The 72,089-nt window shown below is 34.5% G+C and overlaps 1 pseudogene; it reads right to left on the reverse strand.

Annotated features, from left to right (window-relative positions):
• Positions 1 to 10,614: 10,614 nt before the first annotated feature.
• Positions 10,615 to 47,806, reverse strand: LOC101551803 (E3 ubiquitin-protein ligase RNF181-like; annotated as a pseudogene).
• Between the last annotated feature and the right edge of the window lie 24,283 nt (positions 47,807 to 72,089).

Raw genomic sequence — 72,089 nt, forward strand, 5'->3', positions numbered from 1 at the left:
CCACTATCCATTTCAAGATCAAACATAGCATGCAGGCTGGAGATTGGTATCCTTTTGGCTTTTGAAGTTGGTGTCATTTACTAGTCTCCCACTGTGGTATGTGGTGGAAATCCAGTCAAAGTACAGGGAGATGTGTATATGCTGAGGAACACCACAGCTGAGACTCCACTGGACCAAAGTTTAATCTGATATATACCAAATGTGCCTATGTTTACTGGTAGATAGAGGAAGACAGAAAGAGAGGAAGATTTCTGAGGCCTGTTGAGGACATGACCTGAGAAAGGTTTTGAAGAGGCTGGTGTGCATTCTTTTGAAGGAAAGAGTGAGGAATAAGAGAAAACAGTTATTTCCTTCTTCAATTTTAGAGCATGTCCACCTCAAAACTTCAGCTTTGATATTTGCTGGAAGACATTAAAGCTTTCTGATTAGACTGTCTATTTTCAACTATGAATCAAGAGTTTTCTGTAAGGTTCTTTGTGATTCTTTTATTTTTCTTTTCTTCTTTTTTTATTGGATGACTGTGAGATACAATTATGAAACTGTCATGTTTGAGTTTTGGTCATACAATAATCGAACACCCATCCCTTAACCAGTGCACTTTCCACCACCAAAATACCCAGTATCCCCCCGGCCCCACAATCCCAACCCTTCTCCTACCTGTGTGGCAGACAATTTCCATAATACTCTCTCTCTACTCTGATTACACTTCTACCATTATTATTTGAAATTTTCCCGCCACCACTCAAACCTGCCAAAAAGGCAATGCTAGACAATTTATTTTGTATTGCTTGTTATGAAGAGCATAAGATGTTTTTTTTTTTTTGGGTCACACCCGACGATGCACAGGGGTTATTCCTGGCTCTTCACTCAGGAATTACCCCTGGCGGTGCTCAGGGGACCATATGGGATGCTGGGATTAGAACCCGGGTCGGCCGCGTGCAAGGCAAACGCCCTACCCGCTGTGCTATCGCTCCAGCCCCGAGCATAAGATGTTTTATAGCTGCTCTTGCTCCTGGAATTCTAAAATTTTACATAATTCGGGTCCGGAGAGATCTCTGCAGCAAGCTGCTTGGTTCCAAGATTCTTTTGAGCATCTCTGGATCATGGCCATTTAGGATCTTACATAGTAACTGGAAGCAGTTCGTGGTTGGCATCTCAAGGTCTCATCCAGGTGGAGGGACAGCACTTATTCCCATCTGGAGTAGCCCAGTGAAATCGACCTATTGCGAAGTCTGGGGGTATCTCTTCAGTGAGCTCTTGGTTCTGAGATTCTTTTGTTTGTCTCTGTGATTATTTCAATAAAGGCTTAAAAGAACACAAAAAATAAAAATGGGGCCAGAGAGAAATGTGCTTGTTTTGTAATCAGTCCACCTGGATTTGATCCTCAAAGCCACATATATTTCTTGAGCACTGCCAAGAATGATCCATAAGTGCAAAACTGGCAATAAGTCCTGAGCATCTCTGGACCTGGCTCTAAACCCCAAATAAATAAAAAGTAAACAAATCACTTAAAATAACTGCATATTACTAATATTGATAACTAAAAATAACTTGTTTGAAAAATTTTACTATGAATTTTTTTGAAAATAAGATATTCACCTTTGTGGTATTAGGAATTGGACCTAGGGCTTCACTTACACAAGGAAAATGCTACACTGCTGAGCTATATTTTCTACCCAAATAAATTATCAAATAGAACAAAACAAAATATAAAATACCAACTATTAAGAATGTTCCAGGGGCAAATTATTTGATAAGTACAATGTATTATATTTTAAAAATCCCAAGAAAGCATTATTATATCATTTGTAAGTTATTTTGGGGCATACATGGGTACACTTGGGGCTTACTCCTGGTCCTATGTTCAGAAATGACTAATTTCTGGCTGGGATAGGGAGACCATATATGTTACTGAGGATCAAAAAACCTGGGTCAGCCAGTGCAAGGCAAGTATTCTATCTGCTATACTATCTCTCAGACCCCAATAATATTCTCATATTTTATCGTACTTCAAAAAGAGAATAAAAAAGAATCTGCTATGTTTATTTGTAATGCTAATATTATCTTTATTCTAAAACAAGCTGGACAGCACAGAAAGGAAAATATATATATATATATATATAAGTTTTAGTTATGAGTATAGTTTCAACAATTCTAAATAAAATATAAGGTCAGTAGTTATTAAAATAATTTATAAAATTTAAAAACCTATTATAAAAAAGGAATGAAGCTCCAACATTAGAGACATCTATTTGTTTTGATGTAAAGAATATGGATACTTATCTCCTTGGTCTCAGCCTTTTGTTGTTTTAGCAAGAAAATAATGTTAAGTTTACCTCAAAAGACAGTTCTATTTACAATGCTTAGTAAAAATTGAAATGGAATAGAATTGGAGAGTTGGGATCAGTAAGGAAACTATTTTATAAATCTAATAAACAGTGACAAGATTTTTAACAGCAATAGCACTGACTGGAAATAATGAGAAGAGTAATAAATCACTTATATTTATCATTAAACAGGAGCTTCTTGTAAATGGAAAAGACAGTGTTTTCAATTGGAAGAATAGGTGAAATCTGTGTTTTCCTTGGAATTAGGAAGCGTTAATTCAACTCATATTCAACACAGATATGAGAGACTGTCAGAAAAAAGAATATGCAGGATTGACCTATAATTAATTGTGGGGCATCAGTGAACTGAAGATACCCTAGATTTTTGGCTAGGGTCACTGGAAGATAAATAATAAAAGATTAAAGGGTTAAAGGCAGAGAATAGTGAGATTATGCTATAATCTACAATAATTTTCACTACTGATTGTGAAGTATCCAGGTGTAGAAGAAGGTTCTTGGATAATTTTTTACAATAAAATCAGAAGTCTGGACTGGATATATGCACTAAATGCCAGTAACATATTGATTGATTTCATCTGAGAGTAGATAAATATCTCTAAAAAGCAAATACAACTTTTCACAGACACAATTCATTAAATTATCGAGGGGGGGAAGGATACTAAATCCGCTGAATATGAGTTTAACAAACATTTCCATTTTTAAAAACATTCTAAGAATATTTTTTAAAAATTAAAAATAAAATGAGTATAAAGTGCTCTTTATCTTTGTATTTTAAAGTACTTTATAGATAAGTTAGATAAATTATGTATTATAAAATGTGAAAAGAGGTATAGTTCTTAAATGTTGCAATTGTAATTTTTGATATGAATGAACATATTACTAAAGCACATTATTATTATTATTTTTTAGGCCATGTGGAAGATTCTTACGGATTACTCCTGGTTCTGTACTCAAGAATTTTTACTGTTGAGTGTGTCCACAACCAGTGTTTGCACAGATATGGGGAGAAGGCAATTCCCCTTCACTGCTGGTGGGAATGCCAACTGGTTCAGCCTTTTTGAAAAATAATATGGACATTTATCAAAAAACTAGAAATTGAGCTACCATTTGACTCAGCATTATCACTTCTAGAAATATATCCTGGAGATAAAATACAGTAGTAATGACATCTGCACTTGTATGTTTATTGCTGCATAATTTATAATAGCCAGAATCTGGAAAAATGTTGAGTGCCCGAGATCTGATGACCGGTTAAAGAAACTTTGGTACATCTACACAATGGAATACTATGCAGTTGTTAGAAAAGATGAATCAGGAAATTTGCATATAAGTGGATCAACATGGAAAGTATCATGCTAAGTGTAATGAGTCAGAGAGAGAGGGGGACAGACATAGAATGACTGCACTCATTTGTGGAATATAAAGTAACAGAATGGGAGACTAACACCCAAGGATAATAGAGATAATGGCCAGGAGGATCACTCCATGGCTTGGAAGATGGCTTCACATGCTGGGGGAAAAGGCAGCTGGGATAAAGGTAGGTCCACTAAGTGAATGATGCTTGGAGGGCTAACTTGAGATGGGAGATGTGTGCTGAAAGCAGACTATAGAACAAACATGATGGCCACTTATTATTTGTATTGCAAACCATAACAGTCAAAAGGAGAGAGAGAGAGTTAAAGGGAATGTGACTGTCACAGAGGTGGGGGGCAGGGGGGAAGGTGGTGGTGGATGGGGGAGATGGTGGGAGGGATATTGTGAACATTGGTGATGGAGAATGGACACTGGTGGAGGGATGGGTACTCAATTCGTGATTACATTTTAGTCATAACGAAAGTTTGTAAATCTGTAACTATCTCAGGGTGATTTATTAATATATATGCATATATATATATATCACTGTCACCATCACTGTCATCCCATTGCTCATCGATTTGAGCGGGCACCAGTAACGTGTGAGACATAGTGATATATATATATGGAAAAAAAAAAAGAATTACTGCTGGTGGTGCTTGGGGAACCAAGTGAGATTTTGGGGATTGAACTCAGGTCAGCATGTTCAAGGCAAATGCCCTAAGTGCTATAGTATCACTTGTCCACTGAAATTTGTTTTGATCTCCTATTTTGCATTAAGCAGTCACCTAGCTGACCCGTTTAAATAGTCTTATTCAAAATTCTCAAATGTAGGAGATACTACTTTAATCTGTGGTTTACAGTGTGAGAAAATGGAGGTTCTCAAAATTTGTTACTGCTCAAATTCATTTCAGCTACTTTTTTGTAATGAGGCTCCAATAACTAAAACATTTTTATTTTCAAACATGCTAAAATGAAAGCTATTATTTCATTATGTAGAATTATTTTCTTTTAGTAGGTAAACTTTTAAACTATTCAAAACCAATTTAATTATAAAAAAGTTGGCAGATTCACATACCTGATAAAAATATTAAACTCAGATTAGTTTTTAACAGTACTCTTCCTTCTCCTTCAAGGCTAATTTACAATCAACATATACTTGTTCTACTTTTGTAAGGTCTTATAACCTTCTCTTCTATTCCTTCTTCTATTCCTATTATCTGCACTACAGGTTACTTTCTTATTACCTTTAAACCTCTTGGGAAGGCTATTTGGAAGCATAGGGAAGCATAGATGTAGAGTTTGATATAGTGCTCTGATACTGGAAAATAATGAGTTTAGTATCATGTAAACTAAAATTCCTCAATTACAGTTTAAAATGATTTCCTTAAAGAACTAGATAAATAGTATTTACTATTTTATTTTTATTCAGCTTGACTCATTCATTATACCAGTTCCAGACAAATCTTCACTAAAGTACTATGATGATGTGTTCACAAGATTAAAACTTTTCTAAGGTGTTATCCTTCCTAGTTAATTATATCCCTGTCACTTGATTAAAGTGGTAGTATAGTCCTCTATGAGTGAACCTTTCATTTTTCCCACTTCCTGATTCTCAGTTGATTTTTCAACATGGAATAACTTTGAAATTGAACAGTTCTTCTTGTTAACTGATATGTGCTTCAAAACAGCTCACATGACACTTTTTATAGAGTAATAGTACATCACATGTCATAAATGACTTGTTTCTATCTTTTGAATCTCTACAATTGCTTTTATATTTCTACCTAACATTTACCCAAGTTCTACTGTTTACCCCCTAATTCTTGACTAAATAGTCTTTGACAGAACGACTCTTTATTTTTGTTTATTTTTATATTTATTTTTAATGCTCATATTTATTTTTTCATTTTTTTATTGAATAACCATGAACAACACTTACAAAGCTTTCATGTTTGTGTTTCAGTCATACAATGATCAAACACCCATCCCTCCACCAGTGTACATTTTCCACCAATGTCCACACAGCACGGCTATTTAACGTCCATTTCTTATTCCTTATGGAATATTGTCATATGTTTCTGCAGAGTATCTCATGTACTTTATTCCTCTGAGTTGATAAAACACTGAAAAATTGAAAAATAAAATTGCTGAAATAATTTCATGTACCTTATGTGTTCCACATAAAATCACTTCAGTGCAGCTGATCTATTTACTATGTCCTAATCTCAAATAGGATCTATTTTTGGAAAATATGACCATGTAAATTTCTTTGTCTGGGATATGGTACATTTAAGCATTTATACTAAATTATGTTTGTAAAATTTTACCTCATTAACACGATATTTCCTTTTATGAAGAAGAGAATTATATCTTATCTTCATAAACTATTGAGTACTTCCAAAGCACTTAGGATAGAGCTTCCACTCATATTCTGAATATAATGTTTCATGAATAGATTTTTCATAAGTCTCTGTATTCCCTTCAGGGCTTAATGGTGCTGACCACATTGTAGTCACTCAATAAATAGCTGTTGATTGATTGATATGTTAGTGAAACATAAAAACTGAAAGTAGTTGAAAATTAGAATTGTACTTTACTGAATTCAATAAAGCTATCTTCTGTTTCTAAGTATTTTAATGTTTTCAACTGTTGTTCTATCTTTATTTAACAGTGAAATTTTTTATGTAATGTCATGAGGCAGTTGTCTGTCCAAATTTATAAGACCCTTAAATGCCCTATAGCAATGTTAGGATCTAGGAAATCTGTACTCATTTATGATTAATGATGCTCTATGTTTTGTGAAGGATTATTAAAAGCAGAAGCCTATGACTTCACTATTTCTTACAATAACTTTGAACATGGGGTCATTCCTTCAATGTGAACATTTCTTTGTGAGATTAAAAGAAAGTAAAAACAATTGCACTGGGAGCTTCACCCAGATGTGACAAAATCAGAGACACAAGTTTTCAATCTGCTTCTTCCAGTGGAATGTCACCTTATCCATATAATATAGATGATTAGCAAATGTTTCTGAAGGACCAATCTGGTTATCAGAAAAACATTGAGTTCATGGTTCTATTGGGCAGTACACAGTCAATACATAGAAGATGTTAACTCAAAGACTTAAAAAGAACTTAAGAAATGATTAATAACAAATAGTTTAGTAATGGCATTTTTCTAAAGAGGAATAGCTAGAGTAACAGTTTGCACTTAAAAATAAAAATATTCGAGGTTTTACCAAAAATGCAAGTACACTGTCAACATTTCCTGAAAAAAATGTTACAATGAAATAATACTTATGTGCATAGAAAATTATCAAAAAGAAACATGGGAATCAATTTTAACTGGAAATTCCATGTTCAAGAACAAATTTATATCCATAAATTCATAACTTATCTATAATAGATTATTTGATTGAAATTACTGATGTTCTAAGAGGAATAAATGCTTTTAAAGAATTAATTCAAGCTTTTCCCACTCTGTTTTCTGGAAAGACTGCATGTAGAAAATAAAATCTTACTTTGGATAAAAGTTACAGTTTCAGGATACTTCACTGCACTGAATTCTACCTCTACTACCATCTCAAGAGCAATATCTTAATGGCCACATCATACAATGATTATATTCAGAATAGCTATATGTTGTATGGTTCGTTCTGTGTTACAATAACCTCACTGGTTGCTAGGCGACACCCTGACCTTAAATTTGTATGAAAAATTAAGTGGAAGATCAATGATTGAGTTGTGGTTTTTCTCAGTTTAATATGATTGCCCTGGAGTCTGGCAGGGGAAGAAAAAAACAGCTGCTTGATAGGAATTGTCACTTTCCAGTCCTTCAGAGAAACAGCAATAAAAAGGATTTAGTTGGAGCCAGCTCTCAGCCAATTCTTCTTTCTGAAAATGTGATGACGTGAGGATAGACAGGCCTAAAGGGTGGAATAATCCAAAAAATTTCTTTCTCACTTTATTATTGCAAGTTAACTTCTATTTTTTTAAAGGGCTTCACTTGCCTCTCTTGCTTCAAAGCAGTAAAATAATGTGTCAGTGCTCTCCAATTAAATGAAATAGCCCTGGACTATAAGAACAAAGATACTATCATGTCATGTTTTCAGTTGTTACAGTAACCCCAATTTAACTGACTTAAACAAGAGATATCAGAAGAAAAAGCATCCATTCATAACTATGCAGTTTCTAAAAAACCTTCTTTTCTATTAAACTGAACAGGATTTGTGAATTAGAGAGTGTTGCAGTAATGTGCTGAAATAAAGCTCTTTGCAGTTAATGCCACAGAGGAAGTGAGTTATAGTTTTTGTAATAGAATACTTTTCTCTGCAAGTAATGAGAGCTATTATGCTTTCTACCAAAAAAAACTCGTCCTCAGTTGATGGATTTTTCAGTTGTTTATTTAAAATTTCTGATCTATTGTTTCATGTACATCTTTAGTACTTTACCAATCATTTCCAAAATACTGTATTTTGAATGTAGATCAAAATATTCAGGGTGTAGATTTCTAAACACATTGGCTAAACTCTAAGAACTGGAAAATGTAAATATTTGGTATAACAAAATAGTTATGAATATTTCCTCAATATATTTTCCGTCAGGCAAACTAGAAATAAATAATATAAATGTAGAATATTTTTTATTTTGAATAACCACCCTAAACACATGAATTTAATCAACAGAATTCTTTATTGATTGATTCCATAAAATATAATATGCATTGGCGTTTTAATTAGGTAACATGTGCATTAGAGTAAATATCTAATGAGTCTCTGATAAAGGATATGGTTACAGGCTGAATAGTCAGCACTTTTGATTTTGTACTCCATATGGTCTCTTACAAATTTACTGATTTATTTATTTGAAAATAGCATTGGAGTTGTGATCTTAAAATTCCAACTGCTATAACCCTTCCACAACTGGAAGTCTCTATTCCTTTGTAGCTTATAGTCACTCACTTATTCCTTCAACATTTTTGTTGAACATCTACCATGATAAGCCTTTATTCTAAGACCTCAAAATGTAGAAATGAAAAAAATCATACCTCGACATTATGTCCACTTTCATAAACCTGAAAGTTTAGTGATGTGAAATGAATTCTGACTACGTTAAAAAAACATATATTAGGAAAGAATCAGAACCATAATAGCCATGTTAGGTAATATCTTAATGAAACTTTGTCATCCATTAATGTGACTAAGTATATAGAAAATTTCCAGCAGAGCCTACAGCCATAGCCCCCGAGAAAATAAAGTTGTTGTCACTGAGGTTATGACATAGAGGTATCTATTGCCAAAGTGCAGTGCTGCTGGATAATGGGGTGCTCAAAAGAGGTGTGAAACAGATCAAAGAGAAATACAGGGCCATAGCATGTGTTGCTTCACCTACTAGGGCAAGGAGGATGAATTTTCACTAGCTAAGCTGGAAGTGTATTAAACATATTTTAAAGAGAGGACTAATATGTTTTGATTTTTTTGAATGAGCCCCCTTATCTACACTGTAGAAAATAGATTCTAGAGTGGAAAAAATGAGGTAGATTTCTAATCATTGTAGTATGGACAACACAAGACAATCTGAGATAGAGGAGGAATTTGTGTATATAATGGAATTGTGATAAGTGTCTCACCTAAAAACTTAATTTTGTGTGACTGTGAATACTGTCTAGGCCTTGATTCTGAAATGCACTTTTCTTTCAATTTTCTAATATTCTATAAGTCCTGTCTCCATCATAAAATCTTCCACCATTATGACAGTAACATTTGTGGACATTTTCAATAGTAAACTGTCCATTCTAATAATATGTGAACATCATAGCTATAACAATAATTGATTTTTATTTAATTTATTCTAACCAATCAAGAAAAATATATTATTCTCACAAATAATAAATTAATAATTCAAAGGAGCCAGTAAGATCACCAACAGAAAATGGTGAAATCTAGATTTGAACACAGGTTTTCTCACTTTTCTTTTATGTTTCCCTAAACTAAGCATCCTTTCATTAGAGTATTCTTCTTCCTTCCTTCCTTCCTTCCTTCCTTCCTTCCTTCCTTCCTTCCTTCCTTCCTTCCTTCCTTCCTTCCTTCCTTCCTTCCTTCTTCCTTCCTTCCTTCCTTCCTTCCTTCCTTCCTTCCTTCCTTCCTTCCTTCCTTCCTTCCTTCTTCCTTCCTTCCTTCCTCCCTTTCCATATGACAAGGATTTGATACACTCTGCCATCAAAGATAATGTCCTTGTATAATAAAAATATAGAAGGGATATTGATAGGTAAAAGTTGTTTCAACCACAGAGAAGTCCTAACATTTTACTCTCAGAAAACATGCAGTAGAGTATGGATATAAATATCATGACTTCATTTCAAGTGACCATGGAGATAATGAACACAGAGTGATGATTTTTTTGTGGTGGATAACAATAATAAGTGGTGAATACTTATTTTTGTATTTCTGTTGATATATGCAGTGAATGCTACATGCTTAAATAAAATTTTCTTGTGGTTAGTGCTTTTTTCTAATTCCAAACCTCTTTAGAATATAGCTTTATATTCTACTTTAAGACATAATTCTGTCATAAACCTTCCTTAGTCATCATCATCTCTTTCTTTCTTTCCCTTCCTTCCTCCCTCCCTTCCTTCCTCCCTCCCTCCCTCCCTCCCTCCCTCCCTCCCTCCCTCCCTCCCTCCCTCCTCTCTCTCTCTCTCTCTCTCTCTCTCTCTCTCTCTTTCTTTCTTTCTTTCTTTCTTTCTTTCTTTCTTTCTTTCTTTCTTTCTTTCTTTCTTTCTTTCTTTCTTTCTTTCTTTCTTTCTTTCTTCCTTTCTTTCTTCCTTTCTTCCTTTCTTGTAAAAAAATCTTTAAAGAGGATCAGAGGTGCAAGATGATGATGTAGTGGACCACTGCCCAGCCCCGGCTGCCTCAGGCATACATGGCGCCATGGAGATTCTCAAACATTAAAACAAACATATATTAGGAAAGAATCAGAACCATAGTAGCCATTTTAGGTAATATGCTTCTGCTGCTCCTTTCGAGCCTTGTCTCGTCTGTGCTCCTCATAAGTACCATCATCCGTGGGCAGCTCATGGCGGCACCTGGGGCAGGAATTTGTCTTGGTGAGCCAGGGCAGAATGCAGCTGGAATGGAAGAGATGCTGGCATGGCATCTCAACGGCCGTCTCCTCCTCCTCCTCAAATTCCAAAAGACACACAGGGCCCCTGAGCTCAGCCTGGTAAGCCCTGATGACTGTCCTGGGCAGATTCTCAACCACGGTCTTGGCAGCAGGTTGGGGGTAGCTGGGGATCCCAATCTACGACTACGAAGCCCCAGTCTTTCAAGTCCATCCTATTGAACAGCCAGCGAGCGAGCTCCAGCAGCCTGTGGCTTCCGGTGTCCTGCTCGCGCCCCACCGGCTCGCAGTCGTGCTCATCAGAATAAGACGACACGGCCGCCGGCTGCCTGACACAGCCCTGGAGATCATCTCCTTACTTTAGAAAAAAATAAAAGTATTAGAATGAATTAGATGACAGACTGTTTTCTAGTTTTTCTCTCTCATCACTCTCATGACCACACAAAACACAGCATAAAGCAAGAATAACATGCATTTTTTTAAATGAATAATCACTTGGATACACTTTCCACAATAAGGGTTATTAAAAAATTATTGTGGATTCCTGTTTTGCTATTTCAGGAATCTCTTACAGGTTTTTCCTTGAACAGATGGATTCTGATTATAGCCCTACTCCATTTAGGTAAATAAATACTGATTTTAAATGAATAACTTAAGATTGATTTTCATGAGAGAAACAAGGGGAAAAGGTTTGTGATCCAGTTCACTTATAAAATGGAAATGTTGGCAAAAACGTTAACTTTAAGGGCTGGAGCGATAGCACAGAGGGCAGGGTATTTGCCTTGCACGCGACTGACCCGGGTTCAATTCCCAGCATTCCATATGGTCCACTGAGCACCGCCAGGAGTAATTCCTGAGTGCAGAGCCAGGAGTAACCCCTGTGCATCAACAGGTGTGACCCAAAAAAACAGAACAAAAAAGTTAACTTTGATTTTGTATTAGCACATAACAGGAAAATTAACAAACAATTCCCAGTTTCAAAATATATTTAGTTTTAAACAGAAGAATTTAAGAGTATAACCATTTTAGAAAGTTTAACATAAAATGAAAAATTGCATATTCCAGCTATCTAACAAAAGTAGATCTATACTATGATTTTAAAGGTACTTTAAATAGTGGAAGCAAAACTAAAAATTATTTCAAATTACACAATATAGTTTGTATTTTCTTAATTTTACTTTAAGTTTTCATGTCTGCCAGTGGAATATTATGCTGCTATTCATATTCAGTTAGATTATCTGAATTCAGTTTTCATAAATGCCTGTTTGAATAAAATCTAATGATTAAAGATAATATACTATACCCTCTCTAGAAACTATTGTTTTTAAACCAGTGTAAACCTGAGTTTAAATCTAGGCAAAATGAGTTTTCATTATTATATAAGAATGACAAATTTTTATTTTATACAGTGAATCACTCTGTTTTGATTCACTTAAATTAAATAGAAAAAGTTTTATGTTTCAGAATAGAGCTTTGCTTTACACATCTATAGATATTAAATAAAATCTTTCATTTACCACTGAACGACTACTAGATTTTAGAAATGAAATCAAATGTAATAACGTGTTTTGAAAAAATGATTTGAAACATTATATTTCAATAAAGATTAATAAATTTCAGAAAAAAGGATATCAGCTTCCATATGATTATTTTGATCTTATAGCTTCAAATTGCATGGCATTAAGCAACATTAACATATTAAATATATCAACATAAGCAACAAAAACAAACATATATTCATTTTTACATATAACTGGGCATTATTAGTAAACAAATTAAAGCTGAGTTATGTATTTTATACAAACAGCATATTATCTAGAGGACAAGGCACAGCTCTCTTTTCATTTGAATAGAACAGTAATTCTTTTTTTTTTTTTTTTTTTTTTTTTTTTTTATTATAGTTTATTTTTAATTAGTGAGTCAACGTGAGGGTACAGTTACAGATTTATACATTTTTGTGCTCATGTTTCTCCCTTACAAAGTTTGATAACCCATCCCTTCACCAGTGCCCATTCTCCACCACCAGTAAACCCAACATCCCACCCCCCCTTCCCAGTCCCGTCTCCCCCCACCCCACACTGCCACTATGGCAGGGTATTCCCTTTTGTTCTTTCTCTCTGATTAGGTGTTGTGGTTTGCAATAAAGGTGTTGAGTGGCCATTGCGTTCAGTCTCTAGTCTATATTTGGCCCGCATCATCTTTCCCCCACATGACCAACAACCACATTTTACTTGCTGTTCCCTTCTCTGAGTTGCCCAGGATGAGAGAACAGCCTCCAAGCCATGGTGACAACCTCCTGGTACTTATTTCTACTATTCTTGGGTGTTCGTCTTATAGTCTATTATTCTATATTCCACAGATGAGTGCAATCTTTCTATGTCTGTCTCTCTCTTTCTGACTCATTTCACTTAGCATGATACTTTCCATGTAGAACCACTTATATGCAAACGTCATGACCTCATTTTTTCTAACAGCTGCATAGTATTCCATTGTATATATGTACCAGAGTTTCTTCAACCAATCATCTGTTCTAGGGCACTCGGGTTTTTTCCAGATTCTGGCTATTGTAAACAGTGCTGCGATGAACATATAAGTGCAGATGTCACTTCGACTATACTTTTTGGCTTTTCTGGGATATATTCCCAGCAGCGGTATTGCTGGGTCAAATGGGAGCTCAACCTCAAGTTTTTTGAGAATTGTCCATACTGTTTTCCAAAAGGGCTGAACTAGCCGGCATTCCCACCAGCAGTGTAGAAGGGTCCCTTTCTCCCCACATCCTCTCCAACAGCGGTTGCTTTTGTTCTTTTGGATGTGTGCTAGCCTCTGTGGTGTGAGGTGGTATCTCAAAGTTGTTTTGATCTGCATCTCTCTGATGATTAGTGATGTAGAGCACTTTTTCATGTGTCTTTTGGCCATTCGTATCTCTTCCTTGGTAAAGTTTCTGTTCATTTCTTCGCCCCATTTTTCGATGGGGTTGGATGTTTTCTTCTTGTAGAGTTCAACCAGTGCTTTATATACCCTTGATATCAACCCCTTATCTGATGGGTATTGTGTAAATATCCTTTCCCATTCTGTAGATAGTCTTTGTATTCTGGTCGCTGTTTCTTTTGCTGTGCAGAAGCTTTTTAGTTTAATGTAGTCCCATTTGTTGATCTCTGTTTTTACTAGATTGCTTAGTTCCGTGTCATCTTTGAAGATACCTTTATCTTCAATATCCTGGAGGGTTTTGCCTACCTTGTCTTCAATGTACCTTATGGTTTGTGGTCTGATGTTGAGGTCTTTAATCCATTTTGATCTGACTTTTGTGCATGGTGACAGATCGAGTTCTAAGCCCATTTTTTTGCATGTGGTTGTCCAGTTGTGCCAGCACCATTTGTTAAAGAGACTTTCCTTGCTCCACTTCACATCTCTTGCACCTTTATCAAAGATTAGATGATCATACCTTTGAGGTTGTGTGTGGGGATATTCCACCCTAGAACAGTAATTCTTAATTGGAGCTGACAGTGTCCCCCAAAGGACATTTTTTTCATGTATGAAGAAAATTTTGATTATTGTAGTTAGTGCCAATTTTGAGGAATTTCAGAGCAGAGAGTTACTGAAAAACATTAATACAAACAAGTTCAATAAAGATAAAATAGCATGGACATTAAGCATTGCGAAGTCAGAGGCTGGGTCTTTCTAATAGTAACCATATCTTGCACAATATAGAAATTAAGTAAGTATTTGCTGAGTAAATATCTTCACGGGGGCCAGAGGTAGTATAGCATGTAGGATATTAGCCTTTCATATGGCCTATCAGGGTTTGATCCCAGTACCACATGTTTCCCTGATCACTCCCAGGAGGGATACCTAAGACCAGAGCCAGAATTAAGTCTGCACTGACAGTGTGTCCCACACATCAAAAATGTATATTTATGTACACATATATACTCATAAACAGATAACTGCAATTAATATCTGAACGCTTATTTAGATTTTTATATAAAAATGACAATGTGATTATTATTATTTTCTCTATCAAAACAAGTTAGTAATTATCTTTTTAGGGCAACATATCTTATTTAATATATGGGATGCACTTATAGGATTATGTTCATGACATTTTTCATAATGCTTGTAAATAAACAATTGAAATATTTCAGCTTGTTCTACTATATAGGACATGTTAAGATGGATTTAGAAACACATTCATGTAGCCATTTCATTATAGTGTGAAATTACTGCTCATAACTATGGAAAAATGAAATTTGTGGAAAGGGCCTTTCTACAATTTTTAGACATAAATTATAGAATTTTGTATACCCCAGGCAGTAATATTACTTATAAATGTATACCATACACTGCTTTAACTTAAACTTTTTATTTTGTACTGTTATGGAGACTGATCAGAGTCAAAACCATATGCTGTGGCTTTTGCCCTATGGAACTCTCAAATATACTGCAAGAATAATTATTCCTACTTAATGAAGTCACAGAAGAGAATTTGGCGCTGGATGGTAAGACATATTTAATCTAATAAAAACTCTCTGGAAATGTTTCCAAAGTTTTGTGCTAGGAGTTTTGAGTTTTTTGGATATTCCCTTATTAAAAAAAATTTAATAGCAGTTGAATTCCCTAAGAGAATAAATGGGTGCTAAGGCTTTAAGAGTGCTTTCCTTCCCAGAGGATTTTGAAAGAGTAAAGAGTCTGGTCCTGTGTGATGGGAAATAAGTCTTTATGAGATGGGAGGGAGTGAGACAAAGCGGTGTTTTATATTTCTCTGAAAAATGTCATATGGGATTTTTCTGTATTGAAAACCAAAACACACACTTAGACCCTTCTCACATTCTTTGACTAGCCTCCCAAGTGTTGCACAAAATCTCTTTTCCATCAGCCTATTGTTAAGGGCTTTGTTTTGTGTTTTATTTTCAGAAGCATAGACCTGAGATGTCTGTCTCTAACCTTAAGATGTCTGGCCCCTTAATTATGCAAAATAATTTAAAAAATCTGCTTCATTTCCTTGTCAACTATGTTATCATAGGTCATGAACTGTCCAGAAACAACTTTCTATCTTTCCGAAAATGTTGTTATTTTAAAATGTTTAATAGCAGTTGAATTCCCTAAGAGAATAAAGGAATGAGGAGAGGACAGGATGATTACAAAAATGAGAGAGGGCACTTCTGAGAGTGATGGATATATCCACTATCTTGATTTTGATAATGATTTCAGGATATAAGATATGTCAAAATATATGCTATTGCATATTTTAAAGGGTACAGTTTCTTCTATGTCAATTTTATTTTTAAAAATCTTTGTAAAGTAGGGGCTGGAGCAATAGCACAGCGGGTACGGTGTTTGCCTTGCACGAGGCTGACCTGGGTTCGATTCCCAGCATCCCATATGGGCCCCGAGCACCGCCAGGAGTAATTCCTGAGTGCATGAGCCAGGAGTAACCCCTGTGCATCGCCGGGTGTGACTCAAAAACCAAAAAAAAAAATCTTTGTAAAGTAGAAAAATATTCAAAATCATGATAAAATTATTGTGCAAGCAATTTTCAAGGTAGATAACACAAAACGCAACTGCACAAATTTATTTACACACTTTTTTCCATTTTCAATAACTGACAGTTACTATTTGAACACTATAAAGTCAGACACTATTCAATTTTATTAGAAGTTTTCTTTTATTTTCTCCTGTTAATTAAATGCATAATTTTTAAAAACTGTTTATATTGAGGTGGCAGGCAAAGTTACTGAATAACAGTAACTTTGTAAATCATATTCATAATTCTATCAAGATCACTATGTAATTCCTGCGTCAACTCATATATCTGTGATGAACAGCAGTGCTTTGGATTGTAAAATTAGGATATTGTTGCAGATCAACAAATATTCAGGCAAACTCTTACAAAAATAGTTGAGGAATGTACTGATGGTGGTAGTTTAAAAGATAAACTGACCTTCTAAAGAAGATAGAAGTTTTCATGAGTTCAGTTGGGCAAACTTTTATTAAGTTGAAATACTGTCAGATATACAGTTGCAAAGGTGTTCATGACTCAGTTTCAGTCAAATAATGCTCCAATACCCAGCCCTTCATCAGTGAACATTTCCCATCACCACATGGCCCCAGTTTTCCTCCTGTCTCCTCCCAATCCAGTGCCAGCAGCCTGTCTCTATGGCAGACCCCATTCTGCTCCACCCCAACTCCTCTCTCTTGTTTTATTTAATGTACTGTGGTTTGCAATTCTGCTACTGAAGGGTGTCTTGTATATCAGTTTACCTCCTTTCAGCACTCAGCATTTGTCCAGAGTGATTATTTCTAGCCATCATTGTCATAGCGATCCATTCTCTGTTCTAACTGCGCTCTGCTTCCCGCTTTGGGGCAAACTTCCTCTAATGGGCCAGTCCTCCTGGCCCTCGTTTCTACTGTCTTTGGGTAATATTCACATACTAGGTTGGGGTTTTAAACACACACACACACACACACACACACACACACACACACACATATATATATATATATAACTATCATATATAGGTGTAATTATTCTCTTTGCCCCTCTCCCTCTGACTGTCCTCAGACACTTGAATTGTTTCACTTGGCTATTGTGAGTAGTGCTGCAATGAACATAGGAATGTAGATGGCTTTTCTGCATTGTGTTTTTTAGCCACTAGCATATATTTTCAGAAGTGGTATTGCTGGGTCAAATAAAATCTCAAATTCTAGTTTTCTGAGTAATGTTCTTATTGTTTTCCAGAATGGGTGGAACGATCAGCACTCCCACTAGTAGTGAATGAGAGTCCCTTTCTCTCCCTGTCCACGCCAGCACTTTTTGTTCTTGACATGTGCCAGTATCTGTGGAGTGTGATGAAATCTCATTACTGCTAATATTGTTCTGATTTGTATCTCCCTGATAATTAGTGTTAAAGGGTAGTTTTTCATGTGCCTTTTGATCATTTGTATTTCTTCTTTGACAAAGTTCTGTTCATCTCTTCTTCCCCAAAGTCTCTTCTTTTCTTCCTTCCTCCCTTCCTTCCTTCCTTCCTTCCTTCCTTCCTTCCTTCCTTCCTTCCTTCCTTCCTTCCTTCCTTCCTTCCTTCCTTCCTTCCTTCCTTCCTTCCTTCCTTCCTTCCTTCCCTCCTTTCCTCCCTCCCTCCCTTTCTTTTTCTTTCTTTCTTTCTTTCTTTCTTTCTTTCTTTCTTTCTTTCTTTCTTTCTTTCTTTCTTTCTTTCTTTCTTTCTTTCTTTCTTTCTTTCTTTCTTTCTTTCTTTCTTTCTTTCTTTCTTTCTTTCTTTCTTTCTTTCTTTCTTTCTTTCTCTCTCTCTCTCTCTCTTTCTTTCTTTCTTTCTTTCTCTCTCACTCTTTCTTTCTCTTTCTCTCTTTCTTTCTTTCCTTCTTTCTTCCTTCCTTCCTTCCCTTCCTTCCTTCCTTCCTTCCTTCCTTCCTTCCTTCCTTCCTTCCTTCCTTCCTTCCTTCCTTCCTTCCTTCCTTCCTTCCTTCTTTCTTTCTTTCTTTCTTTCTTTCTTTCTTTCTTTCTTTCTTTCTTTCTTTCTTTCTTTCTCTCTCACTCTTTCTTTCTTTAAAATAATTAGATGTGAGCTCTTTCCTAAAGAGTTGTACTTTTAAAGAGCAAAGAAATAATTTCATTAACTATATCTTATGTGCTTGCCATCATGAGAAAGTTCATTTAGCTATTTGTAACTGATTGTGATTTTTGTGTTTTTGTTATTGCTATTTTAATCACTGCTTCTAAAATATATAAAGGTTCATATGAAACTCATTCATCTCAAAGATCTTTGCATTTGCAATATTTTTTATTGTTGTTCCTGTTTATTGGGCCACACTCAGCAGTGCTCAGGGATTATTTTTGGTTCAACAGGAAATCTCTTCTGATGGGACTCAGGGGACCATATGTAGAGTAGGGGATAAAACCCAAGTCAGCACTGTATGGCAAGCACCCAACTCTGTACTTTTGCATCTAAAATTTCTTCTATCTTTTTACATTTCTAAGATTACCTTGTGACTAACTGGATTTTCGCTCAATTGTCCGCTGACATTAGAGCATAATTATCACATATGCATATATCTTTTGCTTCCCCAAATTTGACATTAGGTTCTCTGTCACTGTCACTGTCATCCTGTTATTCATCGATTTGCTCGAAAGGGCACCTGTACCATCTCCATTGTGAGACTTATTGTTGCTGTTTTTGGCATATCGAATACACCACGGGTAGCTTGCCAGGCTCTGCCTTGTGGGCATGTTACTCTCAGTAGCTTGCCGGGCTCTCTGAGATGGACAGAGAAACTGAACTTGGGTTGGCCGTGTACAAGGCCGTGTACTATTGGCTGTGCTATCGCTATAGGTTACTATACACTTATGAAAGTCTAAGTTAATGCCTGTTTTGATTGACAGAAAGAAATTTGACAAGGATTCTTGTATGACAAAAGTTAAAGAGTGAAAATATCCTTCAGGATTCAGGAGGGAGTTTCACCCTTATGCTCTGAGCTGGGTGCAGACTGTATATTTTTCAGTCTTTCACATCATCCATAGCAGAGGATGAGTCTTGACCTTTGATATCTAGTCAGGCACAAAACAGTGGACAACCTGCCCTTTGAACTGACAGCAACGATGTTTTCATAAAAGGCCTTTTTCTCTCTCCTACAACCCTGTCTTCTGTACCTCCCAGCATACTAGTCTCCAAGACCTCATCTCTTAGTCTCCCAGTGTTTGCTCCATCTTCCTGATATTAAGTTGAACTTCACTGTGCCAACTTTATTTTTATTTTTTACAGGCTGATTATTATAATAATCCTACTTTTACTGTATTTTGGGTTTTATAGATCGTTGCTTGATTTGGTTTTTATTCTTTGGAAGGGGAATGTTCAGAAAACTTTCCATAAGAATTAATGTAATTTTGCTATGCTTTAAGCCATTTTGGTTTATGAAAGGATTTATAAAAGTTATTTTCAGATAGCGCGAGAAATTTCTTTCTATCTGCCATCTCTTTCTGTCTCTCAGCTTTCACACAGTTTTTTCTCAAAAATATTTAAATGCACACTTGTAAGATAACATAGCCACAAGGAACTTAGGTTTATCCCAGTCACATCCATTAAGGTGCTCCCAGAGACTCCCAGAGACGCGGGAGCACCTTGATGGGTGTGACCGGGATAAATCTAAGCTCCTTGTGGCTATGTTATCCTACACATACTCACTATTTAACAGCTTACACAGTACATTAAAGCTTAAATTATTTCTGAAATTTTCATATTTATGAAGTTATAAAGATGTAGCCTGAGTTCATTCTTTATTTTATAGCAATAGTTCTTTTATGCATATTTAAATCCCTTTGTTGATTTGGAAATCTTCCAAAAAATACTTAAAACACTAGGAAAAGATTGGATTTTATAGTCACTAAGTAAAATAGGTGAAATAGGACAAACTATAGAATAGGAATGTCTTGTCTTTTTAGTCCATGAATTCCTTTGAATATCAACTGAAACATTTTGGCCCACACAGCCACCCGCCCTCCACCCCCTGAAAGAAAAAGCACATATATGTTCCATAGTCAAGCAATATAATGCATGCAATTGTAGAAGTAAGATTATGAACTAGTGAAAGAGACAGAAGATGATAGAGAAAGGTGAATTTAGAAACAGATGTGCAGATAGCCCTTGAGAAGTCTGGGAGAAAATGTAAACAAGTAGCAGGCAGACTTCTCAGATCTACAGGATTTGTTTCATCCCTTTTATGCCTAGGTTAATCAAACATCATGATCTCATTAGAATAAGGATAGAAAGGGAATCACTGTCACTGTCATCCCATTGCTCATAGGTTTGCTCGAGTGGGCACCAGTAACATCTCAATTTTGACACTTGTTGTTACTGTTTTTGGCATATTAATATGCCACGGGTAGCTTGTCAGGCTGTACCGTGCGGGCAAAATACTCTCGGTAGCTTGCCAGGCTCTCCGAGAGGGGCAAAGAAATTGAACCCAGGTCAGCTTCATGCAAGGCAAACGCCCTACCATTGTGCTATCACTCCAACCCTTAATCACCCCCAATTTACATTAAGAAGCTAGAAGCTCAAATATAGCACAATTACTTTCTCATGTACCTTATAGCTTGTACCAGATCAGTACCACATTCCAGGTATCATAACTCAAGGACTATACGCCTACTGTCACATTTACCTCTGAGTGGTTCTTGAACAGATTTAACTTTTTTCACTATCCGGAATACCAAATATAGGTGTAGACAGTGTTTTGCATTGAAAATATTCTTTTGATCCTCCCCACCCTAAAAATATTCCCATATACTGCTGAATCTCGGTAATTTAAATTTTGTAACTAACCTATCCGTATTTGAAATACTGATTGGCTGACTAAAATTGATTAAAAAATTATAAATCATTAAGTATAGACTTAAAACTCCAGATAAGGCTTAAAATACTAGCGCAAGAATGCTTTTATTCAATGCACTTTAATCTGCAATTTGGTTTTCATTGCGGAGATGGATGAAATAGTGCAAGATTATGACATTGTGGTCAATTGCACAACTATGAGGAATGTTATATGTTCCAGATCTTTGTAGAGGAGTGCAAAATGTCAGTGTATTGTCATTCACTTGGAGATGTTTTAGTAGCATTGAAAATTTTCCAAGATCTAAGAGTAATAGTGAGGAGCAGTTAAATGGAATCGGAAACCCATTTATTTATATATCTGTCCGTCCAGACACTCAACCAATGACTCAGAAGGAAAAGTTTCCACAATAAAGTGGAAATCATCATACATTATTTATGAGCCCTCCAGGAGTGACTGACAAGACTACCCAGAGTGTCATGGTAATTCTCTTCTCTAGCTTATCAATTAACTAGTGAAATTTAACACGGATGGTATCAGCTTTATATTTAGAGTGTAACTGTATAAACAGAAGAAGCCACTAGGAGAATCTTGTTTTGAAGTTTTTACCTCATTTAAATTCTTAATCTGTCCCTTCAGCTTAGAGAAAGCTATTGCACTGTGGTCCTGCTTCCAATTAATGAGCTTCAGAAAAGGATTAGGTCTGCTTCACTCAGTCTTTCCAAAATAGACTAACCTTGAATCACACAAGCTCCAAGAAAAGGTAAATACACTCCTTCGATTCAAATTAACTTTGACAGGGAAGACAATTCTAGGTTGTTTATTTTATTATATCCTGAACTAAGATACCAAAGTTAAAGCTACTAAAACAGGCAGATACAAAGTTAAAAGAAGAAAAGAAACATTAATTTGGCACATCTTTTTGATACATTTTTAATTTACCTAATGTTTTCTGTTTTTATTAATTTCATGAAGCATTCACAGTAACCAATAACTTGTATCATTGCCATGTAGCCTATAATATTTCAATAAGTTGGTTAGTTTGAGTTAAATAACTAAGGTGTCAGTTACGAAAAATCTCAATCAGTAAATTTCTTATTCTTGTTATGATATTATAAAAATATGTTTTTTAGAAGTTTCTAATATAATTATTAGGGACATTTATCTTTCTATAGTGAATTTTAGGAGATTTAATGAAAGTCACAAATCCAAAAGTATTACAATCTACTTAAATTATGCCATCTACATTACTGCCTATTGCTCATAACATTTGCATCATAGAATAAAGACTAGAAGTGAAAGAATCATATAGTGGCATCAATTCCATTCTGACCAACTTTGGCAATATTTTATGTTAAATATGATTTGTTTATTCTTAAATTCTATGACTTAAAATATTCTGAGCATTTGTGAAAGCACATATATTTGCATAAGCTAAGAAAGTAGCAAAGAAATTCATTGAATTTGGTTAAAATGTTCACGTTAAAACTGTAATTTTTAAGGTTTGATTTCATATAAATTAATCAACCTGAGCTAAAGCATACAGTACATTTGTAAATGAAAATATGCTTTAATTAAAACAATTAGTCTTGATTTCATGAGTCTTGTGTTTCACAGCAGGTATTTTAGCACAGCCAAAACTTGGATGTGCTGACACCTGTAATCAACACCAAAGGCCTCCTTCAAGCTAACAAATCATCCCTCCCAGTGGAAGTATAAACAAAACCCTAATTGGAAATTTTGCTAACTATTCTCCCCTACTGTGAGTACTAGCTTGTGTCTAATGTTTGAGCAGAAACTTCAGCTGCAACTTATAATTGGCCAAAGATAAGAACTAATTCTCTCAAGTCAGTCAATGTTACAATGTATACTCAATTGAGAAAAAAAAAAGTGAGTGAACGATGTTCTAATTACCAGTTTCTAGCATCTTGAAATATTTTAATTGTAAAAAGAAATATGATAAAAGATAGAAAACTGATGCAGTTCTAAGCTCTTAGTACTGTTACAATCATTAGCTAGTTTAATCTTCACCAAAATAAAAAAAAAGTGATGTAGGCCATAATATTCACAGTGTGCAAATGAGGAAATTCAGGTTGTTGTTTTATCCTAAACATCAGAGTTACAAAGCAGAAGAGGTTAGATTTCTAATCCAGGCAGACTTTTTCTATACTATGCCTCTCTTTCTCCCCTAAAAATATTCACATAAATTAAAAAAAATTAGTGACTATCCCATTTCATAAAATTAAATTGGACACAGTTGCTGACAAAATCTTTCATAAAATTTCCTTGTGGTTAATGCATTTCTAGTGAGAGGGTTTTATGGATTCTGAAATTCAGAGCTTGAAAGTCACCTCAGACACTTGGTTAAAATAGTTGATTGATGGAAAAAAGGAGAAATTTAAGTGCACAGTGAATATAAACAAAAGGCAAAAGTGGTGTTAACTCAATAATATGTATGTACTTTATTTCATTCTATAGAAAACTTTTATACTAAGCAAGAATGCAACATTTCCTTCTATTTCTCAATGTGATATCAAAGATCTATACAATTAATTCTTCAGTTTCCAAAGTATTTCCAAAGTGGACAACAAATTACCTAAAAAACCTTCATGGAATTTCCACAAGTATAATTCATTTAAATAAGGCCCCAATGTTACTCAAAGCCAAATTCACTGGTTTCAAACCTTGATTCTCTCACTATCAAACATCAATATCACTCGAAGTTTGTTAGGGCTGCAGATTCTCAGGCTGCAGAACCCAGATGTGTTAAATTATAAAAAACAAAAACAAAAGCTTTTCACTACAGTTTAGGTAGTTACAAAGAATTAAATGCAAAATTACTGCACCAAGATCACAAAAGTACACATGACCTCCTACCATTGTTTTGTTCCTTTGCCTATTCAGTTCTGCTCTTATTTCCCTCATTCTCTCTCCCTAAGGGGAGTTTTATATTCCAGTGCTCAAGTTTTGCTATTGTTCAGTACTGAATTCTCTTTTATGACTTTCCATATTCCAAAGGTAAATAAGATGATTTAGTGTTTGACCTTCACCTTCTGACTTTCACTTAACATGATACCTACCAATTACATAGATATTGCATCAAACTGCATGATTTCATCTTTTGTTACAGCTGCATCATCCATTATGTATATATACACCGCAAATTCTTGATTCAGTAATTTGTAATTGGACCTCTTGTTTGTTTCTTTACCCTGGCTATTGTACTAAAAGCTGCAATGAACATGGGGGTAGATGGTAAGATGTGGTATTGCTGAAGCATTATAAGAGTTCTATTTTTGTTCTTCTGAGATATTTACTTACTACTTTTCAAAGAGACTCAGTCAGACGAAGTTCTCCCATCAATGAATGTAGGTTTCTCATCACACCCCCAATACTGGACGTTTATTTTATTGTTGATATACCTAATTCTAGATCCTGTGAGATGATAGCTCACTGAATCGTGATAAATTACATTTCCTTAACTATAATAGATGATGATCACTTTTTTATATACCTACTAGCCAAAGCATCTTGCTTTCCAGTTTTTTCAACACCATCGAATGAAGAGACTTTTCTTGCTACACTCCATGTACTTAGTTTCTTTATCATAGAGTTACTATCCCTAAATCTAGGGGTTTATCTCAGAACTCTAAATTATTAGTCTACAAGTCTATATACTAGTACCATACAGTTTTGATTTCTATAGCTTCATAGTATAATTCAAAACCACAAAGAACAATATCTCTCATCTTCTATTTTTATCTAAGAAATGCATCGGCCATTTGGAAGTTTTATGATTGTATAAAATTTTAGGAAACTGTGGTCTGAGTCCTTGAAGAATTCCATTAAAATTTTTGTGGCATTGCACTGAATCTGTATAATGCTTTTTTTTTTTGAAATGTTTATTGGAAAGTAGAAGAGAAAAGTAAAGGAGCTCCCCATGTGGGGAGAAACTTAGTATAAGGACTAAGTTCTGTATAATGCTCTTGGTATGAATGCCATTTTGACACCGGTGATTCATCCAAGTTATAAACATGAAATATTTTTCCACTTCTTTGTGCCCTCTACTGAATAGAGAAGGGATCACTAAGAAAATGATGGCTGGAGGAACCAGTTGGGATGGGAGATGCATGCCGAAAGTAGATAATAGACCAAACATGATGATCTCTCAGTGACTGTGTTGCAAGCCATAATGCCCCAAAGTAGAGAGTGAATATGGGGAATATTGTCTGCCATAGAGGCAGGGAAAAAGTGGGAAAAGGGGGGTATACCCGGGATATTGGTGGTGGGGAATGTGCACTGGTGGAGGGATGGGTATTTGATCATTGTGAGATTGTAACCCAAACATGAAAGCTTGTAACTATCTCACGGTGATTCAATAAAATTAAAAAAAAATAGTGAATTATAGATTTCATATGACTTTTACCTCCGTGGAAAAATAAAAAATAACCATCATGATTACTAGGTACATGATGTTTTGGACAATGCTTTAATAGGGGTATTCTTTTTTATTTATTTCCTTTCTAGTTTATATTTGAATACAGAAATATTACAGATTCTTGTGTGTTGATTTTGTAGCCTGCTATCTTGTTATATTGGTTTAATATAAGAGCTTTTGGATGGAGGTTTTAGGATTTTATTTTAATGCATATTAGCCTGTAATCTGAAAGTAATGTTACACTTCTTCCTTTCAAGCGTATAATCCCTTCATTTTCAATTTTGATACCTTTGATTTATTTTTCATTTATGATTTCTAATATGGACTTTCAAATATTTATTGAATAATATGGGGAAAGTAGATATCCCTCCCTTATTTCCCTAGGTTTTCACCATTAAGTTTTACATGGGTTGGAGTTTGTTGTAGAGTGTCGGTTTTGTTTTATTTTTTTATTTCTTTTTAGTCACAATCAGCATTGCTCAGGGTTTACTTCTGTGTGTGTGTGTGCACAGGGTTCACTCATAGTGGTGATCTGAGGACCAGGCAATACTGGAGATTAGACCTGGGTCAGTTATGTACAAGACCAATACCTTACCTGCTGATATATTATCTCTTTGGTCAGTCCCTAAGTTTATAGGTTATATATATATATATATATATATATTTATCATGAAAGGATGTTGGATTTATCAAAACTTTCGGCATCAATTTATATAATTATATAGAACCTGCATGCTTTAACTGGATAAACGAGGTGATTTTTTTGCATAATATTCTGAAAATGTGATTAAAATTACTATTTAAAGAGGAATAAAAGTTGATTTTTAAAATTCCTATATAATGTATTTTATAGGAATACATTATTGAGAGCTGCAAGTATTTTATATTTTCATCTTTTTTCCTGCAAGTACAAGAAATAGAGAAAAGATTTTAGCAAAAACAATATGACATCATGGATTACTTTAAGTAAGAAGATTATCACCACCTCTTCATATTCAGAACATCAATATCATATCTTAGGCAGTTGCATTAACTAGTGAGAAAGTCTCGCTTTGTTTTTGTCTCTGTATTTTCCTCTCTCCTTCATAAAGTGGTAAAAGATTGGTTTGTTTTATTCATACTTGAGTTTTTTTTAAGTGCTTCCAAATACTTTTCTCTTCTTTCCAACCACCTCTTTCCCATTTCCATTCTGTGGGTCTTTTTGACTTACTCCCCCACTTCCCAAACAGTCAGGGTGGATCCTAGACCCTCACTGAGTAAGAATTCATATCTATTAGTCCAGGGAAAGTTTGTTGCCTGTCAGCAGTCTTGCTGCACAGTTAATTTGTCAGAGTCAATTATGCATAAAAAATAAACAACAAAAGATGGTCACTCAGAAGTTCATAATAAAGCATAAAAATTAAAATACAGCATATAAAATATTTTAATATGAATTTATTATAAAAATATGAAATGAAAATACTGAAATACCTTTATTTGTCGAATTCTGGTTCACATCCAGTAATGCTCAAGGCTTACTTCTGGCTCTGTGCTCAGTGATCAATCCTGGAGGGGCTCAGGGAACCATATAGGATGTCGGGAATCAAACCATGCAAAGTTTGCCTTATGCAAAGCAAACAGTACCTGCTATAATATCTCTCTGGCCCCCATTGGAATACATTTAAAATGTGTGTAGATTCATGGCAATCCTATTGAAAAACTGATTTTCTTTTCTTTTCTCATACCTAAGCAAATTCCAAGTATGACTTTTGCTCAGAACATTATGCTCTTTCTTTTACAAATTTTTAATTTAAGCACCATGATTTGCAAAGCTGTCAATAATTTCAGGCATTCAATTCTCCAACTGCAAACCAACTGCTTTAACTGGATAAACTAGGTGATCTGTATGCATAATATTTTTAAAATGTGATTAAAATTTCTATCCAATGACCACCAATGTCAACTTCCATCAAGCAGTTCTTTCATACACTTTCAGCCTGCCTCTATAACGGGCATATTAATTTGGGCCTGATGCTGACAGTTGTATTGCCTCTAGTGGCTTAGACATATACAAATACTTAATCTCTATACCGCTATTGATCCAAGGCCCCTGATGATTGTCCCGTTGTTGCCTCTTCTTGCTACCATTTCTCTCCTTACCTAATATTTCCATCTCTGCAGAGATGGAAGGCAGAGATGGAAATCTAAGGCAGAATTTGCCAACTTGTGATACCTGCATTCCCTTGTCATGTTAATCTATAAATCGCAAATTAAGTGAGAGCAGGTGGTACTTTTCTTTCTTCCTCTCAGTTACTTTATTTAACATGTTCCTCCAGATTCATCCATGTTACAGGAAATTATAAGCTATCATCATTTCTTGTGGCTACGTAGTATTTCATTGTAGATATATACCATGCCTTCATTATCCACTTATCTGTGGTCCGACTTTTGAGTTGAATTAATACCTGAGCTTTTGTACTAAGTACTTCAGTGAACAAATGTGTAGAGATATCTTTTTGAATGAGTGTTTTGTGTCTTGATAGTATATGCCATGAGGAATCCAAATTAAGGCAAACAAATATTATTTTACACCAGTGAGAGCAGAATATATTTAAAATGCTTGAAACAACCTGTGTTGCTGGAGAACTGTTAAAGGGTAAATAATGAACTCAGTGCTGCTGGGAATATTGTCGGGCTCAACTCTTAAGAAAAAAGTATGGATATTTCAGTAAAAAGAGTAAAATTAGAGCTTCCATTCAACCCAGTAATCCCTTCTTATTTCTTATATTTTCTAGTGCCCAAACCTATAGAGAGTGTGAATCAGATGTAAATCTGAATTCCATATTACTATACTAAAGAATTATTGTGTATCAGTTTGCAAAGAGTTGTTTTCTAACCTTTTCAATAAAGTCTTTCATAGTTTTTATTCTCTTGTGCAACAAAATTAACTTATGACCAATTTTATTATGTGACAAACATAGTTATGTAGCAAATGCTTTCAGAAAACTCACTGGTGATGAAGATGCTTACTGAAAAACTACCTAGTACAGTCACTGATATCACTTTCAACAATAAAAGTGTTTTCCCTAGGACTGTTTGGAAATACTGCTCTCAGTTGCTGAAGGGTGTCAAATAACGAGAGCTAAGGAAGCTTGGAGATTCTAGCAATATTTTATGTTATATGAAGGGTGGAAAAACTTGACTGAAAAAAAAACAAGTGAAGAGACATAGCAGGCCCAAGGAACAGAGAGATTCTTGGTGACATAGGTCAAATCTCTGAATGTAATTTTAGTACTGGATTCATCCCAAGAACTCTTCAGGTAAACGAGTCAAATTAATTCTTTTTTTAAATTGAGAGTCAAGTGACATATAGTTTACTAGTTTCAGGTATGGACCATAATTATTTAATATACTGAGAAATGATCACCACAATTAGTCTCATTTATGTCACTATACAGTAATATATTCTTTTTCATGTGACAAGGTCATATAAGATCTACTTATGACTCGAGAGATAGTAAGGTGGCAGGGTGATTGCCTCACAAATGGCCGTCCTGAGTCTGATCTAGCAAGCCCTTATGGTTCTCCCTAAGCCCATCCAGGAGTGATCCCTGAGTTCAGAACCAGGAATAAGTACTGAGCACCTCTGCGTGTGCCCCCACTCAGAAAAAAATATACTCTCTTAATAGTCTTCAAACACACATTGCAATCTTGTTTCTTTAATATTATTTATTTTATATCAGGAAATTTGTCCCTTTATTCTCTTTCACCCATTTTATCTCCCTCCTCCCAACTCAGGCAACCCTGAATCTACTCAGTATGACTTTGACCTAGTTTATTTTTTTTTATATATCTTACATAAGTTATTTTTCCAATCTCTGACTTATTTCACTTACTGCAATTCCCTCAAGATCCTACCACTTTGGCACAAAAGGCAACAATGCATTACTTAATAATGACTGGATATTATTTTATGCAAATATATTCATATATGAATTGATAGCTGTCTGCCATTCATACTTCAATGAATATTTAGATTGCCATCATATCTTGGCTGTTGCAAATAACACTGCAATGAACATGTGATATATAACACATTTTTTTAGTATTTTGTTCTTTGGCTAAATACAGGAGTGGAAATGTTGGATTAGAAAGTAGTTTTACATTTAAGATTAACTTCTATATTAACTTATATACTTAACTTCTATATTAACTTCTATATTTAAGAGTAACTTCTATATTACTGGACATAAGCAGTATATCAATTTACATTCCAAAATGCAGTGAATAAGGATTCCTTTATTCAGATCTTTGTCAACACTTTTGATGCCTTTTTATAATTAATTGTCTAACAGGTGTGCAGTGAAGTTCCATTATATTCATTTATCTCTTTGCAATTTTCTGTTATTAGTGATGTTGAGCACCATTCTGTGTCCCTGTTAGCTATCATTATGTCTTCTTCAGAAACTATATATTAGATTCTCCACTGACTTCTAATCAAATAATTTGTTCTTTCATAATCAAGTTAGTTATTTTACATTAATCTCATATATGTTTTGAAAGTCTTGGTCTTATCTGATAAATTGTTGTTTCAATTTGATAGTTTCTATTTCACAATCATGTTACTTAATTTTTTAAAAAATATATTCTTGGACATCATCCTCATCAGATACATCAGGTATTAGTCTTACCTGGGATATTCCCTTATCAGTTTGATCACTTCTTTTACTGGTGATTTAGTTTAAAATGTGGCTATCTTCTCTCTTTTTCTTTTCTTTCTTTCTTTGGGGAGTGGTGAGTGACACTAGGCCACACACACTCTGCTCACGGCTTTTTCCTGGTTCTGTCTCAGGAATCATTCCTGATGGTATTCAGGAGATATGCAGTGCCTTGAGAATGACTTGGGATAGATCACATAAAAAAAATACCTTAACTCCTGTACTATCACTAGAGACCATAAGATATGGTTATTTTCTGCTATCTAAATTTTTCAATTACATAATATACTTCATTGACATTGTGTTTGTATTTTAGCTTGTTTTTTAATAAATTTAAACTGATGTACTGAAACTAAAGCATAAAATTTGAAGCTATACTATATGAATTTGCTTTTTACACTTCTTTAGTGTAATTAACAGATCAGTAATTAATATTTTATATCTTAGTATAGTAATGACATATGATAAGTTCAATGAGCTTTAGATACTACTAAAATTCAACAATAATGTCACATCAAATTGATAGAAAAAAAGCAAAGAAAAGAGATGACATAGGGCTTAAGAATAAAAATGGTGCCAGGTAGTAGTTAGAAAATAAAGCATGTGCTATTTTGTGCCACAGAAGCAATTTAATTTTGGCTTTCAGTCTCTTAGTTGTTTAAATGAACAGAACCATTTACTTGATTCAGGGCCAAAGTAAAAATCAAGTTCTTTCTGAAAGAAGTTCAGATATGCCTGGAATTTTGTTTTAATTTTTGGATGAGTCCGTTTAAATGGACAACTAATGATGTAATAAAAGTACACTCAGTGCACTAATTAAAATAAATATGGTGACAGTTTTCATAGAACTGTTTCACACAACTGACCTTTTATTTATTTCATTAATTTATTTTCTTATTTGATTTTTGGTCTACACCGAGCAGTGTGAAGGGCTAATTATGGCTCTATGCTCAGGGATCACTCCTGGGGACACTTGGGGGCCATATGTACTACTGGGAATCAAATCATCTACGTGCAAGTGTCTTAACATCTGTACTATCACTCTGGTCCTACTTTTTGGTGGTGCTTGAGTTTTTTCCAGTGATATTCCAGGGACTCTGTGGCACTAGAAGTTGAACCCAAGTTTCCTGTGTGCAAACCATGTGTTCATCTCATCAAGCTATTTCCACAGCCCATAACTAACCTTTCAAATAACAACTCAGATAATTTCATACACTTTAATAAATATTTTTAAAAGATAAAAGAAGAAGACAAAAGAAAATCTGCAAGAAAAAATGTTTTCCAGGTAAAATATATCAATATAAATGCACACACACTTAAGTAACTATAATCACCAATGCATGAAAGGTACAGTATGATTATAGCAAAACTCCTAGCTTGTACGCACTTTCATTTACATTATAATTAACAATTTTTATACTAAAATACTTCTGAAAATTAAATAAATATTATAATATTTATTATTTTAAACAACTATGATATTTCACAATATCTTTAATATGTCTTTTCCTAGACATGTAGTCTATTTCCAATATTCACATGGATTAATCTTACAGCTGAAAAACACATTTTTATGCGTGACTATGATTTTTAAAAATATAGTACCAGAATCGAAGTTAAGACCACAAAAATAAGAGGCTTACACATTTTGAATTTTTTGTGAAAGATGGTGAAGACTTTAACAGTGGATAATAAGGCACTTACCTAGTGTGTGGCTGACCTTGGTTTGATCCCCAACACCACATAAGGTCCTCTGCACCCTGCCAAGAATGATCTATGAACACAGAGCAGGTATAAGGTGACTTAAATTCGATGTGGCCAACCATTGTACCCCAATAGTACATTTAAAATATTTTAAAAGGCCTACTGGGTACAGGATATCCAGTGATCCTTCTATACATTTTGACTTTTAGGTAATTTAGTTATGAGTATATGTGTTGACAGTGAAAATAGTTTGTATCTGTTTTAAATTTTAATGTAATTAATTTTACCAAGGCAACATTGATGTTATAGGTATGCAATACTAGCATAACCCACCTACTGCCTAAGTGCCAATATTCACCACAGTCCACTGAATCCTCAATTCTATACCCTTATCCTTGGCAACCTCAATTATTTTATCAGTTCAAGATTTGTTTTCATTGAACATTACTTATTTCCTAGCTCTGTTTCATTATAGTTTACATTTGTAATTTTTACAATTAGAGACATTGTATTATTGTATATATATATATATATATATATATATATATATATATACTATACTGGGAAAATATTCAAAGCAAATGCCTAATCAACACTGACCCAATAGAATTATTATTATTATTATTATTTTGCTTTTTAGGTCACACCTGGCAATGCACAGGGGTTACTCCTGGCTCTGCACTCAGGAATTACCCCTGGTGGTGCTCAGGGGACCATATGGGATGGTGGGAATTGAACCCGGGTTGGCTGCATGCAAGGCAAACACCCTATCCACTGTGCTATTGCTCCAGCCCCTAGAATTAATTTTATACATGAAATAAACTAAATTTTTACTTTCCAAATATTAAAATTACTTTTACTGAGTGCCTTATTTTACCTTGAAGAGTTTTAGTTTTAAGTTTTCTATCATCTTTTGACTACTTAGTAAATATTTAGAGATAGCATACAATTTAAAAATTAAGCAGCTGAGCATAATAAACTTTATATTTTACCCTACTAACATTGTTATGTAGAGTTTCTAGTTGGCATTAAAGAGAGTCTCTTCCATTTAATGACCTGCACTGCCATCTTTTACCATAGACTTCCATAGTCGCTCTGCTCATCAATGTTCAGCTGGGTTTATGAAATAGAGTGAAAAATATATATACCTTTCTTCATCCTGTTTCCAAAGTGACAAATTACTAGTATGTTAGAAAAAAATAATAATGCTCTGGCAAAGATCTATTCATATAATTTTTGGAAACTTACTTAACTTTCCTCCATCCCTCTCGGAGAGCCCGGCAAGCTACCAAGAGTATCCCGCCCCCACAGCAGAGCCTGGCAAGCTACCCGTGATATATTTGATATGCCAAAAACAGTAGCAACAAGTCTCACAATGGAGATGTTACTGGTGCCTACTCGAGCAAATTGATGAACAACGGGACGACAGTGCTACAGTGCCACAGTGCTACTTAACTTTCCTAACTTAAAAATGGCGATAACAAAAGACTGTCTATATATTAGGAAGAATATTAAGGCTTAAAGCATGTGTATGATAGAAAATGGGCTTTACAACACTCTAGAGGCATTTTGGAGAAAGGATGGCCTTACATGCAGCACACCCTAATTCGATTCCTGGTACCGCATATGGCTCCCAAATATTGCCAGAAGTGATCCCTGAGTGAAAAGACAGGAATACAGGAATAAATAAATATAAAATAAAATGGTAGAATTTAATAATGAATTAAGAGGTGAGTAAGGGAAGAGAGTTGATGGATGACTTTGATTACCTGTGATACTAAGGAATGGGCAGCAATTTTATTACTTATGAGTGGATTAAGGTTATGTGAAAGAGGATTTGTGATTGGTTTGTGAAGAATTGAGTTAGAGTTAGGGATATATATATGTATATATATATATGGATAGGAAACAAATGTTTAGAAGAACATTTAAAGAACCCATTTCTAATAAAAATGTAAATGTACAATTATATAGATATAAATTTATAATTAAGCCAAAATATCTGAATTTTAGCATTTTTTATATTTATACCAATAATTGCTTGTGCAGCAAAGTGTACACAGTATTTTTTTTGTCTTGTTTTGTTTTGGGCCACACCTGGCAGTGCTCAGAGCTTAATCCTGGCTCCCACATAGGGTGCTGGGAATAGAACCTGGGTCTGCTACATGCAAGGCAAGCACTGTACCTACTGTATTATGGCTCTGGCTCCCACAGTTGGATGGTCAGATTGTCCCTAGTGTCTACCCACCAAATAGTTGGAAAAGTATCCCAGTCATGACAAAAATGTTGCAAGTCATTGTGAATGTCTCCTGTAGCAAAATTGCCCCTTTAAAAATCACTCACTTAAAAGACAGTGAAATAATAAAACTGTAGAACCCTATTGAGAGCAATAATTTGCTCCAAGATGTGCAACTCAGTCAATTTTCCTTAAATGAAATGATTGCCATCGATATGCAAGGATAACAAGAACAGGAACAGAGCATATTTGCTTATGTTATTATAGGACTAGTTAAAGGATATTTGGCAAAAAAATGAAATCATAAGGATTAGATATTTCAAAGGGGTTGAATATGGACTTTACCTGATATTAATGAATAAGGTATGTATGTAACACTCAAAGTTCTAAATTGAAAGAAGATCCTCCTTATGTGGTAGGTTAATCCTGCATATCCATGAATGCACTAAGAAGCAATGTTCTTTTTGCTGATCCCTTTTTTTAGAAAAAGCACGGTTTGCTGCATCTTTGTAATAATCGTGAGTGTGGAGCAGACCAGAATTGTTCTGATTTAAGTTTTTGCTTCTGCAATTGTCAATAAACATCAGTATCTTCAGTGGGGACCTTGTTGAATACATCATACTAACAAAATCAGTGACATGGTATACTATTAATAATATTTCCAATACATACTTATCTATTATTTGAGATATAAAATTAGGTTATGTCTGGTTGAAATATTTTCACTCCTCCTATAGTTTTGTTTGTAAGAATTTCTTTTATTCTCTGAAAAATAAGTGAATATAAAAGTATTTTACAAAATAAGCCTAGCTGAGCCTGAAGTGAGTCAAATCATGTAAACCTTCCAGCCTTATGTTCTAATGGTCATTTTCTTCACTCACATATATTCAATTGAATAATATTTTATAAACCACCTGTACCTTAACATGAAGATTTGCTCTCCAGGATGCTCTTGATATTATAAATTTTAGAGTTTCTTTATTGCTTAACTTTGGTTTGTATAACTGAGTGTGGCAAGTTATAATTTGACTACCACTGCCAACAGCTTTGAAAGTGAGAGTGAAAAAAATCTTCTTTAAAATCATTTAAAGATATCTTTTTTTCCCTTAAATGACAGAATTTTCTAAATCCTGGTTTCTAAAATACGTACGATTTTGAAATTTATCTGGCGGACAGCATTGCTCTGCTGCATTACATGTGGTTGATGTTAGTCACATCCTTGATGTAACATAACACAAGCTGGCTAAGGTAATCTAATGTGACACATGACAGCATTTTGAGCCAGTCTGGGATACTTGAAAATATTCCATCTTTCAAAGATCATCGACAGATAGCATGGTAAGCCAAGATTGTGAATTCTGCTGTTTTTATTTTGTGCAACCATAAAGGCAAAGTTCTGTGACAATTAAAGGGTGAATTCCAACCTAGTAAATGCTGACAAATACGAACAAAAGTTTTACTAGGATTCCCCCCCTCCACTCTTCTAGTGAAGCCGTACTAAAACTCTTTTAAATTATTAAGAAAAAATGGCTATATAAATGTAATTAGGCATTATGGCAAGCAAAATAAAATGTCTGGGATAACACAGAGAAGAGCTAATAATGTCAGTAGTGTATAAAGAGGTGGATAGGAGGCAGTTGGTACCTGCATATTTACCATTTGTTAAAAGCACTCAGCCTGAATCAAGGATCACTTTGTTAGCAGTAAAAGAAAAATAATCTAGAAACATGAGCACCCAAGCAAAAATATATGTTTTCTACATATGTTGTTGAGTTTCTCTGTAAAAAGTCTCTCTGTCTTCAGTCTAATTTATTGTGCAGGCTGTGGAGAATTTGAAAGCCATGTTTTCTTCTAGGATTACTTCAAGATCAGCTCCTTTGGTTTTAAATTTGTTTCACATTTGTTTGAGCAGAAAATACTAGCACTAATAATACCTGATGAATAGTGATGAGTTACAGAAATGAAAATAACCTGGACACTAAATTTGATAGAAGATGGAAAAGGAAATTGAACATAATATATACATCTAAGAATAAGAAGGTAAATTTGAGCTACAAGGTCAGCAAAGTTGCTCTTTTGGTTAGATTCACAAATGAAATTTAAAATAGTCTATTATTTTAGCCAAGTATGTTTTAAAATAATCTTATTTAATTAAAAAGTGTCTCAACTTTCCATGTAAGACAAAATCAATAATTCCCATGTTAGTTAATATCATGTGTAAAGTAATTGTAGAAAATAATGAACTTAATTGTAAGCTAAATACATACTGTATGCACATATACATCTATTTAACATATCTACATAAATACTATAAGAAAAATTTCATTATTATTTGAGATGAAAGTTATTTAAAAATATAACATTGAATTTTGATGAGTTGCTTAAATTAAACAAGAAGGAAATGCTGTTTTTAAAAACAATTTTAAGTAAAATAAGAAAAATTCCTAGCATTTAGGCTGCTATTTACAAATTTTTAATAGACAATTTATAATGGACTAGTGCTTACATTTTTTCTAATTCTTTTCCCTTTGAAAATCAATGATTCTTTGTGTATCATGTACATTGATTTATTTCATTCAACAGAAAAGAATATTGAGACTCAAATTGTTTGACTAATTGACAGAATCCTAATGTCAATTCAAGCTTTTAATTTTAAAGCATTGCTGCTTTTTCTTATGGCTCTCAAAAAAGAGTTTGTTGAGGTGACCCTAAAGCATAATGATTGATGCCAAAATGTATCTAAAGATTAACAAGCAAAAATCAAATAGAAGGTGGTTTGTACTTTACCAATGCTAAAAGTACACACAGACCTTTACTCTCATTTCTAGATTAATTGTGTGAAATAAGTCTGTAGCAAAATCTTTTGTGATATTTTTGCTTACTACTATGTAATGTGCTGTAATAAAGGCATAGTAATTGCCAATAAATCTAATGTAGATTTTTTTGTTTAATAGAAAAAATAGAAATATCGCTGCTGTTATAAACAGCATAGAAGAACCATAAAAATTAAAAGTTTGTCCCTAGAGTAAACTAAAGCTAAAAAGTCAAAGCTAGAAAATAAAGTATTAGCAACTAATTTTATTTGCTGGGTTGGCTTTGAGAGTTACTTCAACATTTTACAGGTCCTGTCATGAATGATCCTTTACCCTCTACTCTAGAAAAATTTTACCTCATAGAAAGAGAGAAAGGATCCAAGAAACAAGATTTTAGTACTAAACTATTCATGGGTCAATGTTTCTATTTTTTTTTTTTTGGTGGAAGGGAGACAGGGTGCAGGGGAGAGGGGCAGACCCAGCAGTCCTCATGGCTTTCTCCTGGCTCTGTGCTCAGGGATCTCCCTGGCAGGCTCAGGGAACCTTATGAGTTGCTGGGGATCAAACCTGGGTTGGCCTTGTGCAAGGAGAAAGCCTTACACACTGTATTTTTGCTCCACTCCCAAATCATTATTTCTTACAAAAAAACCCCACATGTGTTTGTACATATGTTTGTGTGTGGGGCAGAAATGAGGGGGAGAGGGGAGGGTGTTTAATAAAGTTTTCCTAGTTGAGAGAACTGAGACTCACCAAGACCAAGCACCTTGTTCAAACCAGTAGAGCTAGGGCATGGTAGAAGACGTATTTGAAACCAAACAGGATTGAGATTTGAACAGTATTATATAGATACAAATTTATGCGAACCTTACAAGAAATATCAGCAGATGATAAGAACTACCAAGGAAGGTTTATGTGATTCAGTTAGATAACAGAATATTTGTCTTAAATTATCTAGCAGTTAGGAAATCCCTGGATAATGAATTGCATGCATTTTGACCTAAAAAACTCCATGGAAGGATTTCATGGAACATGGGGTGTGCCAAAATTGAATTAATTTCATTTAATTTACTGATTGTTTTAAAAATCCTGGGCAGCATATTTAATTCTGTTGATTCTTAATGCACTTATTTGAAAAAGTGTTATTAGTTACTCATTTGCATTCTAGGAAACTATACTTTAGAACAGACTAATTCTGAATGATTGACACAAAGGCTCACCTATTACCTGACAGGAGATCAAGAAGTGGATCTCATTTTCTCGTCTCATTTTCTTAATTCCTTCAGGCACGAGGAACACATGTTTGACTCAATGCATAATGAAAAAGAAGCAGGAATCAAAAATGGGTCTAAGCTGTTCTGCTAGAAAAATTCTTGCACTTCTCATCAACTATTCTCCTCACCAACTATTTAACAGTCAACAGGAGGTAAAACTCAAATATCATGTGAGTGGTGCAAGCACTGTAGCACTGTCATCCCGTTGTTCATCAATTTGCTCAAGCGCGCACCAGTAACATCTCCACTGTGAGACTTGTTACTGTATTTGGCATACCAAATATGCCATGGGTGGCTTGCCGGACTCTGCCATGAGTGGTGCAAGAGGGTGTAATAATCTCACAGGGAAGGAAATAATTGAGATCACTTCTATGTCTGTCAGAGTACCTACAAGATTGTTGTGATAATTACATGAGAAGAAATGTGAAGCTACTTGCTGAGACTCAGACATATAATGTGTATTCTAAAGATTTAATTTTCTCTCATCCCCAACATAAAATTCAAAAGTTGTGGATTGTTGTAACTGTCTTTAATAAGCTTCCTTGTTTATTTTGCCTATGATATTTATTATAATAATTAACATAATTATTAGGTGTGAATCATTATAGAATTATGCAATTTTTCATATAATATTGGGAATATGAAAGAATCAAGTCATTTAAAAATATAGTAAGTTAAGGATATTTTAGTTCTCTTATTTAACTCTCAAGAACAAATAGAAAAATAAGACCTGGCTTTTTAAAACTAGACTCTTAACTTCTTAGAAATTCCTAACTCTTGGAAATATGCATATACACACAAATATTAAAAACCAATGACATGAATACTAGTAAGAAACCAACAAGGCAAAGCTTCAGGTAGAAGGTTGTATTTGGGATACCAGATGAGTGTATAAATTTGGTCTGGATTATATTCCGGAAATAAATCTCTCAGGAATTATGCAAACTTTAGCACGAGAGGAAAATTCCCTATTGAATGTTTCTGAAAAGGTCTCTTTTCTATGTCATGTGGTCAAAGCCAGCAAGAGTTATGTATGAGTAATGGATTTGGTCTTGAAGATTTTTGGATGAATCTTTAAGGAAAAGCCAACAAGTCTTGCCTTCCCTCTAAGAGATCAAAGACACCACTGTATTTTTGGTATGAAAAATGGTTTTACCATGGTTGCCAAAAATATGCTCTTTCCCCATCAGCTGTGTAGATGCCATGCCATGACTGACAGCCCTTGCAGTCAATTCCTCCAGGGTGGCTGCTTTTCAACTCAATGGTTGTGTTTAATTTGAAAAGTACTTTAAGTTCCCTTTGGATGAAAGTTATAACAGTGCAAAAATAGTTCTTCCCTCAGTTAAGAGTCAGTCAACAACTCCCACTGTGTGAGATGTCACTGTTGCACGAAGCAACTCTTTGTGTATTCATAGAATAAATTTGGTCTTAAAGATTCAGTTCTGTTGATTCACCTAGTTTCTTCACAAGAAATTCAATGGAAAAAAATTAAATAAAATGTAATGAAGATGGGGCTGGAGGGATAGCACAGCGGTTAGGGTTAGGGCGTTTGCCTTGCATGCAGCCGACCCGGGTTCTAATCCCAGCATCCCATATGGTCCCCTGAGCATCGCCAGGAGTAATTCCTGAGTGAAGAGCCAGGAGTAACCCCTGTGCATCGCCGGGTGTGACCCAAAAACCAAAAAAAAAAAAAAAAAAGAAAAAGAAAAAAGAAAAAAAAAAATGTAATGAAGGCACAATTGTTTAAATATTTTCACAAACATTTTTCTGGGATATTTTTATAAGTTTTTTTGGTAAGCCATCATTCAATATGTAAGAAGTTAAATGGGTGTTACCTCCTCATTTTAAGTGTAAAATAGATTGAAATACATTTTCTTCAACCAGTGTTCAGAGTTCTGAAATTCACTACAAAAATGGAGACAGATGCAGGTCAGATTTTATTAAGGAGTAGTAAAGTATACGTAGAAGATAGACTCCATTGTGATATCAAATATGTGGAAAAAAACTTGAGAAAACATTTATTTGTAATTTAGCGTGTTTTAAAAAATGTCAATATTTCCAAGTATTAAAAATTAAATAATAAAAGTAATAAATAAAATGAAAATAATTTATTAATACAAACAGAAAAACTCACCTCTATTAGTAATTTGTTGGATCTTGTTCTTTTTTGGGAAACCATGTTGGGACCAGCCACACCCAGAACTGACTGGGGAATGAGGATTAACCTGAGGATTAAACTTTCGGATTGCACATGCAAGGCATGTGTTCCATCTCTTTTACTCACCCTGGGAACTACCTGTTTTTAAATTGAATGTTAATATATTTAAACATGAAAAGTCCAGTTTACTCAAGAAGAAAAGAGAAAACAATAAAGGATAGGAAAGGAAAAGAAAACATGAAAAATAAACCCCACATAAAACATCTCTTGCTAGGAGATACCTGATCTTACACTAGTGTTTACAACTTCAGATTTGCATTATTCCTAGCTCTCCCAGAAGCTCGGCTAAATAAATTAAATAATATTAAATGAAATATATAAGCATTTTTATTCTGTAACTTATAAAACTGAGGACATGATATCCTGAATGATTAGGACTAATTGATGCCTGCATACAAAGGTTAAATTCACCAGAAATCTCCCTTATTATTTTTTTTAAACTTCAGTTTGCAGGCACTGGTCAAGATCAGAGGTAAAAAGGAATTGCCTGTTGTGTTAATTGATTCAGAAGTATGTTTTCTGCTCACTTTTGATGCCATAAAATGAAATTCAACCGTTTGGAATGTAAACAAAACAAGCGGTTATTTCGGTGTGGTACCCTCCTAATCTAGGCAAGTTTTCAGTATGCCAGTGAGCATTCATTTGTTCTTTCTTTGGTATTGTAATTTGGTCCATGAGTATTTTTGTGGATATGTAAAAAGTTCTATTCAAAAAAGTTAAGTAAAACACTTAGTTAACTTTGAAGATTTTATTGTCTAAAATATCTGTCTACTTACCTAATTAATGAATATTTTCAATTATTTTTTTCTAGTTACTACCAGTGATGTCACTGTAATCTATGGGAATAATAGTTAGACTATATTCTACACTAAACACGCTATTATTCTAAAATATGTAGTGCACAGTTTTGCTTTAATTATCAAACAATATGAACAATGAAGTGCATAAATATCAAAAAACTAAGTTTTGAAGTTCACTTAAGTAATTTAAATATTATCAAACATATCTATAGTTTTTAACCATAATATTGGTTATCTGTATATGTATACAATTTCTAAACTGAAAAGTAATAGATGTTTCTAGTTCATGATTGAAAATACCCAGGATCTAAACACAAGCTTATATTCAAATCACAATCTAAGATAAATCTATGATAGAGGAAAAATTAGGCTCTCTAGTTGAGAAAGTACTGCACTGAGTTTAAATTTTAATTTAGATTAAAATAATTCAAAATTACTACATATAAATCTTTTAAAGTATTTGACTTGCCTTATCACTATTGCTTTTATCATGATCAAGAAATACTTTCTAAAATGTTGCCTTAAATTGGTCTGATATTCATAATTTTTTCTGCCATTAAGAAATCAAATCCTTCCATTGACAACAGCCCAAACTAATAAGGTTTACACATTTGCTCCTAATAGTGTATTTTTAGACTTATTATTTGTGAGTTAGAATTCAATGAAAGTTATTAATAGAAGTAACGGACAATTTTTAATCATGCTACAGCAAATTCAACCCATTTTATATATTAATTCCTAAAGTGTCAGTTAAATCCCAATAATACCATCCTGCTACACTAATGTCATTTGATGAAAATGCATGATAATTGTTCACCTTACACCTTTATGGTCTTTTGCATTCTCTAGCATAATCTATCATTCCTTGACGATAGCTCATTATACTTAAGAAAAAAAAGACGTATGAACAGCAGTTTGAACACTGCATAAAAAAGTAGCATACTCTGAAAATAAAAACAGTAACCTCTCTAAAATAATGTTTTATTTATCACATACAAACGTGTTTTCCTAAGAATTATTTCCAGTATGGGCCACCATATGGAAGCAGAAAGCCATTATAGAAATGAACTAAGATGGTTTGTATCACCTGCATAACTTGTTTTGTTCTATGCCTCCAGGCTTCAAAATCCGCTTCCCATACTTTTTTTCCTTTCTTTAAAAATAATGTACATCAGTTTAATTTATCCCAGGTCCTGACAGAAGGATCAGATTTTAAGCATTTAATGCTGTGGTTTCAAATCCAATTTCTCAGTGTTCATCGTTTCAAAAGTTGTAGAATTCAGTTTTTGAAAAGGTTCAAGAACTTGAGGAGGATTGGCATACTTTCTAAAATCCCACATTGATGTTAAAGGCAGCTCTGTACCGGAGAGGGAGTAGTTAGGTCTGAGTTTTTCTATAGTGCTCCAGGAAATACTAAAGCCTTTGCCTATTCTAACAAGAGCCTCTTCTTACTGGTGTCAACTTAGGAATAGTTTTCAAACTCATAAAGCATATCAAATAAATAACCTATTTACAGAATCTTTCGGAACTAACACTGATTGGTTGGTACAATTTCCTAAAAAGAGGGTATCAATATATCTCCTTAAGGCTTGATTCCACCGCATGCGTTAGGAAACAGCTTTCCCTGAGACCAATAAGGCACTACAGCTCTAGATGCTCACACAGTAAATTCATTGTGGGCTCTCTTTATTGGTGGGGTGGGCTGGGGGGGTACCCCGAAAGGTCAGGAGTCCAGATTGCTTCAAATAAACATCCAGAATCTCAGATGCTTTTTTGAAATGGGACCAAGTTTATTTGAAGCTCTTTTCTGGTTTGGAAATCAGGCTGAAAATTTCACAGAAACAGATTTTCTTGTGAGATCTCAGAATGTTGTGGTTTAAGTAAAGTAATAAACAAACTTGAAAAATGAAAGGCAAAATTGGCTCAAGCTCACCTGGTTTCATTCTATTAAATGCCTGAAACTGAGTGGCATTGTACAGTATTTAAAAAAAGGAAAAACAAGAGTTTGGCCTGGGTTTAGCCTAGGATCATCAAACATTCCTGCTGGGAAGGTTGAAGAGAACTTTCTGTCACTCATGACTCCTCTGTCGTTATGTTTCAATAACATTTCATCAATTTTTTTCTTAACTTTCAGTTCGCGAGACTTTAGTATTAATCTTCCATTTTAAATTGTTAATGAGGAATAATTATATGGCCTTTTCTGAAGTGGAATGATTTTTATTTATTTGATTTGATTATGCATAAATAACATGAAAAAAGCAGCATACATAACATGGAAAATAAGGGAGAACATTTTGAATTGTTAATATGAATAATCATGTTTGAATCAATACTTTTAATATATCATATCACTTACTTGTTAGAATAAGTCCACAAAGAGTGTTTTATCAATGTATTTTAGAATGACAAAATAAGTTTAGGACATTATGGCCACTTGCCCAGTTGTGTAGTTAGATTACTTCTATCAAATAAGTGGCAGAGAAAGGATTGAAGCCAAGGATAGCTGACTTCAAAGTCCCTACACATAAGGTTTCTGAATAGTAGTTGAATTTTCAGAGAATTTTTTTTGGGGGGGTGTTACTTGCATCTTACCACTAACTTTAACTCTAATGTGATATACATGCATACACACACACACATATATATGTGTATATATATATGTAATACATATATGGAGAGAGAGAGAGCAATTGTTTTGTAGCTGTTCGATTTAAATACGATTTTTTCTCTAGTTAAAGCCTGTTATAATGATCATGTCTGAGATTTGTAAAACACTGCATAAAATGAAAGGGCCTTTGTGTTTGCTATCTCATTTTGGTCCTTCCAACAAAATTGGAGCTAGTATCACAGATGCAGCATCTTAGTCAGCTTGTACAAAGAAAGAAAACCGAGGAAACTGAGGATTCATAGGATTAAGCCATTTTCTTAATGACAGTTAAATAAAAGACATCCAAGAGAAGCTCCAAGTCAAGTCTTGAAGCTATGCAAATTGCACTTTTACAAATCAACACATTCCAATTTCATCCTATGGTCAGCTTCGAACAACCTATTTTATGTGTTCATTTTTACGTCTCTTCAAATAAACTCTTTTCTTCCCAGTACTTTTGTATTTTTAAGCCCTGCACATATATTGTGCTGCTGATAGAAAGCGCTCTCCACTCACTGATAAAATCCAAACTACTTTTTGCAAAGCCCAAAATAGTCTGGACACATGATACCAAAGCTGTTCTTGTGCTACCCATTTAAGTTATGTATCAAGTCTAAATTTAATCAAGGCCACATTTTATTTATACATTTCATGCATTAAACTCATTTAAACTTTTAGTCAGATTTCATTAGAAGAAATACTACCGTGCACATCATGCAGTAGTAAAGCTAATGTGCTTCAGGAATTTGAAAGGAGTTAGAGATCGCGGAGTCTGATTTCAAAATTTCTTTTTCTTTCTCTCCTCAGTGCTTGCAGCAGGTCTGTGAACGGCACACAGTTTGTTTCCTAGGACACTAATACAGTCAGCATGCTCTGTACAAATGTGTAAACACAGACATTCCCTGTAATCAGGGAGGTTGGTGTCTTAAGGCAAGATTATGTTTTTTTAGGAAATGCAATTTATGTTGAGGATTAAGTTTCACTAGCAGACTGATAACGTCTGAGGTTCAGGGAGATGATAATAAGTATTGTGTCCCCAAGTCCCTGCCCGACATCTGAAGTCTTCGATCGTTCTTCCTGGAGAGCCTTCATTCTCATGATCCCAAGAAAAATGATTTAGATTCTGCATTTCTTAGAAAGACGAGAAAGGTAAGTGATAGGAAAATCCAAAACACATTTTTCAAAATGTAAAGCATCTACAATGTTCATTGGTGGGTCCGAGGAAATTCGAGCGACAGGAGTTAAAAATACAGATGACACTGGGGCTAACAGCCTTCTTCGCAAGTCAGGAAATTTAAATTTATGTTGGGTATTTTGGTATTCTTGAGGTTGAGGTGGGGTTGCAGAGCAAGTTCCACGTGATTCTTATAACATAATCATTTTTGTCTGCTTGTGGCATGGCCCTAATACTCTAAAACAAGTTAAATATATGACAATTATTCTCTCTCTATGTAAATGAAAGTTGAAATAAATCTATCCAGAATATCAAATACACCCTCTCTAGAAATCTTTCCAAAATGTGGGGGGCAGGGGGGATTTTTCAAGTTAAAAAGGCCATTTCTATGCCAAACATGCACATTTTGTTTTTTTGATTTAAACTGAATTTATGGGTTTTCTCTCTCTCTCTCTCTTTCCTTCCTTCCTTCCTTCCTTCCTTCCTTCCTTCCTTCCTTCCTTCCTTCCTTCCTTCCTTCCTTCCTTCCTTCCTTCCTTCCTTCCTTCCTCCCTTTCTTCCTTCCTTCCTTCCTCTCTCTCCTTCTTTTTTCCTCTCTCCTTTCTTCCTCTCTGTTTCTTTCTTTCTCTTTCTCTCTCTCCTCTCTCTTTCTCTCTCTCTTTCTTTTTCTCTTTCTCTCTCTTTCTCTCTCTCCCTCTCCTTCCTTCCTTCCTTCCTTCCTTCCTTCTTTCCTTCCTTCCTTCCTCTCTCTCCTTCTTTCTTCCTCTCTCTCTGTTTCTTTCTCTCTCTCTTTCTCTCTTTCTTTCTCTCCCTCTTTCTCTCCCTCTTTCTCTCTCTTTCTCTCGTTCTCTCTTTCTCTCTCTCCATCTCTTTCTTTCTTTCTTTCTTTCTTTCTTTCTTTCTTTCTTTCTTTCTTTCTTTCTTTCTTTCTTTCTTTCTTTCTTTCTTTCTTTCTTTCTTTCTTTCTTTCTTTCTTTCTCTCTTTCTTTCTCTTTCTTTCTCTCTCTCTTTCTCTCTCTCTTTCTCTCTCTCTTTCTCTCTCTCTTTCTCTCTTTCTCTCTCTCTCTCTTTCTCTCTTTCTTTCTTTCTTTCTTTCTTTCTTTCTTTCTTTCTTTCTTTCTTTCTTTCTTTCTTTCTTTCTTTCTTTCTTTCTTTCTTTCTTTCTTTCTTTTCTTTCTTTCTCTCTTCCTTTCTCTCTTCCTTTCTCTCTTCCTTTCCTTCTTTCTTCTTTAAATTACCCACTCCTTTTCTGGAAACCTCCAAAAGTAGAGATCTGAGGTTCCTCACCCCACCAACCTTATACACAGTGATTCTCCGATCACTCTACTTCTCTACTTCTGGTCAAACAGCAGATCTTCCTCCATCTTTAAGTCATTTTCCTTCCCCCAAATGAATTGAGTGCTCAGAACTTAAACTTTTTTTTTTTTAAACTCCAAGGAAAACTGAAATGCTTTTAAATCACGGTAACAGGTCTTGGATTGGGAGAGGCCTTACCACGAAAACCTCAATGTGCCTGGGCCGTGACTTTGGGTGCAGAAGTGCCACCAAGCCGACTGAAGGTGCATGTGCTTATTTGTTCAAACATATTTTCGAAATCACTTATTTGTGTCAAGGAGAAGGAGTGAGCTAAATTGAGCTGTGCTCAGAGTGAATTCCTTATGTGGTGTTACAATAATCTACCGCTGTTAGACTGGAGGGCAGAGTATCCAGCCGAAGAGCCCAACTCAAGACTCAGCCTTTCTGCTGTTTTCTTCCCTGTTTGTCAAAAGAAAACACATTGCAGTTTGTAAAGTGAATTCCTTTGTTACCCCCTCCCCGTGCCTCCCCCCACTTGCCCTCCTCCTGAAAGTCCCACCTCCTCTAAAAATAGAAGTTTATGATGCTCAGTCGAATTTCAAGACCATTTATGTAAAGAATGAATGTTCTCTAGCCTGGGATGCAATTGAACTTGGATTTTTAAAAATTGAATCACCCTGAGTTATAAAGTTGCTAAGTTATTCATAACTGAGTTCCAGGCTCGCAGTGTTCCAATGCCAATCCCTTCACGAGTGTCCACGTCCCTTCACCCGTGTCCCCAGTGACCCTCCAGCACCCGAGCCTGCCTCTATGGTAAGGCACTTGATAGCTCCTTCTGGCTGCCCAGGGCTTCTCCAGCGTCATGCTGTGCTGTTGCCTTTTGGCATTCCCCTCCTGTGTTTCTTCATATCCCGCAAATGAGAGAGACCTGGGTTTTTGTGCCCCAATCCTCTTTTTTTTTAATTTCTCGCAGAGTCGATGTTTACAGTCAAGGATAAAAGCATTGAAAGTAGGCGCTGAAATGGAAACTCTGACACCCCTTAGCTGCGTTCCCGCTGCCTTCACTGGGGAGAAAAAATATTGCCCTTGTCTAACTTACCTTTTTCCACGAGGTGTAAAGAGCACCCTACACAAAGTGAGACTATGAAACCCAGGGCTGTGACTGCTCGCGTGTTACTCACATCCACGCCCGTCCTTGGGAACTGGCGCTGGGCTGAGCCCGCTGATTCCAACCAGATGGGCCCGCGCAGGGCGGCAGCGCGGGGTTTCCTCTGGGGTGCCCGCGCAGTGTCCGACTGGCTGCCCAGCCTGCCCAGGCAAAAGAAAACTCTGAGATCTCCAGTCGGAGATTCCATCCAGATGCGGGCGAGGTGATAGATCTAAATCAGGAGTCTTGCTCGCACTGGAAGTTAAAACAATCCTTTTGAAAGCTTTCCAGGCTGCTCTAAGCTTGTGTCCACTGGGTGGCGCACAAAGGCCGTCAGATGGAAGCTGGTTTACAGACACCCCCCCCCCCCCCCGCCCCCATCAAAGCTGGAAAATCTAACTTTTCAAAACTATTTTAAGGGTGGATTAATTTCGAAGGACTTCTTTTCTAATTAGGTGACACATTTATAATGTCAAATGCCACTCAGACAGCATTCAGACTGCCCGATGGTGCCTGATTCCACATCATAGTATGTGATGACATTTTTTGAGACCTGGGGAGTTCATACCGGAAACTTCAGTGAGAATAAATAGATACCTACATGTATAACTTAATGTATGACTGAAATGATCAATGGACTTTAAATTCTCTACAATTAAGTTTTTCAAACGTATTTTTTTTTCCCTTTCAGAAGAAACTTGTCTCAACTATCTTAATAAAAGCTCTAAAAAATACATTATTTCCCTTGGTAGTAGTCCTTATGTATGGTCCGTTATATATTATTGCATTTCCGGAATTGTAATTTTGGGACTTTATGTATTATGGACCCACTGAAGATTAATACTACTCAATAAGAGAGTCAGAGTAAAATTTTTTAAATATATACATATATATATATATTTGTTTCCATTATAAGTGGGAAATCTTATATGGAACTGGAGATCCCAGTGGAATATAATCTAAGCTTGTATTGTAATTATTCCATCCCCCCAACTTTTTAGCCTGCAAAGCTCATGTTTTCTTCCTTGTAGCATTTATTTCTCTATTCTGTGCATATCTGACATGCACAACCTATTTCAAATATTTCTTGTCTACACAAACAAGCATCCACACAACTACAGAAAGTTCGTGCCATATACTTTGGTTACCTTTAGGACTGACTTGTTTGTCCTTTCCAATTATACTTAAGTCTTTTGTCACTACCAGTACTAGATACATGCAAAATGATCAAGCAGATGGTAAAGTTTTTCATTGGTAATTTCCTTCAGTTTCCCTGACCTTATTTCCCTATAGGAGAGTTGGGAGAAAAGTAAACACAGGTATTTGAAAGATTTCAATTAAAATACCAATGCTACTATTTGTAGATTGTTTTAATCCCGAGTAGTTTTTTTAATATCTCTGTACATCCACTACAACAATTTTAAAGTGGCGATTGTAGTCTTTATAATTAAAGGTGGCAATAAATACTATTGGTCTTAACCCATAAAGCACATAATGGTCTAATAATTAACTTTTCCAGAGATGAGAACGACTGTCATAAAGAATAAACATTTAGGGGCAGAGGATGTTGTTCTAGTAAGACAACATATGAGTTTAATCCCTGCTCCCTCTGGGCCTCCAGATCACTGGAATGGTTCCAATAACAATAACAGCAACAACAATCAAAAGATTTGAAAAAGGAAAAGAAAGAAAGACAGAAAGACAGAAAGAAAGAAAGACAGAAAGAAAGAAAGAAAGAAAGAAAGAAAGAAAGAAAGAAAGAAAGAAAGAAAGAAAGAAAGAAAGAAAGAAAGAAAGAGAGAAAGAAAGAAAGAAAGAAAGAAAGAAAGGAAGGAAGGAAGGAAGGAAGGAAGGAAGGAAGGAAGAAATAAAACAAAGAAGTACTTAAAAATCTTAATGACTTTGACAGACTGAGAAGAGCATCTTCTGAGGCTGAGAAGAGACTCCTAAAACATATTGTTTCAAGATTTATTCAATCTAGAATCTAGTTAAGGTAGCCATCCATGTAATTATCTATATATCAATTTTTCATGAATATTTATTGAATATTCAATGACATAAGAAGAAATGTGAACACTACTTACATTTAAAAAAATCATAGTGTGTGACAATGAATATTAACCCTAGAACATCATTTGCTCAAAATATGTACTCCACAAACTGAGGCACACCCCCAACAAGCCAAGAATTGTGTTTATGATATTAAAGAAGTTGCAGAAAATAAATGATCTTCCAGTCATGGAAGTTTGATGGGAGAGGCAGATATCAAATAAAAGCATATTATTTTAAATCTATGTGGCAGACAAGCTGCAGGATTCCACTACAATGCAAAAGAAAAATGTGCTCTGGTTTTCTGGTCATCTGATTGTGGGAGCACATATCGAATGGGGAAATGTGATAGTTTAATAAGAAATGATTTAGTCTAAAAAGGTGCTGGAGTTTAAAAAAAACACATTATTCAAACAACATTATGTGTCTTTGTGATAAATATCATGAAAAGAGAAGAGTTAAAACTTCGATACCTGGGGGCTGGAGTGACAGCACAGCGGGTAGGGCGTTTGCCTTCCACGCGGCCGAGCAGCATCCCATATGGTCCCCTGAGCACCGCCAGGGGTAATTCCTGAGTGCAGAGCCAGGAGTAACCCCTGTGCCTCTCCGGGTGTGACCCAAAAAGTAAAAAAAAAAAAAAAAAGAAAAAAAAACTTCAATACCGATACCTGGTAGCAATTTGCCTTATAGTTAAAAGAAATTTGAATTTGAATTTTCTTTGTCATATTTTCAGTAAGATCTATGTCCCATTCATGGTTGTGAAGATTCATCTAGATTGGGATTAGAGTGGAAGAATACTTAACTTGCATGCCGTTGATCAGTTGTAAAAAACTTCTCAGGAGTGAACCCTGGGTTCAAGAGCCAGGAGTAAGCCTGGGGTGCTGTCAGATGTGGCTCCAAAATTAAAAAAAAAAATCCATTCAGACTTATTTTTTTTTGGCAAGTAACCTCTTTCTTTAGTTTCAGAAATTTGCTAAAGTGTTATTTTTTTTCTTTGATTATAAGTCCTACAATGCAGTTCTTCAATCTACCACTCATGGACCAAAATAGATGAATATGTTTATTAAGAACAGGTATTATGTTGAAATTTATTAATCTATTAGCTATTTATTAAATGCCAATTGTGATTCAAATAAAGATTTAGTAAGAAGATCAATAAGTATGATGCTAATCTTGGACAGAAATATTTAATGACAGAATTATTTTCTCACTTGCTCAAACACACTAAGTAAATTTGTTTACCAACCATATTTACCAGTGGTTTCCACTAGTTTGGAAAAATTAAAAACTAAGCAATTAAAGTAAACTCCCAAAGCAAGAAAGTTTAACAAAGCTTTAATTGCAATGCCTTGATTTGCCTTATTTTTTCCTCACCATTTTGTGATATTTGTATTTCCCTTACTCTGGAAATAAAATTGTTAAATTTGATCAATTATAATATAACTTTTCATGACCAATTTATCTATCTCAGATCCATCAGATAGGGGAACTGACATAAAAGTTCTCAGTGTGAATAGAACAAGTGGAAAAAAATAAGGAAAATATAAACCTTTCAAAGAGCATGTTGCTTTCTGTTGTGACCGTATGGTCTATAAATTTACCAGGATATCATAAAGGAGTAAATTTGAAGTCAGGCCTGATTATCCAAGCAATTGCACATATAACTCAAAAACTCTGGAAATTCACTCTCCCATTTGATAGCAAATAGTCATGTAAGGGAATTTACCAGGACTTCACACATTCAATGCAAACTTTCTTCTATTGAGCTATATTCCCCTTACATTTTAATTGTGAATAATTGAAATTAAAACATTAAATTTATAGAGTGTTTCTATTGCAGTAATAGCACATTATTATTTGATTTTCAGAGTATGTCACTATAAATGGGCTGGAGCAAAAGTGCAGCCGTTAAGGCATTCGCCTTGCAAACAGCCGACCCGAATTGGATTCCTCTGCCCCTCTCAAAGAGTCCAGCAAGCTACCAAGAGTATTTCTGCCCACATGGCAGAGCCTGGCAAGCTGTGGCGTATTGGCTACGTAACAAGTCTCACAATGGAGATGTTACTGGTGCCTGCTAATACAAATCGATGAGCAATGGGATGACAGTGATACAGTGATCACTATAAAAATAAATAGGTGTATGTATCTCATTAGAATTCATTGTCAAAAATCCAGTTTTATCTTCCACCATATAATTGATTACTTGTTCCTGACACACTTCTATCCTGTTCTCTCCTGGTATCTGCTCATTTAGTTTCATAATCTCAGTACATATATTTGCCTAGTTAATATCATTTTATATCACTTTTGTTTAATTTCTTTATTTGTCAAATATTGTAGGATAACATTACTTTGCCCTTTCCCTCCTTGCCACAAGTAGCTTGTACTGGTTTTACCCAGAGTTTAGGCTTACCCCAGTCACACCCATCAAGGTGTTCCGGAATCTCTCCCATCCCTTTGTTTAGCTATAATCACTTCTCCATGCTCTCTTCCCCAAAAGAATTAATCCTTGGCTTTTCCTTAATCTGACTCTGCTAATTTGCAAGGTCAGACCTTCCTAGGATACTGAATTTATATTATATAAGTTAATATTGCCCTTCTCCTCTTCTTGTGCCTTTTGAATAATTTACTTTAAAGCTATGTCTGTTTTGTATAGACACAAGAAGACAATATTATGTTTTTATAACTTGGGAATTAATTGGCCTCGAATATTATTCCCTCCCGGGCATCTTCTTTCTCCACTTAAGCCTCAGTTGCCCTCAGTTCCTAGCACCCCAAAGCAGGTTCCCCGACGTGGGATGGGAAGGATCCAGGGCAAGCAGTGAGTTATGTGCTACCCTGGCAAAATATGACTAAAATCATATGGTGTTAGGGTTTTTATGGAGGTCTTGGCTATCATGCTGGCCAGTGAAATTATAGTGGTTGCAGAAAGTCTCACTACAACTGAAGTTCTATTTTGTTTATCCTCAACTGTGTTATTTGTGTTTTTTCTCTTGACTTATCTCAATTTTCTTAATAGTATGTTTTGGGAACATATTAGTATATTGCAATTTATCAAATTTCCCCTTTATATTTAATATTTTCTATCCCATTTAACAATATTTGTCAATTTTAAAGTCATGAGGATGTTCTTCTGTTTTACTATAAAATATTTTTGTCTTCCATACTGTTTTGAAATAAGACTGATTTGTTGGAATGTAACACATATTAATCAATAGACTGGTGATATTTATACCTATCTATATACTCAACTGCCATATTTGAAGAAAAATGAAATAACATTATTTAAAAGTCTATGTTTTTCTCAAAAAGAAGAGTAGGGCTATGAAAAGGACTTTAATACTTTATTTTTGTGATTAAAGATCAATAATTTTGTTTTGTTTTGTTTTGCTTTGATACTCAGTGAAATCAGGTAGTTGTTCTTGAGCAAAATTTAGAAAGATGTGAGAGTTAAGAGTGGAAATGTGTTTAAGAGAGAACATAGTCTTCTCCAGAGTGGAAATAAGCAAGCGAAAAACATACAGAGACAAGCAGGCAAGATATGTATTCAATGAAGAACATATATGCTCTTGAGGAGCAAGCTAAAAATTCATTCATCAGAGTCAGGGAGAAAACATAGAGGACTGGAGTACATGTAGGTGCTGGGCTCATCACCGGTACATACATGTCTCCTGAGCAGTGCTGGGGACAACATGTGATTACCATGCTGGGGGCAGTCCCTGAGCACTGCCTTGTGTGGGTCTAAAACAAAAACAGAAAACATGCAAAAACTTGAAATGTTTCTTAAACAAAGTATCACAAAATAATATTTCTTTTGGTTTTATGTCCATAAATAAATTGTCATTTACTTAAAAGTAGGAGAATGTCTCTTTAAGAGTTGTGTTTATATCCTTCAGCCTAGCACCCATCCTCAGGTTAAAAAACGCCAGCTTTCTGGTTTGAAACAGCAGGTATAGTTCTTGCTTTACATGCAGACAACCAGGGTTTGATCCTCATATGGTCCTGCACAGCCACCAGCAATAATTACTGAGCACAGAGCCAAGAGTAACCCTTGAGCATCACTGGTTCTGGCCACCCTCAAATGTCAGGTTTAATGTATTAAAAATTTATGGTCTGTTTATGGAATGTGCTTCTATATTTTAAGAATTTTATATTATAAGAATCTTCTTAATTCTCCTTACATTTTATGAGATTCCAACTTGATCTTCATAACCTTTTATAAGAAAACAAAATATTTTGTTCCCAAGAAAGAAAATGTTAACAGCAATAATTTCCATGTTCTGTGAATTTTAGATGTGAAGGTACTTGAGGTTCCTGAGCCATCTTTAATTTGAAAAATTTCACATTTTTACACAATTTTCAGTTTCAAATTTTCCCCTGAACTTAGATGAGTCTCAATTTCAGTTCTAAGCCTTAAATTATGAGTCATTTTGATGACATCAAAACAATTTCTATACTTTTTATTCTGAACTCTTATCCTAATGTTAGACAAATCATGATGATAGAATAAACAATGTAGTAGTTCTGCACGTATTTTAGAGAAAATTTTGTTCTGTGAATAACAACATGATCTATAATTGTTTCCTCTCTGTTCTTGATCTCACTTTATTATATCATCTTAAATATACAAATTCTGTATCAGTATATCACTGTCATCCCGTTGATCATTGATTTGCTTGAGCAGGTGCCAGTAATGTCTCCGTTCGTCCTAGCCCTGAGATCTTAGCAGCCTCTTTTTAATCGTTCTTCCCAGCGGTGCCCCATAGGAGGTTCTCTCAGAGTAAGGGGAATGAGACTCATCCACTGTTACTGTATTCGGCATATTAAATATGCCACAGAGAGCTTGCCAGGCTCTGCTGTGCGGGCAGAATGCTCTCAGTACCTTGCCAGGTTCTCCGGGAGGGAAAACTAGGCTATAACTAGGCATTCATAGCCATACGCTTCCTGGAGCATTGTTTTATAGTCTCTGGATCTTGGCTTTTAGGATTACACAGCACCAGGGGCAGTTTGTGGGTGTGGCTGCCAAGCTACTGGAAAATGGGGGTTCTGGGTGCAGAGGGCCCAGACCCGATCTGAACAGGCTTGGAGATCTCAGCATACCTGGGTTCCTCATGTGTAAGGTTCATCCAAACGTGTAGAGAGAGGCCTTGAGCATGGCTGTGGCTGGGTTCTGGAGGTCTTCAGCTGCTGTAGCTCTGCTTGAGGTAGGGAGGGAAATTTACTAAAGACAAAAAGTGCCAACTGTTGTTAAAAATCTAGGATTAAAATTGATGAGACAACTTGCAATATCAATAGATGTAGAAAATAAGTTTATGTGAATATTGTTATGTTTGATTGCAGGGTTTTTAAGACTAAGAATTTTTGAAGCTTTTTGTTCTTCGAGAGGTTTTACCTATTTATATTTAGTTTTTACTTAGTCACCTGACTTCTATTGCCAAGACCCGGGTGTGACTCAAAAGCAAAAAAACAAAAACAAAAAAAAAAAGAAAAAGACCCATTATTTACAAGTTAATATACACTTTCAGTCCAAATGCAGAGACACTGTTATAGCCAAAGCCCAGTTGATAATCAGCAAGTACCTTTCCCTTAGAGTACTGATGTCACTGGAAGCTTGTCACACACTGCCTGGATTATTTGCTTCTTGGCTGTACTCTTGCAGCCCCCTAACACTCCTGGTCCAAAGAAAACTTGTCTTCTCTAGGGGGATTCTTTTTTTTTTTTTGCTTTTTGGGTCACACCCGGCGATGCACAGGGGTTACTCCTGGCTCATGCACTCAGGACTACTCCTGGCGGTGCTCGGGGGACCATATGGGATGCTGGGAATTTAACCTAAGTTGGCCTCGTGCAGGGCAAATGCTCTACCCGCTGTGCTATCACTCCAGCCCCTCTAGGGGGACTCTTCTGAACTTGGGGATAGTTATTAAGGATCGACTCATGCAGTTGCATTTTATGGTGTCTAAAAGGTATGCAAAGCCTTCCCACATTTACAAACATAAGATTTCTTTCCAGTATATGTTTTCATATGAATAGTAAGGGGTATGGGTTGAGTAAAGATCTTTTGCATTCCTTACATATGTAAGACTTCTCTCCACTATGACTTTTCAATTGCATAGTAAAGCTAGAGGGCAGAGTGAAGGCCTTCCCACATGTCAGACATTTATTTGGTTTCTTTCAGGTATGACTGTTTTTTTTCCTTAGTAAGACACCAAACTTGAGTGAAGGCCTTCCCTGAGTACATATACGGGCCCCTGACCCCTGCCAGAAGTGATCTCTGAGCTCAGAGTTATATACAAATTCATCCAGAAGAAAACATGAAGTTGACTTTTAAAATCTCTATGAACAACACTAATTAGGAATAATCATCAAATAAATATACTATATAGAAAGTTATTATTTATAAAATAATTGTAAGTTTGTCATCATTCTGCACAAGTTCACTTTTCTTACAACATTAGTAAACTTAATTTTCATAACATTTCAAAAAGCTAGAAATCTCCACCACTAATCTTATTCCCCATCACCATCTCAGTTTAAGTTTCTTATCAGCATTTGAAACTATCTAAACTTTTTTTTTTATTTTTTTGTCCATACCTAATTTTCTATTAGAAGATATACAAGCATCCTAAGATTTGTCTTAATCAAAATATAAAATAAAATATTGCAAACAAATTATGTGGTCCCATATGATTTTTTTCTAATCTTGCTTTAAGTCCATATCAGTGACTGGCACCTAGTTTGATCTGCAATAAAACCTTGTTAAACTTAATGATTATCTCTCCAATTACTAGAAATAATTGACAAAGGAAAGGAGGGAGAAAGAAAGGAAGGAAGGAAGGAAGGAAGGAAGGAAGGAAGGAAGGAAGGAAGGAAGGAAGGAAGGAAGGAAGGAAGGAAAGGAGGGAGGGAGAGAGGGAGATTCTTTTCTTTCCGTCAGAGTTGACTTAGAATTATAAATGTGATGAACATTCAATATCATAAATCCTCCTTATTTCAATTTGTGTGTAGAATTTATTTTAGACAATGAAAACTGACTATCGAAGTACAGTTTGCAGAATCTTAAAAGCTTTATATTAATATGAATTGATTCTTACACAGAACTATTCAGAAACAAATTCATGATTTTATAAACTGGGTTTTCCAGAAAGTTTGGATGTAATAAGTTTTAAGAAATAATTTGAAGCGCTAAGAGGGAATTTGTTTGAAAAGATTGAGAGGACTTAAAAAGCACAATTATTGTGAAGTAAACTCATTCACTAGCAATAATCCAGAGATTCATAAATAAATCCCAAAGGAGATCAATTGGCAGAATTTCTAACAGATTCCTCACAAGACTGAATTATCTGGGGCACACCACAGGGGCATGGGTGATCCCAGTGCCCACCCAAACAGAGACTTAGCAGCCAAAAAGCTCTATACAATTGCCACTATGCTCCAGCCGTACTCCACTGCTCAGAAGAGTCTCATCTAGAAATTTATCTATTGAAACACTCAGGTATGCTGGTTTTGTGACTGAAATCCCCAGGCTTTCATGGATTTGGGAATGGGCTACTTCCCTCCATCTCCTTGTACTTCGTAAAGTCCCAGCAGTCACGAAATGACCCAAAGCCACCACCCTGTTAAAAATTTAACACCAGCTGTATCATCCAGTTAAAAATTTTGGACACCCTGGGGTGACATCTCATACTCTCCAATACTGATAAACTAGGAGTAGCACACCAGATTGGATGAGATGTAATATAGAAGGATTACATGTAATTACATGTAATATATAATCTTGATTTACAAAATAGAAACACAGAAAGCTTATCTTGTATCATTTTAGTAATATTTTATACAAAAGCTTAATGATTCATGGCGAGATACAATATTCTAAGGGAACAGTTTTTGATTTACCTTTTAGTAAATTATTTACAACAAGCAATATAAAATAAATTATTGAGAGCCTGCTATTGGGGCAGGCTTAAAGGGAGGTTGGGAAATTGGAAATAATAGTGCTGGAAATGTGCAATTGTGGTGGGATTCGTGTTGGAATATTAAATGTGTGTAACTAAACTGATGACTTAATAAAGTTATAAAATAAAAAATTACAAAAAAGCATAATTACTGTATGTTGTGATTTGATTCTGGAACTCACTTTTCTATGACTTCTAGCACTATATTTTCTTTTTGGGTCATACCCGGCGATGCACAGGGATTACTCCTGCTCTGCACTCAGGAATTACTCCTGGAGGTGGTCGGGGGACCATATGGGATGCTGGAAATCAAACCCGGGTTGGCTGTGTGCAAGACAAATGCCTTATCCACTGTGCTATTACTCCAGCCCCTCTAGAACTTACTTTTAATAACTCATCCAGCACTTATTTTTCTTATATCTAACTCTGAGTTTACCCTTGCTAACCATATAGCATCTGTTTTAGTGTTCAATATAATAAGTATTAGTATCCTATAAAATAAGCATTGGTATTACATAGGATACATAAGTATCCTATGTAATAAGCAACTAGTATATTCTACATAAAAAGCATTAGAAAAATTAAGTCAAAAAAATTTGCCTTGCATGTAGATGAAGCATGTTAAATTTCCAGCATACCATATGGTTCCTGAGCCCTACCAGTAATGATCCTTGAGCACAGTTAGGAGTATGTTCTTGGCATTTCCAGGTGTGGCACGCACACACAAACACACAGACACATTCATAAATTAAAAAAATAAAAAATAAAGAAAAAATACATGGGGGGCAAGAGTAGAGAAAACATTGCTTTAATGAAGCCTTCCCAGTTTGATCATTGAAGTCACAAGGTCCCTAAGCATTGCCTGGTAATATTTCCTTATATATATTTCTTTTCAGAATAGCTCTAAATAATGATCTCTCAATAAATTATGTATACCTATGTGACAGTATTAGAACATGACTCACCTGTTTGAGAGATATAGAATCCTACTAAATGGATGCCCTGTCATTTTTTCCAAAAACCTTTCATATATTGCATTTTCAATTCTTTTTTTATATAATTTAACCCAGTAATTCTCACTCTTCTCACTCCAAGAATGCAGGAGTTATTATTGAGAAATCTATAAAATATAAACTAAGATTATTATTGATACTTGATCATTAGGAAACATCATAACATTACTTGTAATACAATTTGACCCGAAATGGAGGATTTGAGATTTTATATTTCTTGCAAACTTATATGACTGTCACAATTGCTTGCAAAAGATGGTCAGAGATCAAAAACTATTCTATTTTGGCACAGAAAGCAATGTATACTCATCCACATGTTTTACATGAATTTCCTTGCAGTGCTAGTTTTGAACTCTTCTCTACAGCATGCAGAGTATGTATGCTGGCCCTGTGATCTATCTCCTTGGCCCGTGGCTTTTTATTTCTTTCTTAAAGTTATATATTTGTTCCTTAAGTACATTTATCAAAAATCTGCAAATCTGTCAGTGATCTCAGTGCAGATAATGCAGAAATAAAAATTATAGAGACCCTTTTCTCTCTTGGGGAGAAGATTTTCTTTCTTGTAATGTTCTAGTGTGGGGACAAAATTAAACAGGTTGAATATATATAATTAAACCTGTGTTAGATATCAACAGAACTCAAAATAAGAATAATGAAAAGAATCAGGTTTCAGAGTATAAGGATTGCAAGTTTTAGTGGAATTGGTAGAAAGATTTAGGAATATGACATTTTATGGAAGAACGAAGGATTACAGAATAGAGATCAGAAAAAAATGGCCTTAATGAGTAGTTTACAGTTGTCTGAGGGAAGAAGTAGCCTGGGAGAAAGAATTATAAACTCAAATTTCTTAAACTGACTGCATTTATGGGTCAGTTATGCTTTATGCTTTCTGTGCTGTTGTACAACATCCTGTACATATCATCTTGAAATTGTTAATAATGTTTGTAGGAGCCTACATTTTTATCTTTCACTGGAACCCATAACTTAAGTAGCCAGTCCTGTTCTTAAGACATTGTTTGAGATAGTAATGGTTTGAGATGGGTAAGTAAGAAATAGATGTCAAGCTAGTAGTGAGGTAATATCTTGCACAACATGACTTTAATATTCATTTGGCAGGTTGTTTCATACTGAATGTTAAAAAAAATAGAACAATAGAATGAATGGAGGACTTGGGATATAGCAGAACTTCAAGGCGTTTGCCTTGCACAGAGCCAACCCAGGTTCAATTCCAAGAACTCCATCTGGTCCCCTGAGCACCAACAGTCCTGATCCCTCAGAACAGAGGCAGGAATAAACTCTGACAACTACCACTCCCCAACAAGAACAAAAGAAGGGAATAAAACATAATCAGGATAATTAGTAATCAGTTTTAGAACTATTACAGTGGCATTTCAACAATTCTTGATATTGGGGAAACATGTGGCCCTAAAGTTAAAATACTATTGTATCAATACTGGCTTTCACTAAGCACTTGCAGATTTCAATGTATTTAAGTGGTATTTTATGGCCAGGAATGTCTCACTGGTAAAAATTCTGCCTTGTATATATAAAACTCTGGGTTGAATCCCTGGCAACATAACAAACAATCAAACAACTTTTTAAAAACACAATGTTCAAAAAGAGAAAGTGTTATTTTGTTAAAGAAAAAAAGAAGCATTTCATGTGAATATGACACTTATGACCTAACTCTGAAAGTTTCATGTTATATTAAAAACTGTATGAGTTTATTATCATTGTTATTATTGTACTTGGGGAGTTTGAACTTGATGATCTATAAAGGTTCTTTCCAATTCACATTTTCTTTGCTTTGTAGATTATCTTTTGCCATCTAATGCTATCTTAAATCTGATTTTACTTCACTTACTCTGGCCACAGACAACCAGGTTTTATTTTCAATTCTTATATAACTTTGAGGGTTTTGGAGTTTTCAGAAGTTTTACATTTTTATAGGTAGTTATGTATATTTCACCTATTAGAATCAAGTGAGATAATGTATATAAACATGGTTTTGAAAGCCTAACTTACTTTAGAAATGCAAGAGATTAAGTAGTATATTAAAAAGATTGTAGTTTAAATCCATTTGAAATAATTTGTTTGAAATCTCACTTACATTTTCCAACAATCTGAGAGAACTATATACTCATTTACTATAGCTAAAACATAGAACTTGCTTTCATTTTATAAAATTAAATTTTGGAACAGGATTAGCTAGCAATTTTCTACATAGTGTAAAGATTGTTCTTCTGATATTGGCACTTGTAAGTTGTTTAGAATTTTCCTGCCAAACGTGCAGTTTCTTGACTTTTTTTCAGTTGGTGGGAGAGAATTAATTTTCTGTGCTCTTGCTTGTTTCCAAGTTTAGACTTCTATTTACAAGCATGAAAATAAGCTTTTCCCTCATCGCTTAGAATGTTAAATTTAAGTACTCATTCCTTGGATCAAGTCGATGGCAATTAAAATGTCACTGACAAATTTTATCTAGGTTCTTATAATCCAGAGAATGATGTAATTTTAGGTACATTTCCCTAAGAATACGGCCCTCTTTGCAAAGCTTAAGTCTTCTAGAACTTTTCTTGATTCTAGCTTCAAACATCAAACATCAAGCATAAACTCATATTCAGTTTTCTATTTCCAGCACGCAAATTAGGTCACACCCATTTACTGCCCTCTTTTCCTACAGGATATTTGTTATTATTAGTTTAATATATGTGTACATAAATATGTATATGTTTATGTTAAAATACATGTGCACACATATATTTGTTTATTATCTGTTCTTTCTGTAGAATCTTAGAGCAAAAAGCATACCTGTATATCATCTCAATTCTATCACATTTGCACCCAAATATGGGATAAATTTCATTTTTAATTAAATAATTGACATGTAGGTGCTCTCTTCAAATTTATCTATTTAGTGCCAAATGGCTGCCAGTGTGAAGGTATTTCTTGTTTTATTTGTTTGTTTATTTGTTTGTTTGTTTGGGGCCACAGCTGGTAGTGTGCAGGCCTTACTCTGGCTCTGTGCTTGGTGATTGCTCTAGTGGAGCTCTGGGTCAACATGCAGTGCCTGGAATTGTACCCAGTTTGACCAGGGTTACCCGTGGTCAAAAAAAAAATGGACTATCATGCTAAAATTTCTCAGAATGAGGTATTATGCAAAAGCCCCTAACCACTATGCTATTTCCCTGTCTCCAAACTGAAGGTGCTATGAATAAACTATCTGCAGATCATTTTTGAGAAGCAACTGAATATTAAGTCCAAAAGAAAAAAATGTATTTAGCAACAGTGGCAAATATTTTCAGTCCCTGTTAGCCTTGGCGGATCTGAGAATATATTGACCACTAATGATAAAAATAATGAAAATTTTATCCCAGTGCAACACAAAGGGAAAGAAAGGGAATTCAAGTAATCATCTCTAATTTTAGATTTATTCTTCATGCCCAATGTTTTACTTTGCAATGAGAACTTTTGTGGAAAAAAAAAGGAGTATCGTGCTAAAATTTCTCAGAATGAGGTACTATGCAAAAGTTGATAATAGCCATGGAATAGATAGTGATAACGTGGCAAAATTTGTCTTTAGTTTATTAGAAGTAAAATGCAGCTTTAAAATAATCTTCTTTACAGTCCAAATCAAGCTGTACTAAAATACTATCTCATGAACATTTAACATGTGTCTAATATTTGTGGAATGAGTGCTCTGTATTGTTACTCAGGGACCTCAGTGGACTTTGGTTATTTGTGTTGTAACTCACCTTAACTCATGGCTTCCAGAGTCACTACAGCAGGGAACAAGAGACACAGGAATCTCACAACAGCTCTATACTGAAGTGACAAGTGAAGCTGATATTTATAATTATTTAATCAATGCTTATGACATGATACTGTATATATGGATGTGAATCGGAACTTGGCTTTCTGCAAAGGAAAGAGACGCAAACTAGATATTGTGAGAACTAAAATGTTACCATACAGTAAAATTGTCATACTAGTAATTGTTCTTTTAGATATTAAGATGAGGTATGTAGCATGTCATGGCTATAAGTGAACAAAATTTGATTAGAAGATAAAATTAAAAAGTCAGAACAGGGGCTGGAGTGATAGTACAGCAGGAAAGTCATTTGGCTGTATACAGCTATCATTGGCACCCCAAATGAACAGTTGAGTGCTTCAGGAATGATTGCTGAGTACTGCCAAGTGTGACCCCAAAACAAAATAAAACAAAATCAGAGTAACTTCACTACCTTTATTTTAACTATTGTCTGGTAGTGATATTGTTAAATCATTTAAGATCTTCCTTTCTTCCTTCCTTCCTCAAATAAAATTAAAAGCCTGAATTTCATAATCTAGCAACATAGAACACCAGAAAACAGAAGTAAAAGTTTCATTTTCCTTTTTATGCATTTGTACTTCATTAAAAAAGGTAAAAATGTAAGTGACACATAAATACAAAAATTTCAAACTAGCAATACTTGATAAAATCATTCAGGGACATCATTTTTGAAAAATATTTAAAATAGAGCATGGTAATCTTACAGTGAAGGTTTTTTTTTCTTTTTTGAAGTAAACAGATTTTATTTAGAGGCTTTTTGAGGGAAGGAGGAAGGGATAAGTGGAAGAAAGAATAGTAAGAGTAACGCACTCAAGAGAGAATGCGGGCTTCTCCAAGGGTGGAGAGAGCCCCTGCACATATGCGAGCTTTAGACACAAAATTATGAAAGTATGAAAGTTCACATCTCAAGTGGGGAGATGCGGGCGACATGTGTGCTCAGCCACCACATGTGCTCGGCCACATGGGCGCAAGCAGAACACGGGCTCAGGCTGCATATGCGCGTACAGTGAAGGTTTTGTCTAAGATAAAATGAATATGAACAGTGTTGCAAACAAAGTTTCATGCTATGATAGCCTAAATCATAGAAATGGGACCATAGAATTTTATCGACACTTGCATTGAGTCTACATTATCAGTTTTGACATTTTAACTAATTTTAGAGCTTACTAACTATGTATTTTTCAATTTTGTCAAATACTTAACAAATAACAAGTGTGTTTAGCCAAAGTTGTTAGTAAAGCCAAAAAAAAAATATAGTCAAACTGGTGGAGCATATGGTTTATCTTTAAATTATAACTAAAAGATGAGGACAGAAATGAGTATGACCAAAAGTTGTTTTGGTTTGGAATCCTTAAACTCATTTTGGTGTAAATGTTAGAAGGCTTGATATTCTGGATCAAGTTCTCACAGGGATGTCTTACTGAATCAGACAAACTGACTCTTTTAGCCCCATCTGATTTCACCACAATTATACATATAGAGTAGGCATAAAAGCCGCATTAGAATGTTCTCACACGAAACTAAAACCTAAAATAAAATATGAAAGTGGAAATGCATTTATGAAACAAAATATTTGCACTATAGAAAAATACATTTATTTTAGAAAACCCAGTTTTTCTCATAACATCATCTTAATTCCTTTTCTACTGGAGTGTTACATGCAATCGCTGCATATAATGTCAAGTGAAATTTGGAAAACTTTGGAAATTACTCTGGTTAATTAACTATATGTTAACTATGTTTGATAATGTATATTGTAATTAAATAATTTAAAATTAATATTGATATTAACTATTCAATATGATTGACATCATGTTGAGTTTTAAAAGATAAACTCTACATGGAAAACCTTCTGTTAGCCACAAATTAAATTTTCTTTGATTGGCCATTCATTTTAGTGTCTAAGATATTATTTACTCAGCTAAGTACTTACTACCTACTAATTCCACTATTCTATATCTTTAGTTAAAATCAATTAGATCAGCAAGTCATGTACTTTCATGAAGGGAGTGAAATTTTGAAAATGATATGCCCGTATCTTGTAATAACTTGTAAGATTATTTCAAGCTAAATGAAGAATGGCAGCAAAGGATCACAATAGTTATATGTCTCTGGTGTTCACAGTAAAGCAAGGAGACCTGTATGATTTGAACCAAATAGGAGAAGCAGGTTGTGTGTATGTGTGTGTAGGGGTGGGGTGGGCGGGTTGATAGAAACTAAGGACCAAGTTACAGGTCTAGGGCTTTGATGTTTCTTTTGAGTGAGATGAGCACCTCTGAAGTGTTTGTGCAGGACAGTGTCATATGGTGTTTAAAATAATAATAGATTTGGGCAAAAAAAAATCAGTATTTTATTTTGCATATAAAATAAACTTTTTAAAATCATTTTTTATAATTTACTTCAGACACAGGGACTGAAGTAAGATCAGCTAGCTGTGTGTAATTTTGGCTACAAGTTAGAAGTAGGGATGATTAGAAGTAACCAGATTATGGAAATACTTTGCCAGTAATGCCAACTGGATTAAGAGAGAGGCGGGTGGGACTGTTTATTATTGAAAGGTTTTAAGCCTGAGCAAGAAGCAATGAGATATAAGCTCCACGGTAAGCCAGGTATAGGTCAGGATAGTGATACAGAGTGGGAGTCTATGTGTCATTTCTGTACACAAACAATGAAGTGAAAGAGTGGGAAATGTAGAAAAAGGAAAACAATTTCATTCACAATTGTGCCTCAAAAAGTCAATTACCTAGGAATAATTTTATAAAAGAGGTAAAAAACTAATACAATGAAATGTATGTGACTAACAAAAGAAATAGATGATGGAATTTTATCCCCTGTTTATGTGCTGGAAGAATTAATTTTGTCAAAATGACAATCCTTTCTGAAGCATTATACGGATTCAGTTCAGTCCCCATTGAAAAAATACCCATGGCATCTTTTATAAACATAGACTAGATCTTATTGTAGTATATATAGATAAATAAAGCCCTCAAATAGCCAAAGAAATTTCAGGGAAAAAAGATGAGAGGCTTTCTTTTCTCCACTTTTAAATTGTGCTATAGTAATTAAGACAGTGCAGAAATGGAATATACCACTGGAATAGTATTGAAAATCCAGAAAAAGACCCTCAGGTATGTGGTCAGCTAATGTTTGACAAAGACTCTAGGTGTATGAAGGGGAAACCATATTCAACATGTGCTTTGGAAATGTGGAAAAATAAAAAATCGACCCCTATCTCATACCATACTGTAGCATTGTAGCACTGTCATCCTGTTGTTCATCAATTTGCTAGAGCGGGCACCAGTAACGTCTCCATTGTGAGACTTGCTGTTTCTGTTTTTGGCATATTGAGTATGTCACGGGTAGCTTGCCAGGCTCTGACATGTGGGCGGGATACACTCGGTAGCTTGCAAGGCTCTCTGAGAGGGACTGAGGAATTGCGTTCGAGAGGATGAATTGTGTGTGAGAGGGTCAGTTGCGTGCAAGACAAACGCCCTACCCGCTGTGCTGTATGTGTCTCATACAATAAATAAAAGTTAACTCTAAATTGATTAGAAAACTTCATACCTGAAACCACAAATTGCATTGAGGTAAATATAGGCAGAATCTCTCATGACATTAAATCTGAAGGTATTTTTGTCCTACAGACTGGCAGAAATTATTTTTCCCCACAAATATGACACAGTTAGTGTCCAAAGTATAAAAGATTAAAAACCTTAACAACAGAACCATTCATAAATGGGGATAAGAGCTTCACAGATACTTTTATAAAAAGACATACAGATGGACAATAGGTATATAAAAATATTGTGCATAATTTATAATCAGAGAGATGCAAATTAATACAATGACATATCGTCTCACACCAGTGAGATTGCCATGTATTAAAAATAATAAAAACAACCAATACTGTTGCAAATGCAACTTTTATGCACTGTTGCTGAAAATTTCTACAGGTTTAGACCCTGTGAAAAATGGTATAAATCCTTTTCAAAATTTAAGAATCAACCCTCTGTATGACCCAGCAATTCCATTTCTGGTTGTCTACCCCAACGGACCAATAAAAATATTTAAAGAGAACATTTTTGCTTTTGTGTTCCTCATAGTAACCAACATCTGGAAGCTATATGTGTCCAAGAATAGAAAGGTGGATTAAAACTTTGTGAAATATATATGTATATATAGGTGTGTGTGTATTTATATTTATCTATGTACATATACAAGTGGAAAGCTACTCAGCTATGAGGGAAAAAATTATGCATTTTGCTGCTATGTGGATAGGACTGGATGGTATGAGTGAACCAATGTGAAGTGATTCCATCTATATGGATAAAACTGAGTGCAATTAGATGTAAGGAGAGGGACAAAATAGAGTGTTTTTATCTAATATGTGGGATATAAATAAATCGGTAAGGCGATAGCAGATAACCAAATGTAACAGAACCTGAGGGTTGGTCTCAAGTTTTGAGCTTGCCAAATTCTTACCCCTGTGGTGAAATGGGGGAGAGGCCTATGAGACGTTAAATGGAGAGAGGTTGACATTCTGGAGTTAGGTGTGGTGTCATAATATTGCATGCATGAAATACAGAAATTAACATGTTATATTCATTTGTGTGATTTCAGTTCATAAAGATAATTATTTCCCCCTCTGCATTATATACTGAATTTTTATAGAACTATAAGTCTATCATTCCCACATGGCACTTACTGGACTTCCAAGTGGGAAAACAGCACCATCTTGTGGATAACAATATACACACTTCTTTAGAAAAAAAATTTATTTAAAAAGTTTTCAGTAGAAAACTCATTAAATATTAATTTTGAACTGAATTTCCTATATTAATACTAAAGTGATAATATAAGTCCTAAAATTCAAAGCCAATTTACATATAAAATTTATTAAATAACATCAAAATTCATAAGATAGATTTTAAGGACATGGTTATGCATACACGCTGAATTTTATTTAAATTTGTTTCTAAATTTTAGACATAGTATATGTCTATTTATTTTTAAGCAATTTCTTGTGACTGTAGGATAGAGCATATGTGTAAAAACATGCAAACGCTCTTGTGAATCTATATCTGTACAGTGATAGGGTAATATGATAATGAGAAATAAATCTATGATAATGGATTTTAATCTATGATAACGGATCATAATTATAAGCATGAACATATATTTATATAATATCATTAAATTAATCAATTATACATAGAGATGTGTTCATTATATCACTAAAGTCACATCATTTATAAGTGTATCTTTTATATACATGTATACTAAATGAAATCTAAAAGCAAGGAATAACCCCAGTTCCTGTTCAGAGAATTTAATTCTAGAGTTAAATTAATACTTAATTAATTAAAATACAATTATTAGTTAATGTACTCTTAATTTTATTTGAACTGGAGTGATAGCACAGCGGGTAGGCCATTTGCCTTGCACACGGCCAACCCAGATTTGATTCCTCCGTCCCTCTCTCAGAGCCTGGCAAGCTACCTAGAGTATCCCTCCCGCATGGCAGAGCCTGACAAACTCCCTGTGGCATATTCTATATGCCAAAAACAGTAACAACAAGTCTCACAATGGAGACGTCAACTGGTGCCCACTCAAGCAAATCGATGAGAAATGAAATGACAGTGCAGAGACAGTGCTAATTTTATTGGCATTGTTTAATAAGTTCAATAAATTTCAAGTAATATATTTATGAATTGTTTTCTTTCTTCTTTTTTGATTCCTAGCCTCTACACCTTGCAAGAAATTATCTATTAATTAATGCTATTATTTAAATTTCAGAGACCAGAGAAGAAAGAACATCTGAATAGTATAGAAGTGCCAGTCAGATGTACTCCTACTGTCCAGATGTGGGACATTTTGAAGTCAAAATGATGAAAATGATGAATTCAGAATAATATAATTCAATTAATAAGAAAAAAAACCCAGAAAACTCACTCTGAATCACCAATTTCATTACCAACTAAGGCAAAGATGCATTTTAAAAATTTGTTTTCTGGTTGTTTATGAACCTGAAGTTTATGTTATCTTATTACAAATGAGGCAAAAGTATTTTAACGAAGAGGAAATGTAGTAGATATGACCAGCGCTAAGTGTTCAAACTGATCATCACTAAAAATGGGAAAAACTTATATTAAGTGCGTTCTAAACTAATGCAATAAAGATGCAACACCTAAAGAGAATACTATTGACATAAATATGTAATTTGACTCTAATTATAAAAACAAGTTAGGCACATCTACAAATTCTAATAACAAAACTGACTTTTACTGAAAATATGTAGTGTAAAGTACCCATTTTAAATTAAATGATCTAAAGAGAAAGATAAGATGTAATATTTAATTTTTAGTTGATCTTTGATCAGATGGAGAAAATAACTAAACTATTTTATTGAGATACTCCAGAAGATTTTTAATGTAATTATGACGATTAAATTTTTAGAAATAATGGTGCTTTCTTGCTGTATAGGATAGTAACCGTGTTCTTAGGTGGTAATTGATAAAATATAATTGTATTTTTTAAATTAGAGATAAAATCTTGCTGCTTGCAATTTACTTCCAGATATTTCTGGGGAAAAGACAACAAAATTTATATTCATATATTCATATATAATAGTTTCTGGTTCTATATAATTCTATCAATTGTATATGCATAGTTACATCAATCTATGAAGCATAGTGCTCACAAATGGTGAGTTTAAATAGTTTGTGAAAGTTCTTTTATCTTTTGCATAAAGTTGAATATTTTTCAAAATAAAGAGCAACACTATTTTTATTTCAATCCAAAACTTGCCTCATATTTTTAAAGTAAACAGATTATAATAATACTCAGAAAATTCAATAAAAAACTGAAGGGATATTTTAATTAATTAATTTTCACAAAGTTTAAATGTGATTGGGGAGATGCAAAAGCAGATTTGACTGTAAATCCTTTGTCCTTGCAGCTATATGACGTTGCCGTGGCAAACTTAAACACAGTTTTCAAACCAGCTTGGGAAATGCTAATACATTCCTCAAGTCTCCTTATCACACCTCTCTTCTGGCCTTAATGTCTTGTTTGTGGACTGTCTTTATCAATTTTCAGTTTATAACAGGAGATTTGAAGTAAATGAAGGTTCATGCTCCAACTAATTCTAAGTTTATAGGCCTTTAATATCATTTTTGTCTCTCATACAAAATTAAAATATAATACTTCTATAATATTCAACATGAAACAGCACATATGCTTCCAAGTTAAGAACAACATGTAGATTTAAGATCAGCATAATTAAATAATATATGCATATACGTTTTAGTCGGATTATTTAAATATTTAATTTGTGTAGCTGTTATTCTATATATCTAAACTATAATTATTTTAGAAATTTGCTATTTTTAAATTTCAAAATGGACGAATACTATCATTGGAATTATAAATAGATTCTTAAAATTTTGTTGATGTAATTTAATAACTTTAAATTACTTTCAAGTAATTTATCTATGAATGGATTTCTTTCCTCTTTCATGATGCTTAGCCTCTATCTACACCTTGCAATGAATGTCTCATTCACTGGTAGAGGAAATTCTGAAAGCTTTTACTTTGTTTCTCTTGCTAGGATAACCATTTCCTTTGCATTAATTAAATTCAGCAAACCTGCCTTACATTCCACCTTACTGCAACAGAGAAAGCATTGAGGTGTGGTATAAGGAGAGGGAAGAGTGGATATAAACAAGGAAAACACTCAAAAAATGCAATAAAGAATAAACACAAACGTTTGGTGTAATAAATTGAAATCACTGCGATTTAGGCAAGGGGAATTTTGTTGACTGTATAAGGACACTATGATTTGTGGAACTATGTTGGCTAAATTCCAACATAAAATGTTCTCAGTATATACAAAGATAGCTCAAGTTAAAATGGATGTGGCAAAGAGTCGACAATAAGAAAGTCACATATTACTATTAGGTGTTTCTTAAATTATACATATGTGTATATACACAAAAATTAGTATATATATATGCATGTGTATAACTTATATATATACATTAGTTACATGTGTGTCCATATTAGAGATACATTTATTTATTTAGATATACTTAAAGAATATTCTATTTCATAATCATCTAAAATGATATAATCTATCTGCCTAATATGTTCATAGTTTAATATATTTGGTATCCATCATATATTTAGTTATGAGAAGGTTTTATATATGTGGGATATGACCCTTTGATATGTGATGTGTAAGTATTTTCTCCCATTCAATAGGTATCTTTATTTCAGGCCTCAGTTCTTTGGGGTATAAAGGTTATTTTCACTTGATGTTGTTTTATTTTTTCATCTGCTTTGTTTTCTGTGCCAGTGAGTTTTTCTCATTGAAACTTCCTCTAAGGTCAAGATCTTGTAGAAGCCTAACTGTGTTTTACTCAGTGTATTTTATCAGAGTAACAGGTATTCAATTTATTTTGATTTAATCTTTGTATTCAGTGTGTGATAGGAATCTAATTTCATTTCCCTTTGTAAATGGTTGTCCAATTTCGCAGTCCCATTTTTGAAGAAACTTTCCTTGTTCCACTTGATTCACCTTTGCCATAGGTCAACTGGATGTACATCTGAAGGTTTCTCTCTGGATTCTCAGTTCTTTCTATTGATCTGAAAGTCTGTGCTTTTTCTTGTACCATGCTCTTTTAATTACTATAGTTTTGTAGCAAAGATTGAAGTCTGAATACAATGTTCCCATCATATTTTTTGTTAGAAACATTTAGGATATTATGAGAAGTTATGGTTCCATACAAGTGTTAGAAATTTTTGTTCTATGTTCTTGGAAAGTGACAGAGAATTTTAATGGGATTTGTACTGCATCTGTAAATTATTTTGGACATTTTAATAATGTGGTTTCTTCCCACCACAAACAGGGGATTTGTTTCCAGTTCACCTTCTTTCACTTGTTAACTTGATTCCAAGATATTTGAGGAATTTTGTCATAATTATAAATGTAATCGATTTTTAAAAATATGTCTCTTCTATATAATTGTCGAGGTAAATGAATTTTAACATATTCATATGGATCTTATAGTTTGTAATTTACTATGTGAGTTTATTGTTCCTAGGAGCTTTTAGTGGAATTTTATGGACTTTTAAGTACAATATGTTATCTAAAAATAGTGATAACTTGACTTTAATATTTTATTTTTGGAGTTTAGGTCAGATGGTTGCAAAAGTGTTAAAGTAAACAAGTTACTGGATCCACTGTCAACAAAGTTCCTGTAGACTTACACCTCAACCCTGTGTTATCCTTAATCTAGTCTTCACTTCTTCCTCTGCCTTTCCACACAAATTGAGTGTATGTCTTTGTCCGATACTGTCTATTCCCTTGTTTTGTCTCTCTCTATTACACAGATGAGTGAAGTTATCTGATATCTGTTATTCTCCTTCTGACATGCTTTTGCTTATCATGACACCCTAGAATTCCATGCAGTTTGCAGTAAACTGCATGCATGATTTTATCTTTTCTTACAGCTCCATAGTGTTTCAGTAATAAATACATACTGAAATAATAAATAATTAAGCTGATATATATATACATACGTACATATATATATATCACTTATTATTTATATATATCAGCTTCTTTATCCATTTATCTGAGATTCT

Source organism: Sorex araneus, chromosome 10 (assembly GCF_027595985.1).
Source record: "Sorex araneus isolate mSorAra2 chromosome 10, mSorAra2.pri, whole genome shotgun sequence".
Taxonomy (NCBI): domain Eukaryota; kingdom Metazoa; phylum Chordata; class Mammalia; order Eulipotyphla; family Soricidae; genus Sorex; species Sorex araneus.